This window comes from Sorghum bicolor, chromosome 4 (assembly GCF_000003195.3).
Source record: "Sorghum bicolor cultivar BTx623 chromosome 4, Sorghum_bicolor_NCBIv3, whole genome shotgun sequence".
Lineage (NCBI taxonomy): Eukaryota > Viridiplantae > Streptophyta > Magnoliopsida > Poales > Poaceae > Sorghum > Sorghum bicolor.
The window spans coordinates 62,155,993-62,216,712 of NC_012873.2; the positions used below are offsets into that span (position 1 = coordinate 62,155,993).

The following is a 60,720-nucleotide window of genomic DNA, read 5'->3' on the forward strand; positions in this document are numbered from 1 at the left end:
GGTGACGAGTGCTGGTGCACGGTGCGTTTACATCACCTCTGGTGCACGAAATCATAAGACTGTCTCCAACAATGAGAAGGCAAATATGACAACTTTGGGTCATGTACAGCGAAAGCCTGGCCATCCAATTTTTACCGTTCTCCAACAGCGAAGAAGGCAAATCCCCTACTCCTCCTGCGACGCTCCTAGCGGCCGCACCACACCACCGCCGGCGGCGGCCCCTCTCCCGTCACCTTTCTACTCTCCTCCCTCCACGCCAGTAAATCCAAAGGTAGCCACCGGTGAGGGCCACCGTAAGCACCTCGCCATGCTCGAGCGCCTCTCCAAGCGCTCCTCCTCCTCGATCGGCGCCCCACCCTCAGATTCCTCTGCCGCCTCCCTCGTCGAGGCCTTCCTTTCTCGCTTCGTCGGCGCCAAGCTCGTTGCAGAGTCAACACTCTCCGTCTGCCGCTCCGACGACGCACCGCATCTCTGGCGGCTGCTGCGGCCGCCATCGATAACATCGATTGCCTCATCGCCGAGGCTTCCCACACGCTGCTCCCATACGAGCGCAGAGCCCCCCTCGATGCTGGTCAAGAGCGCCCACGCGGCTGTCGCATTGCCGGCTCCGGTGGTGGTGGTGGACCCCACGCTGCAGGACGACGCAAAGAGACCGAGGGAAGACGCTTTTTTGCGTTACGCGGTGGCTCCGACCAAAAATGGGTGCCGTGTTTGCCTACCTTGTTAAAGGCTATTTTTACACTGTGTCACACCCATTTTAGCTATGGGTCTTGTAATACCATATCTGTTGGAGATAGTCTAAGGGTACGTTTACATCACGCGTTTACATCACCTCTACTGTACGCTAGCGCGAGAGGTGACTGCTGCCGGTGCATGGAGCCACATGAGCGCATCCACAGTGATAGCACGGGCGGCGGCAAGCGCCACGGCGACGCGATAGAGCAGACGGAACGCGTGCACGAGGAGCCACACGTCAATGCAATCGAAGTGGAACACATGCACGCACAACGACAGCGCAAGGAGCTTGTCGCCATCAGCGAACTCTAGCAGGCACATCACACACTTCCTGGACGTGCCGCGAGCGAGCTTCGCCGCAAGCAAGGTGCTCAGGCGAGCTCTACTGTCTGGATGACGAGCCAGCTCGGCTCGTCTCGTTACGAACTCGAGTTGACTCATTAAGCTCGCGAGTCTGAAAGGTCCTCATATGGCTAGAGGGGGGTGAATAGCCTATTTAAAAAATCTACAAACTCACTAGAGCAAAAGGTTAGTAAAAAACAAAGCGAAGCTTTTTGCTCTAGCTCTAAAGGGGTGTTTGCAAGCCACCTACCCAACAATTCTAGTTGCTAAGATCTCTATGCACACAAGAACTAAGTCTCTACAAGTTACACTAGAGAACTAAGCTACACAAGTCAAAGTAAGCAACTAAACTAATTACACTAGTTTGCGGTAAGTAAAGATAAGATGAGATATTTATACCGCCGTGTAGGGGATGAACTAATCACCAATATAAACAATCAAGCACCGGGAGAATGCCAATCAAACACAATTGAGACACCGATTTTTCTCCCAAGGTTCACGTGCTTGCCGGCACGCTACGTCCCCGTTGTGTCGACCAACACTTGGTGGTTCGGTGGCTAAGAGGTGTAGCACGAACCTCATCCTCACTAGGACACCACAAGAACCTACCCACAAGTGAGGTAGCTCAATGACACGAGCAATCCACTAGAGTTACCTTTCGGCTCTCCGCCGGGGAAGGTACAAGACCCCTCACAATCACCGGGAGATGGCCACGAACAATCACCAACTCGTGCCAAAGCTCCTCCGCTGCTCCAAGCCGTCTAGGTGGCGGCAACCACCAAGAGTAGCAAGAAAACCGCAGCTAGAACGATCCCCAAGTGCCACTAGATGCAATCACTCAAGCAAATGCACTTGGAATCACTCCCAATCTCACAAAGATGTATAATCTATGAAGGAGATTAGTGGGAGGTGTTTGCTTAGGCTCACAAGGATGTCAAGTATGTTAGAACGCCAAGAGTATGAGCCCCAAGCCGGCCAAACACGTATTTATAGCCTCTCAAACAAATAGAGCCGTTGGCTCTCTCACTGGGTCTAACTCGGGGTCACCGGACGCTCTTAAAGGCGCACCGGACGCTCAACACCAGCGTCCGGTGCTCCAACGTCAGCCGCGTGTCAGAGTCTAACGGTAACCTGCAAAGCACCGGACGCTGAGCAAGTTAGCACCGGACGCGTCCGGTGCACACCGGACTCATGCGCAGAGAGCTCCACAAACTCGCAGGGTCACCGGACGCAAGCCACCGGACGCACCCTCAGCGTTCGGTGCTCACCGGACCCATGCGCAGAGAGGGTCGCAAAACGCCCGCACACCGGACGCTAACCACCGGACGCTCAAGCCAGCGTCCGGTGCCTATCGTCCGGTGCCTTACCCTAGCTGGGCCAGGCACTGTTTGCACCGGACGCTCAGACGCAGCGTCCGGTGCTCCAGAAGCCAGCGTCCGGTGAGTGTTTTCTCAGCGAGAAACACTCCCGTGACTTCTCCAAATTTCCCACCGGCGCAATAGAAAATATGCACTTCATTTTCTCGAAAAGCGCCGAATCCCGCCTCGCAAGCTCGGCGGGAGGGAGAGAGGAACCCATCCTCTCTCTACCCTTCAAACTCCACCTCCTTCTCAAAGTGTGCCAACACCACAATGTGTAAACCAACAAGTGTGCACGTGTGTTAGCATTTTCACAAACAATTTCTTTGAAGGAGTTAAGTTAGCTCACTAGGTTCTAAATGCATGCACATGAACAATGACACCTAGTGGCACTTGATAACCGCTTAGCCAGAGAATTCCCCTCTTTATAGTACGGCTATCTATCCTAAATGTGATCACACCCTCTATGGTGTCTTGATCACCAAAACCAAAACCCTAAGCAATACCTTTGCCTTGATCTCCATAGAGTTTTGTTTTTCTCTTTCTTCTTTTCCAAGTTGAGCACTTGATCATCTTGTGGTCATCACCATCATCACCATGATCATCACTTGCTCCATCACTTGGCATGTACCAACCTCATTAAGTCTACACGCACTTAGTATAGAGGTTAGTACTAGAGTTTCATCAATTATCCAAAGCCAAACTAGGGCTTTCAGAGTCACATATAAAAAATTCATAAAATATATTTTTTTATATTTATCTAAATAATAATAATAATAATAATAATAATAATAATAATAATAATAATAAATAATAATAATAATAAGTTAAACATAGTATATCTAATAGTCATAAGTTAAACATAATATATCTAATAGTCATAAGTTAAACATAATATTTATATGAGTCATAAGTTAAACAGAATATTTATATGAGTTAACATATCAATTAGGCCTTGTTTAGTTCACCTCGAAATTCAAAAACTTTTCAAGATTCCATGCCACATCAAATCTTGCGGCACATGTATGAAGCACTAAATATAGAAGAAAACAAAAACTAATTATACAGTTTATATATAATTTACGAGACGAATCTTTTGAGCCTACTTAGTTTATGATTGGACAATATTTGCCACAAACAAACGAAAATGCTACAGTACCAAAATCCAAAATATTTTCGGAACTAAACAAGGCCTTATTTGTAAAGTGTAAGATATGAAATAATACAGAACTAATATAAGCTATGATGATTTTTTTTTAAACCGCCCACGAGCTGTTTCGAGTTGGCTCATTATAGCTAATGAGCTAAAATCTTATCTCACTTTGGCTTGTTATGAGCCAAGCCGAGTTGAACAAGCCACTAGCCGAAAAAGCTAACGACCTTTGAGTTTTTTGTGGAGCCTTAACCGTGGGCACATTTCTTCCTCCAGCATGGGCGCGCAACTCCTTCCCTCGCTCTGACGTGGGCCTTGTTTAGTTCTAAAAATTGAAAAGTTTTCAAAACTGTAGCACTTTCGTTTTTATTTGACAGATATTATCCAATCATAGAGCAACTAAGCTTAAAAGATTCATCTCGTGATTTACAGTAAACTGTGTAATTAGTTTTTATTTTCGTCTATATTTAATACTTCATAAATGTGACGTAAGATTCGATATGACGATAAATCTTAAAAAGATTTTGGTTTTTGGTGTGAACTAAACGAAGCCGTGGTCGACCTGGGCTCCAGCGAGCACAGCAACCAGGACGCACAGCCTCTTTCCCTTCTCTTGGCTGCATGGTGATGGCTGGACGGCGAAGAAACAGCTGACATGTAGAGCCCGCATGTCAACTAATGATGTGAAAGAAACAACAGAGGCAGAAGGGTCAATTTGCATGGTTTGTAGAGTTTCGTAGGATCGCTGCTGCGCTGGCATGCCCATGTGGCATACCACATCAGCGAAAATGATAAAAACGTAAAACATAAAAGGTCTATTGTTCACGATGATAATTATGTAAGATCATATACAAAACTGGCAAATGAAAGAATGTCGAGTAGCTCTCAGCTATCTCTAGTCTCAAGTGACTTGTGTCTAGGTGAAATATAGGCCTTGTTTAGTTCTAAAAATTTTCGGTTGTATTTAACAAATATTGTCCAATCTTAGACTAACAAGGCTCAAAAGATTCATCTGGTAAATTACAGGTAAACTGTGTAATTTTCTTTTATCTATATTTAATGCTTCATGCATATGTCGCAAGATTTGATGTAATGGGTAATTTGAAAAATTTTACAATTTTTTTTTTGGAAACTAAGGCCTTGTTTAGTTCCGATTTTTTTTGGGTACTATAACACTTTTGTTTTTATTTGACAATTATTATCCAATCATAGACTAATAACTAGGCTCAAAAGATTCATCTCATGATTTATAGGTAAATTGTGCAATTAGTTTGTGTTTTCGTCGATATTTAATATTTTATGCATAACGTAAATTTCGATGTGATGAGAAATAAAGTTTTTTGTTTTTTGGTGAACTGAACAAGACGCCTAATGCGAAAATATTTTGGTTTTTGCTACTGTCGCATTTTCGTTTGTTTGTGGCAAATATTGTCCAATTATAGACTAATAACTATGATCAAAAGATTCGTCTCGCGATTTATAGGTAAACTTTGTAATTATTTTTTATTTTCATCTATATTTAATGCTTCATACATGTGTCGAAAGATTCGATGTGACGAGAAATCTTGAAAACTTTTTGGTTTTCGGCGTGAACTAAACAAGACCTTAAACAAGGTCTCCCAAAAATCTGCAGTCTGACGAAGCTCGCACATTCAGGCTCACACGTGCACCGGCCAGCCACGGGTAGTGGAAGGTGCATGGCTGCCCGCTCATGAAGTTTTCGTTTCACGCTTAGGCCTTGTTTGGATGTAAAAAGTTTTTGGATTTTAATACTATAGTATTTTTGTTTTTATTTGACAAACATTGTCCAATTATGGAGTAATTAGGCTTAAAAGATTCGTTTTGTGATTTACAAGTAAACTGTGCAATTAGTTATTCTTTTTATCTATATTTAATACTTTATGCATGTGCCGTAAGATTCGATGTGACAGGGAATTTTGTAAAGTTTTGGATTATTAGGTGTATCTAAACAAGGCCTTAGTCTCATATCTCGGGCCTTTCGCTTTCTCCCTTCCATTTCGGTCTATCAGAGTTCAGACAAATAGTTGAAAATACAACAAATTGATAGATCGGCCCATAAATAAACTCAATGCACCTAGGAATAGCCACGGCCTAAAAAAGCATTGGCCGCAGTCGGACTACAGCCCGATCGCCCGGCGCACTCCATGGCTCCAAGCCCCGAAGGAGGGCTTGGCTTCCGCCTTCCGGTTCTACTTTACGTGTTCGTGTTTACTTTACGAACAAGGCCCGCGACGGTTACACTGAACTCGCTCGATCACGGCGTCGGGCCCTCGGTGACAAGCTGACAGCCCCCGCCCCAACCCCCGCCGCCCGCAACCGCCGATGCCTGCCTGGCCTGCAATGGCGAGGCCGTCGCGCCAAAACCCGACCCATGCCTCCGTCACATCCCTGCGCGGCTTCGTGGGACGCTCGCCGCACCCGCCTTCGCGCGCGTCGGCGGCGTTACGGCGAGCGGCGGCGGTGCTCCTCCTCGCGGCCGCAGTGGCGCTGCCCTGCGCCGTGCTGTACCGCGCCGCCGTGGAGACTACGAAGCCCATATATGTCCCGCGTGTGCACCGGCCCTTATTGCCTGCGCCGCCGCTTCCTCCGGTTCAAGTCCCCGAGGATGACGGCGACTTCGATCCTTTGCCTGTCGGCGATCTGGTGGGGTTTGCCTCTTCTTTGTTACCTTTGTTAATTTTTTTCCTATGATTGACAGTATTATAGTGATCCGAGTTATTCCTTGTGCTAGTCATGTTTTTATAGGTGGCTTCATGCTTGCTGTTTATGCCCCAAATGCGCTCTCAATATTCCTAATCGTGCTAGTTTCGTACTGAGACCTAGCAATTCCTGCATCCCTGAATCTGATATAGTGGTGTTTTGGTGGGTTCCCTTTAAGATAATGCAGCGATTGCTGATATGTTAATATATTTGATTTGAGATCTGTTGCCTTGTTGGACAAACTGGTCATTTTTTATGATACTTGATTTTCTAAGTTTAGTACTTCTAAGTTGTAGACCCCCTTACTCTGAGTGGAATAAACAAACGATGGCTTGTCTTGTGCTATGTTGTCAAATAAAATACGTGAGTGCATTTCTGGTGCACACTTGTGCATGATCTCTTATGCTCTGAACCTGATACAGTTGTGTTTGGGTGAGTTCCCTTTAAGATCATGCACTGATTGCTGATATGTTAACATATGGAGTGTTTTGGCCTTGTTGGACAAACTGGTCTTTTTTTATGATACTTGATTTTCTAAGGCTACTTCTGAGTTGTAGATCCCCTTACTCTGATGGAATAAACAATCGATGGCTTGTCTTGTGCTATGTTGTCAAATAAAATACATGAGTGCATTTCTGGCGCACACTTGTGCATGATCTCTCATGCAAAATAAGATCCTTTTGTTCTGGCAGAAATAAACCTGACGTGGTTGTTACTTTTATGCTCCAGTCAAGCAGTTACTCCCAATTTTGCCCTCCTGATTAATATGATATCCTCAGTCTTCAGTCATGAGGCAAAGCTTGTAACTTGGTATCTCAATCAACATAATTGTTGTTGTAGGACAGCGAAGATCTCAGACTAGAACTGGTTCTGCAGGAGGCCTCCATGGACAATAAGACCATAATATTGACAACCCTCAATGCTGCATGGGCTTCGCCGGGCTCAGTGATAGATCTTTTCATTGATAGTTTTCGGCGTGGTGTTGGTACTAGTTCACTCTTGAGGCATCTTGTGATAGTAGCATTTGATTTGAAGGCGTATGAACAATGTGTCAAGATCCATCCCTACTGCTTTGCTCTTCCAACCAAGGATGTGGATTTTTCTCAAGAGAAGAGGTTCCAGACAACTGGGTATCTGGAAATGATGTGGAAAAGGCTGGACTTCTTGCGGCTTGTGCTTGAAAAAGGTTACAGCTTTGTTTTCTCGGTAAATTTATACCTTTACGCCCCTCCTGTTCTAATGCATTAATATTCAGCTTTGAACTATTCAGTGTGAGTTTCTTATTGGTAATTTTATCTAATATAAACTACGGCTTCCCCTCTGTATTTCAGGATGCTGATATCATGTGGTTCCGCAATCCATTTCCCCACTTTTATACTGATGGAGACTTTCAGATTGCATGTGATCACTATGTAGGGAATGCGACTGACTTGAGGAACATAGCCAATGGAGGATTCAACTATGTGAAGTCAAACGATCAAAGCATAGAGTTCTACAAGTTTTGGTATTCTTCTCGATTTAGATATCCTGGGTACCATGATCAGGATGTATTTAATTTTATAAAGCATGATCCTTACACCACAGACATTGGTCTAACAATTAAGTTCTTAAGTACTACATACTTCGGCGGCATTTGTGAGCCAAGCAGAGATTTAAACAAGGTTTGCACCATGCATGCGAACTGTTGTATTGGACTGCACAGCAAGATCCATGACCTAAGAATCATGTTGGAAGACTGGAGTAGCTATATGTCGATGCCACCAAGCTTAAAGCAATACAAGGCATTGTCATGGAGGGTACCACAAAATTGCAGGTATGGTGCCTGCATGGGTTTGAGTGTGAATACTTTTTAAAGATCCGGTGAACCCTGGCAGGCTGGCATATTAATAAGGAGTTGAAAATTACAAAGACATGCAGACTCTGAATATTCTTTCAACCAAAATCATTCTGTGATTCAATGAAGTACAGTTTGTCTTAGGTCAATTTTCTTTCTGCTGATGGCACTCTGATCATACTTGAATTGTTTTTTGCAGTCTTTCGTTACTAAGCCCATGAGGATTGCAAAGTAGAAGAATACAACCAGTTAAATACTGCAAAACATGTCAGCTTTTGAACATATGTTTTTGGAAAGAAGAAACACTTCAAAGGTTGGTTTTCTTGCTTACTATACCATTCCTTCTGTTTCATCTATAGTATGCTGTAGCTCACAATCAACATTTCCGTGTGTAGTTATGAACTTAAACTTAGGATCTTGTAGAAGGTTAAAGTGTTAAACCATGTGGGACGCTGAAAGAGAATGAAAATCTATGCCACATAGTAATTAACTGCTTGAAACAATTGGAGAGCATGATTATAAGATTGTTTGATTGGCTTTATTTAAGTATGTTTTAAGTGGTGCACATAATTATGAATGGTAACAGTGTGGTCATGGAGAAAGGTAAACCTGATGTTCACCTGACTGTCTTTGGTTAATATTGCAACAATGTAATAGGATTTGAAATTGTGCCTTACTCCACCCTAATGGGAATATTCTATAAATATTTTACATCCATAATATAAAGCAGAGGCTGAACCCTTGCCATTATTTTCTTTTTTACAAAGACCTTAGGATCTTTATTCTACAAAATAAATAGTTTGTTTAAATTGCACAATACACTGTCAATTGGCTAGTAGCTTACAGACAAATATTTGTCTTTCAGGAACAGATGGTGCATAATCAAACATCAAGCATCAACTCTGCGAATTTGATGCCATTAACCAATACTACCAATTATGTGCCATTATCTACCTGGATCAGCAGCCACTCATGCCTTGGTTTCAGACTTTGTGGTCAAGAGTACCTAGGGAGGAACCAGCTCAGAGGACTTGTCTGCAGAGCTAGGAGGATTTCACTCAGAGGACTTGATCTCATACACCCAGGTTCTTCAGGAAATGACACTGTCATCACCTAGGACCAGATAAATCCTCCAAAGACTTGTTTGCATGTTTTTTGCCTTATCTGGAATCTGAAACCATATTTCAGGATCAATTTTGATGGCCTCAGGGCAATATCAGCAGAGGAAAAGGAAAACTCTTCATGCATCTAGTTCAGGTATTTAGTTGGTATGAGGATCACATGTGTCTGCACTTGGTCTTGATCAGGATATCAGGTCTCCCATAGTAGTTCTTCAACGAAGTGCTTTCCTTGCAAGGGCTTCCTCACCTATTTGGTCCATCAACACCATCTTGGTACCGGGCCTTTCTAATGGGATGACTCATACTTGTGTCAACCCTTGCAAGAGCAGCAATAATCAATCCCCTTCTCTTCAGTGGTCAAGTGATCAGGCATGCCCTCCCTCTCCCTGTTGCTTGGCCTTTGCCTGGATGACTCCTCTGTACCATCCACTCATGATCCATCCTCCAACCCTTTCCAGGATTGTTCTGTCTCTCAGTCCTCTACTTCTGTCAGCTATCCTCATCCTCATCACACTAGTCCCTCGTATATGAAATCCTGCTAGCTCTGCAGACATCCATGACTGGAGACTTGGTATTCCCTATCAGACACATGCCTTTCCCACTGAAATTTCTTCAATGCACTCTCCCGTCTGCTTCTAGCTCATCTAAACCAAACTCATAAAACCTCAGTCGTATCAACATGGATGTACAAAATGTGCTCCCTCCCTGGGTGCCTCTTGTGTGAGGGAACTTCAATATCAAATTGTCCACCCTCGGTTGGCAAAGTAATCTGTAGATACACTTGAGAGGGATTTTGTTTGGGTTCTTCACTTAAGTGCCCACTTTGAACACAACAAAGGACCAACCACTCCTAGTAATGCCATCGACACAGTGGACAACACACTCATCAGTCATCAGAATGTTCCAGGCAGGGTCAGGAAGATCTTCCACGGTGATCTTGCAGTAGTAAGTAATAAATATGCTTCCTCCATAGGCCTCATGGACCCATGCACTAAACTGCAGAGAAACCTTGCCAATACTTGACCTTTCCCTTCGCTCAATCCTCCTCTTATCCGTGTATTACTGGAAGTAGACAACAAAGGGAGTGTACTAAGTTTTGTACTTTACTATGGCTTCTTTGTTGATGTCGATGGTCCTGTAGATGATGTTCTTGACCTCCTAATCCCCTGCAGGCCTCTCCCCATTAGTGTCAACCACCACCACCAACTGCTCCTCCAGCGCCAGCTTTCTAGCAAAGACCTCGGGGATCATCTCAGCAGTCCTGAACATATCTTCTGGTGACTGAAAGGCTCCTCCCCACACACACACATTGATGCCCTTCACAAAGTGGAGCCCCCAGCTTGAGGAACGCTGAGAACTCCTTGTTCTGGTGGCTGAAGTGATCGTCCCCTCCGTTGGGGCTAGAGGTAGCTGGCACAGTTTTTGGCCTGGGCTTCAGAATCTTTCAGACAATGTATTCATGGAGAAAGGTAACCTGATGAAGCATTATGTCCACCTGACGTTCTTCTGTTGATATCAGAACAGTGTAATAGGATTGGAAATTGTCCCTTATTCTATACTAGTGGGGGATATTACATAAATATTGTACTTCCCTAGTCTAAAGCAGAGGCACAACCCTTGCCATTATTTTTTCTTTTTTGCAGAGACCTTACGATCTTTTTTCTACAAAATAAATAGTTGGTTTAAATTGCCTGGATACACTATCAATTGGTTAGTAGCTTATGGAAAAATACGTTGTCTTTCAGGAAAAGCTGGTAAGTATCAACTCTGCCAATACGATACCATCAGCATCAGCTAACGCTGCCTCTCGTCGTTGGAAAATCAGCTTTGATAGAAGATTCCTTCTCTCCTGTATTGTTTGAACTTGTCAAGGTTTTGGTTCTAAAATGATTCATCTCGCATTGCAGCCATATATTTGAATCTTTCAAATTTCATCGAGTGTAGATGTTTTATCTACATACTAACAACGCAAAGAGGCAAGTTGCGCTACGAAAGTGAAGAAAGCTTTTAAAGGCCTAAAGGGGAAGTAAAGCATGGGACAAGCGAGTGCGAGTGGCCACCTGTTATTGCCATTGGCATGCAGAAAGACCCATTTGAGTGATATCTCGTCTTGATGCTCTGAAAATTGGACACGTGAGGCGCAGTTGCTCTTTGGGGACAGTCGTTCTACTGTTCTCAGTATTGGGCATTGCTTCGACATTAACAATTTCATGGAGAAATATTGATATACGGTTCAATTTACTCAAGGTATGATGAGAATCAAAAGAACCAAATCTGAACGGTAAGTTAAACACAGTCCAGAGTGGCAAACACGAAAACTTAGTCTTATCTGGCAGGGTGTTATTATGAATTCAGCTAATCGATGTCGGAAGACTGTTTGTTTTTTTTTTTTTTGCTGATGAGTCATGCCTGAAAGTACCGTTCGCTGATTTGTTGTGAGAGAAAAACATTGTTGAATGACTGGCAAATTCGACAGATAATCTCAAGCAAAATAAGCTATCAACTAACGAATTCATTGTGGGTGAACCTGAATTGCTATCACCTTTGTTCAGGTTGATCGTCTCCTAGATGTTTCCGCCATTTCCACCAGAACACTGCAGTCGGTAGTGTTGCTATTCAGATGGCTACGAAAAGATAAAAATCGCCCGCTCATGCCACCCACTTAAGCCAACCTTATCTTATCATAAAAACCAGAGTCTTTATCCTAGAAGATGCCCCTTTTCACGCTTTGCCAGTCCGGATCATCTCGGATTTAAAGTTTTGGGCCCATTTGAATCTATTCACATATAGCTGGGACGTGGACACAACATGCATGCTAGTTTCCAGCAATTCTTCTTCAAAATTCAAACACCTTCTGTAAACCAATTCAAACATGTTTCAAATTCTATCACCCGGCTAGATCTGGATCTGGATTATTTTTTTCTTTATTTATTTACGACAGGTGTTGGGCAACCGAACCAAGCAAAATACTACTAACCTTCATGTGTGAAGTGATCCTGTGAATGAAGCCCGGCAGCGTGTTGATGTCTGTGGAGAAGCCACGTCCGCAGTCCCCGTTTTGAGCTGGTGCCATTCCAAAGTTGTCCTCTGATACGCAGTGAGTGATAGCTGCGACGTGGTAACGAAAGCGCCGTGCGGTCGAGATCAGCGTACAACGTATAACGTGCGCGCAGGCTGCCCCGTTCCCATCGCACAGATCTCTGTGGATATATTCATATATATGATGAGATGTCCATGCCATGATTTGCACGGTCCGCGCGGTCGTGGTCCAAGCCCAGGAGAGAAAAGCAGCAGCAAATTAAAGGCGTCGTCGTTAACAACTTAACATGAGGTACCAGCAGCAGCACCGTCGTCTCAATGGGATTCCGGAGGTAATGGAATGGCTGTGCCGCTTGTGCGTCTCACACTCCCACCCACCTTTGGATCAGCCGATGAGAGACCCCTTTTGCTAAAGAGCAAGAGCAAATTAAAGGGGCCTGGCCGTTCATCCTTGATACAGACGGTTCCGGGCAAGGGGGCGTTCATCTTTTTTTTTTTTTCTTGAAGAAAAGAAGAAGAGCCTGAAGTGATCGTCACTTGCACCTGGTCCTTGCGATCTTGGATGCCACCCCTTTTTATTATCGCACTGCTCTGCTTCCCGGAGAAACGTCGCCCAAATCTAATTTTTCCCGTTCCAAGTCCGAGGGAAAGAACGACAAAAGTGGCCATTATTTGGTCGTTGATTTGGTGTAGTAGTATAGCGCGATCACGTCTCTGCATTGCCGTTGCAGACGGGAGGTTTTGAGACGTGCGTACGTGATAGCCTCGGGCTTGTATACTAAAGGGCAACAACAACAGGCCACGAAGACCACCATTCCGCCGGCGTCCAGCCAGCGACTGAAAGTTGGCCCTTTGAGCAAAAGCCGCGGGCAGGAAAGACGAGGCCACACGGAACATGCGGTTTTTCAGGCAGAAAAAGCGAGACGTCCCCGAAGGGCCCGAACCGCCCAACCGCCTCCTCGTCTCGACAGATCACCACATGAGAGCACTCCCGCGCGAGATTAGAGACCCACACGTACGTCGTCCCGGCCACCACCCACCAGTGCGCTTGCCGCTGCGCGCTGCGGTCGTGCTCGTGCTCGTGTACCCGCCCGCGCGGCCTGCCCTGCCCTGCCCTGCCCTGCGCTGCCGGCCGTCAGTTGCATCGCACGCACAGCGCAGGCAGCAGCATCACCGATACCGCCGGGGCATGCATGTGATGTGATCCGCATGTGCCCGCGCGGAAAGGCCGGCCCCGGCTCCATCCATGTGCGGACCAAGCGTAGTGGAGGCCGCTTTGCCTCGCCACTACCAGAGTCTACCACTACCGATCGCTCGCTCGCTCTCGACCAAAACAGGCATGGCCGCGGCGTCGCGCCAGGAGGTCGGCCGGGCCGCCTAACCCGCCGGAAAAAAAAAAAGGCCGGTTCCATTTCCATCCCTGGCCTGGCCGAGGCCGTTTAATTCCCCCCGGTAAACTAGAGCACACGGTCTGCGCACGTCACCGCGCACTACTTCACTTGCGCTGCCGCTGCACGCGCGCCACGCGTACGTTCACGGGCAGATGCAGCAGATCATCATCATCATCGGTTTCGTTAGCTGCCGCGGCCGGCGTTCCTGGTGCGGTGCGGCATCGCGCGGCGATTGTTTTCCAGCGTCACGGAAACGGCAATCCCGCGCGCGCGCGGCCGGCGTGTGGCTGCCGAGACGCCGGACGCTTTCGGAGCGCATTCGCGCCCGGTCGTCCCGGCTGTGCCGCGCCGACCACGCGCGGCGACGTACGTATACGAATCTAAAGAACGGCCGCGAGGAGGTCTCGGCGCGGGCTCGAAATGGACGTGACCACCGGCAGGTCAGTGGAACAGCACATGCGGCCGGGCTATGGCGGAGTGACAGGTAGCGGGAGGAGACCGAAAGTGTGTGTACCCGCGGCGAAGTGCGGCTGGTGTGGTTCCGCGGAACGCCATCTGTCCCCTCCCCTTGCTCCGCAACGCCTTTTTTTTCTGCCTGCCCTGCCCCGGATCTGTTTCATGGTTGTGATGGCCTAAGGTGTAGTACAGTACTATGTCAGACCATGCATGATTTGGATCTTGCTCGCGGTCACGGCGGCATGCTGACATTTACTTTTTTTTTTCTTTTTTTCCGTCCACGAAAAGGTGCAGCTGATGGATCAGATATCTTGATAAGAATCGATTCCATTTCATTTGGGTTTTAGCCATTTCATTAGGGAGAGCAATTGCTTGAGAAGGCAAAGGCACCGTGTCGAGAAAGAGGGGCAATGATCGACCGAGACAACCGGGTTGATGCAGCAGTGAAAATTGGCGGCGGCGGCGACGGGGAACGTGATCCCGACGGCGGCAGGCTGATGCATGGTGGTGTGCTGCTGAAGAAAATGACAGAGGAAGCAACGGGCACGACGCTAGCAGTGGCGACGGACATGGCGGAAGCAGGGGGTGTTCGCTGTTCAGAGGGTGGGAATGATTGGTGCAAAATCGTTCTGCGGCTCTGATTGCTTACGATTGATGATTGGACGGTTCAGAACAAAACCGGCGTGTTCAGCCTACCATGGAAGTCCAACCGACAAAGCCATGCCCAGCATTGAGAGAAGCGAAGCAAGGAGCCAAGGACTGCTGGAATGGGCTTAAGGTTCGTGGCTTTATCACAACATAAATACAATTGGACGATGAGGTAGGAATTTTCATAGGTTTTTTTTTAGGAAATAGGAATTTTCATAGTTCTGTGAAAAATTTTAGGCCCATAGATATTTGGGGAAAACATGTTTGTAATTTTTACAACAATTTTGAAAAGATTATAAGTCACTTGAGACTTCACCCGGAAGTCTTTCACTGGATATAGATGGTTGGCTAAAAGAAGTACTGAAAGACAGCATTGTGAATGCCAAATTAAGCCCTAAAACGGTGAACGGCCATTTAAACCAAAAGGAACCCCCAGCTTTTAGCTTCAACCACTACACATTCGATCCACTGAGACCTGCTGTGAGCCCTCTGTGTGTTCTTTTCTGCTGTTATTCCTCCAAATACCACAAAAGTCACCGATAAAAACTACATCCAGGCGCCCGGCGCCCGGCGCTCGCGCTCTATAAAAGGGCAACCAAACCAACCCCTTCAACACACTTCTCACGCCGCCTGACCCCCCCACAGCCTCCCGCCTCCGCCAAACGCCAGCGGCACGCACGCACACAGCACTCGCGCCGCCATCTCAGCCAGTGCACTGCAAACCCATGGCGAGGATACTCGTCGAAGCGCCCGCCGGCTCGGGCTCGCCGCCGGAGGACTCCATCAACTCGGACATGATCCTCATCCTGGCCGGCCTGCTCTGCGCGCTCGTCTGCGTCCTCGGCCTGGGTCTCGTGGCTCGGTGCGCGTGCTCGCGGCGCTGGGCGACGGCGGCGTCCGGCCGGTCGCAGCCGGGGAGCGCCAAAGCCGCCAACAAGGGCGTCAAGAAGGAGGTGCTGCGCTCGCTCCCGACGGTCACGTACGTCTCCGACAGCTGCAAGGCGGGGGACGAGGAGGAGGGAGGAGGCGCCGACGAGTGCGCCATCTGCCTGGCCGAGTTCGAGGAGGGGCAGGCCATGCGCGTGCTGCCGCAGTGCGGCCACGCGTTCCACGCCGCCTGCGTCGACACGTGGCTGCGCGCGCACTCCTCCTGCCCGTCCTGCCGCCGGGTGCTGGCCGTCGACCTGCTGCCGCCCGGCGAGCGGTGCCGCCGTTGCGGCGCGCGCGGCCCCGGCGGTGTCGCCGGCATCAGCGCGCTCTGGAAGGCGCCCACGCCCTGCAGCGCAGAGGGGCCGACGTTCTTGGCGTAGTAGTGCCGTGCGCACTCGACACAGGAACTGAACCAATGCGCGAGCTCAGTGGTGAACTTGTTTTTTTTAGCCTTGTAGGTTTCGGTCCTTTTTAGGTGTGAGTAGTGATTAGCTCACTGGGGGGAGTGTTCTGGACAAGCATCAAGGTGTGTGTGCCTGATTGATGGATACAAATTGTCCCTGTAATTTATTTGTACATATGTGCAGTGAAATGATAAAAAGCTTGAAGTTAGGCCTTGTTTAGTTCCAAAATATTTTGAAAAATCGACACCGTAGCTCTTTCGTTTGTATTTGATAAATATTATCCAATCATAGACTAACTAGGCTCAAAAGATTCGTCTCGTCAATTTCGACCAAACTGTGCAATTAGTTTTTATTTTTGTCTATATTTAATATTTCATGCATGTGTCTAACGATTCGATGTGACGGGGAATCTGAAAAATTTTGCAAAATTTTTTGGAAACTAAACAAGACCTTAGTTGTTGCACTCCGGAGAGTCTACAATCATCATCAGTGACGACGAAGCTGTGGGTTCACTTGTTACCGAGTATTCTTATTCAAGTCTCCATTCGTATCATGAAATTAACCGTTAATTAACCAGCTGGAAGAGCGCTCGTTTGAATTGTCCAACGTTGAAGGGAAACGACAATACAGAATATGTATTCAGGATAATATAAACGCTGGTCATCAAGATATTTGAACCATTTCCCTTTGTCTTTGCGGATTTTTTTTTTGGGGTGGGGAATTTGATCTTTTCCATTCGTTCCTTCCAAAAGTTGTATCGTCTTTTCTGCATTGGGCAGCAATTGTTGTTTCAAAATATGTCGGCCCGCATATCTTATCATTTCCCGGTAGGCCCCGTTTCAAATAACCGTTATATCTCTCTCTCTCAAAATAAACTAACAACAGGTGAAGTGGTTATTTTCCTCTCTTTGTATTCGTCTAATAAAAATCCGAAAAAACTTTTTACCGTCTTTCAAAAAATTATTTTTTACTTCACAATATCTAACTCCTCCGTGCATTATAACTAAAGTCCAACCTTTCAACAACAATAGTTGCAACTCAGACAAGTAGCTTGTTTGATTAAAGATGATATCCAACAGTTTAATCACGGGATAAAGCCTAGCATCGTCCCCACTTGATTTTATTATTCTATTGTTTTTGTTATGTTTTTCCTTTTTAGTTGGGTGGATCCATCTAAGGTAGAATGACATTAAGCCGTAATCCGTTGCACGTCGACCACAGCTCTGCGTTCTTTCTCCCCAGCTCATGTCCTCGCGCCTTTCCTCCTCCACCCTGCCTCCTCCCATGCCGCCCCAACCCGCAATAGTTGCGCCACCCACCTCTCGTCGTTGCCGCCCCGCCCTGCCCTGCCCTCTCTAACCCTAGGGCATCAACAAGCTCTACAGTCCTCATCATCCTCACCCGCCCCCTCCTACACCCCACCGGTGGCGAGCCACCTCGCTAAATCACCCTCAATTAGCCCCCCCCCCCCCTCGCGCCCTCGACACGGCCATCAACCATCATAACCTTAGGGTAGGGCGCTAGCGAACTCACCGCCACTACCAGGACCCAAAGGTTGTCCTTCTCTTCTAGCCTTGCTGGAGTTAGGGAAAAAGATGATGAGCACGGTCTCGAACGTTGGAGTTGGGGAAGACAACAAGCACCGACGTTGGGAAAGAAGAAGACGGTGGAAACAGGGTCATAGGCATGGGCGGATCTAGTGGGTGGCACGGGTATGGCACGGAATACCCTAGCCCCAGTCCAAAAAAACATACATGTAAATTTTACACCTAACAATGTTTTATCCATCACATCAAATCTCTGGACACATGCATGAAGCATTAGATATAGACGAAAACAAAAAACTAATTGCATAGTTTGTCTGTAAATCGCGAGATGAATCTTTGAAACTTAATTAATCTATGACTAGACACCAATTGTTCAGTAGCCAAATCCAAAACTTTTCAGAATAATTAAACAAGACCTCTGTATAAAAAAAACTCCATTCCCTTTCGTCTTGCACCTACTCTCGGCCGCTCCTTTTAAACGGACGATGGACGCGCAACTTATGCCATTTAGGCCTTGTTCACTTCTGAAAATTTTGCAATTTTTTTTCAAGATTCTCCATCACATCGAGTCTTGGGCACATGCATGAAACATTAAATATAGATAAAAAAACTAATCACACAATTTGCCTGTAATTTGCTAGACGGATCTTTTAAGTCTAGTTAGTTTATGATTGGACAATATTTATCAAATACAAACAAAAATGTTACAGTATCCTTTTTGCAAAAAATATTGCAACTAAACAAGGTAGTTGTATACCAAATTGTTAGACAATTTTATGAAATTGTACCGAATTGCTAAATAGATTTTATCGGTTTGTATATGAAATTTTTTTGTTTGGCATACCCCAAGCAAAAATCCTGGCTCCGCCACTGGTCATAGGCGTGGGGAGAAAGAAGGATGGGGAGAAGGTGAACGCGAGGAGGAAGACGATTTCTTGCCATCCTTCAAAAAAACAACTAAGGAAACTTGGCTGCAGAACATTTTTCCAAAAAAAGAGCAGAACAGGGAATATCCAACAAAATCTGTAGCTGACTACGACCTCTCAGGTCAACCACGCTCGCAAGCGCAAGCTCTCCTCCACAGGCCACCCTCAAACCTCCAATGAAGTGGCTCGGCCACCTAAGCCAATGCACCATGCAAACAGCAGACCTAATGCAGGCACGTGATGTGAGCACAGACCACTAGTTTAGCAGTTGAATAACAAAAACAAGTGTATGCCGCAAGCAAATAAAAAGGGCCACACAAACACTGAGGCCCTCCTGCTAGAGTGCTAGTTTCCACTTGCCAGTGGTCGTAGAGTATTTGGGTCAACCAATCCGAGCACCTGAGGTACGGTGGCAAGACAAATCAGTGAGCTAGTTTAATCGAAAAGATAACATATTCTGCAGCTTCTCGTGTGCACTTTCGTATCTATGGACGGCACAGCAGTGCACTGACAGTAGTATAGTGGGCTTTGGGTGTCGTTGAGGGCTTGAGGCGGCTGGCTGGAGCCCAAACGTCGCCTTTGCACACTGATCCTTCGCACTTTGCCAGCCAACAACCATGGATCATGGATGATGGAGTTCTTATATTATTCACCGATGCGTCTCAGAAAATTCCAGAGCCTATCTGGTGGCAATTTAAAACGAAATCTTCTTGAATGTTCTTGCGCGCTCCAATATCGTCGGATGCTTCCTCGCGGACGGGTAAAGCGTGCCCTGATAACGAAGTCGGCCGTGGAAAGGGCGCCGCCGTGGACCGGAGCGGAAGAGGAAGCTTCACCGGCCGGGAGAGGCGGCTGCCGGCTCGGCTGCGTGCGCACATGAGTTGCGTGCTTGGAGTTCTTGGTGTTGCCGCGCGCATTAGCTCGAGTCAATCTCAAATTCTCAACCACTCGTCGGCTCAACTGAGGAGCCGGCGAGGATCGGATGTTGACCCAAGCACTGAGGTTGTGTCAAATCACAGTCACTCCCTGCTGCGCTCGGAATGGAGATGGAGCAAATGGCATGTGGCATTATTGAGGGACAACGGCAGGTGTTCGAATCCATCGCTGCGCCGCCGCGCTGGCAGCTGGCCCGGCCGGACGGGCGGACCCGTGGGCAAGTTGCCGGGAGTCAACGGCCTGTTGCTGGAGCCACTGCTGGCCCGTGGTGCCATTGCACGTCGCGCGGGGAGGGGAGCGAGGAGCGAGCGAGCCAGCGCAGTGAGTGGATCGCGTCCGGGGTCCGGCGATGGCGATTGGCGACCAAACGAGAGTGCAGAACTTTTTTTTTCTTTTTCATTTCAATTCATTTTTAAATAATTGTCCCAGTTAAAGCTTTGCTGAAATATAATAATCTCCATTGGGGAAAACTGATCATGAAACTCCTTATTTCCATTAGCTAGAAATACAGCATCCATAGGGTAGTTCTGAAAGCGTGAAGAAACGTTCAGAAAACCATCTACAAACTACCCTTACCTGCTAGTAATTCCATCTGATTCAGATGAAATAGACAGCAGTCAAACATGACAGAAACTTCACGATAACTAAGAAAAGGAAACTACCTCACCCGATATTCGCTTGAGCTTATCAGCCGAATCTGTCAGTCATTCAACAGTGTAAAGATCGTGACCATTTGAATCCTAAGGGTCATCCTTCTGGTGATCTTCCTCCAACAGTTGCCTTGCCCAGTAGCTTCGCAGCAATTTGCAGTATGGTGTCATCATGCCAACTAAAATGGCGAGGTTGAAATGCCTCCATCTCAAACGTTGAGAGATCCTTCTCTACGCATCATTTTTTCCTCGCAAAAAAAAGAATTGCATTTGGGTGGGGGGGGGGGGGGGGGGGGTTACAGAAGTAGTGCTATATTAAATAACGTACTGTTTATCTACATTAGAAATGGCAACAGGTTAATACGGGTGGAGCAAACACTCACCCACGATAAGACCATAACATTATTATCACACCACCTGTGGGTAAATTTGTTGGAATTAGGTATTCCATCTGAGATAGGGTGGAGCCTCTGCTCGGTGCGGTGGATGTCTTAACAACAAAGGATGAATAACTACGGATAGAAAAGAACTAAGGTTCTATTAATTTGCTCACCAACCAACCAACTGGTTGCATTTACATCCCCTTTAATAGGGAGCTGCCCTCCCTTGTCTCTAGATTACACAAATGCCCTGTGACAATGGCAGAACATGCTAGGAATATTCTTCCACTAGACACATGCCGCCAAGGGTACAATGGTCATCCTACGAGGTTTGATTCTCTCCTAAGATGGGCCAACGTATTTGGGCCACATCCCTCTATCTTCAGGCGGTAGGGACCTCTGTCTGGTCCAACTTGCTTGGGCCTCCGGTAGCTCATCCTCTGCTCGGTTTGCGGAGGTCTTTGGCTCCAACGCGAAGACCCCCGCGTTGGTGGAAACCCATGGAGCCTCTACCTCCAGAGCCTCCATCTTGTATGATCACCCAGAGCCTTTGGCTTAAGATTTTACCTATAGTGATCAGTGAAAACAAGAGATAGATTAAATCATAACTGTGTGTGCCTCGGCTACTCGCTTTCATGAGTCCCAACAAAATTTTTGCACCAATGCCCACATTATAGGTTGTCTACAAGTTTAGTGTATCTAGCGGCGGCGGCGGCGGGTGTGTGAATGATGTGATCAATATATCATCATGATTGCTTTAAAACATACTCCCTCCATCTCAAATTGTAAGTCACAGCAAGAATCTTAGAGAGTCAAAACATTTCAAGTTTGACCAAAATTATAGAAAAATTATAAAGTTTTGTGACATCAAATAGATATACTATGAAAATATAAGTAATGAAGAACATAATGATACTTAGTTGATATCATAAATGTTATTATCCTACCATATAAATTTGGTCAAACTTGAGATGCTTTGACTCTCCAAGATTCTTAGAATGACTTTGGAATGGAGAGAGTATAAAAATTGAAACCAAACAATTATTCATTATCTCTATATTACACATCCTGCTACCAATTAATTATACAAATTCTTGGAGTTGAGTAAAGTTTTAAAACCTAGCTACCAACATTTTGGCAACAAACGCAGGATAACCTGGTCCAACATTTTAGCTACCCTCCCCCATGTGCGATCAGACATCTAAACTCGGTTATGATTCACCTTGGCCTCAACTTGCGAAGATCATTCAACAATTCGAGTTAGGCCCTTTTAGCAACTAGGAACGTGACCACATTTTTCTTATGTTCTAGGAGTAATTACGTTCCTTTGATGTAAAGTCCTTCTAAAAGTATTCTACCACGTTTTGCAATCCATATGTTTTGTCCCTATCATTTCAGGAACCTTCTAAAAGTATACTACCACGCCTCTTGATCCATGTTCATCGCCCCTTTCTTTACCAAGCAGCTAATAGTTAGCTACAAAATTAGTTCTAGTGGATCCATATATCACAATTATTGCATGATAAAATTACTCTTATTGGATCCAAACACTTCAACTAATACCTCAAAATGAACTACCCAGCTAATAATTAAATGCAGTACCCAGCTAACAACATGCTGCTGATAACTAAATGCAGCTAACAATTAGTTGGATGGATGGATCCCAACATGGCCTGAAACGCATTGCATTACATGATAAATAATTGAAAGCAAATTATTCGGAATTACATATGCTTAAGCCAGCTTGAAATTCCTCCTTTTTATATTGAATATCCACGTTTACAGGTCGAGACATTTTTTGTCCAGCTCCATATGAAAACTTGCAATTAGTGGAAGGGCAACAGGCACGTTTGGTTTCCTCGCCAGCGCTTGCCTCAGCCTGTCTAGACAAAATCCAGACTGTTTGGAATTTTGGATTCTTTACCATCTGCCTCGTTTCCGTGCTGTCAAGCTTTTTCCTTGCTTGCTCAGGTGAGCCGATTCGGCCTGCCTCAGCTGGCGAGGGTATCCTTGACCAGCTAGGGTTAAGCGCGGCAAGGGAGTAAGAAAACCAAACACGTCCGACGTCTATGAACATTTGTAATCCAACTAATGGATAATAATTTTCATACTTCTCACCGAGGAAACAGGAGTTACCCTACAGTGCCTGAATTCCTGGAACACGCCCCTACAATGCTTCAACAGATATAGCAACCAAAAAATGTAGGCAGAATCCGTGGAGGAAGGGATTGGAAGACGCCCTCCGCAGCCTGTACCAGGCGTTGTCTCTCATATTGCAACAAATTTCTTGGATTCAGAGGGCACCAGGCGTGTCTCTCATGCTGATATTCAAGCTGTTTCTCATTGTCCTCCTCCCAACTCCCATATTGCCCTTTGTCATCATGGCAACAAATTCCCCATAATCAATGCGCCCATCCTGATTAAGGAACAGAAATAAGGGCAGTCACTGTACATGTTGAAGCAGTAAGTCATATATGCGTTGTGCACAATGCAGAAGTTGTAAACATTTTGATTTACATCTTCATGTCCTTTTACATCATTCAGTAAGCGTTCAGATCATATTTTCCCAGACAAATAATGTATGCTATGCAGTTCAAGTATACTCCCTCTATCCCTTTTTAAGTGTCATTATGGTATTTGTACTGGTCAAACTTTTTAAGTTTGACTAGGTTTGTAGAAAATATTAACAACAATTGTATCACCAAATAAGTTTACTATGAAAATAGATTCAACAATTTATCTAATGATACTAATTATGTAATATAAATATTAATATTTTCTTGTATATTGTGATCAAAGTTCAGTACGTTTGACTGCTCGGGAAGTGAGAAGACAGTTAAAAAGGGACGGAGGGAGTATATATCAGCAAGAAATTCTTGTCCAAGGATGGCTACAAATGCAAGAGTTTCTTGCTTCTATAAAAATACAACCAAATAAGGTTAAATGCATCCTTTATGCGTGGGAAACTAAAATATAAACCCAAACTAATGTAAAGTTAACATAAGAAAACCAATATACTTACATTATCCTGGTCAGCTTCTTTAATCACATCATCAAGAAAAGCAGCTGGCATGTTATGCTCTTTGCACGCTTGTTGAAGCTCATCCACAGTAATGTAACCACTGCCATCTTTGTCAAAATACGAAAATGCTGCAACTAGATGTTCCTCACGCTCCAGTTTATTGAGGTGCAATGTAGCAGCAATGAATTCTATATAATCAATGGTCCCACTGTTGTCTATATCTGCCTAAATGATTCAAATAAAACAAAGGTAACTAATTAACATGTAGTCTACTTCACTCTTTAGGACTAATTCTAAAAATTAACTCTGGGTGGTAATCCGCCCACTGAGATTCATTAAAAAAAGAAACGTTCATTCTAAAATTCGTACTTCCTCCATTCCAAGACACGTTTTGGCTTTTCTAGATACATTAATTCTATTGTGCATCTAGACATAGTGTATATCTAAGTGCATAGAAAAAGCTAGTATGTATCTAGAAAAGCCAAACTGTCTTATAATTTGGAAGAGGGAGTACATGATAACTCACAGCATCCATATGGAGCTTTTGTTGAACTGTAAAGACATGCAAAATCAAAATGGCTTCCATGCACATTGAGTAGTGACATATAAGAAAATTCATCAGACATAAAAGCACTGATATTTAAAGGAAATTTTAGCCATGGAATGCCTGAAACATGAAACTTTTTCTTGTAGCCAAGACATCACACAGTATAACAAAAAGATGAAAATGACATTCTGAAATACATCAGTCAATGCAATAGCTTTCGGTCAAGAGAGATCTTTAATATCCAAAACATTCCCAGCTCTGTTGGAGGGCTTGAACTTAATTGTCTCTTAGTTTCTGTATTAGGCCCCGTTGTTTTTCTTTGGCTGAACTGGTATCCCCAGTCCTGTATCAGATTCTATGCTTTCTTAAAAGCAGAGGTAAAACTCTTTAAAAAAAAGCATTCCCAGCTCTGGCAAATTTAAAGATCACCTTAACACTAAGAAGGCAAGAACAGGATACATGTCAATACCATATTTTCCAATCCAAGAATACTGATATTGTGCGACAAAACCCACTGGCAAAAGCTTAAAGGTAAGGTCATTTTCGTCAACAAACTAAAGCTGTCTCATAGCAGATCCAAAACAAAAAAACTCCTAAGCGATAATTGATATTCAAAAAACTTACCGCCTCCATGAGATCACGAATTTCAGTATCCTTTAATGTGGAACCATACTTTCTCAATCCTTCTTTCAGTTCATCATATGTAATTGCACCGCTATTATCTGTATCCATTGCCATGAACATTTCCTTGAGCCCTGCAATCTCCTCCTCTGAAAGGCTCTCAGCAATTACCTGATCGAATTGGAATAAATGCAAATCCTCTATTAACAGAAAAGTTAATAAAGCTGCTCTAATACAATACAGCAACATGAGGACGATACCAACACATAGCCTTAGGCTGGTAGCAGTTGGTAATCTTAGGTAAAGATGGCAGATGAGTTGCAGATAATGGAACTTAGTTGATTTATATAAATAATTAATCATGTGAAGCAATAATCAAAATTGCATGTAATATAATAGTGGAAAACTAGCCTCCCACAAGACAGTTCCTATAATATAGAATAGAAAAAGGTACGAAGAAACAAAAACTAAGCACATATGCAAATCGCAGGAACTTCACTGTTATGCAGCCAGGCACGATCAAGCATTGTGAAAACCAATGAACCATTGCTATATATATATATATATATATATATATATATATATATATATATATATATATATATATATATATATATATATATATATATATAATCCACCTAAACAAAAAAGCACTTACCTGCAAAGCCATCTTCTTTAACTTATTCATCGCTGAGAACTGTTTGATGCGAGACAGGACAGCTGGATCAAGAGGACGATCAGGAGCGACTCCATGGTCACTAATCCATGGATGACCTGAACACAAGAAAAATGAGTTTCTTATCAGAACAATTGTGCAGATATTAATACTAGGCATTAAAAAAAAGTGGGTGCACAGTCATTGTTCACAGTTTCAAGTGCGTTACTTGTATCTGCACAATAGAAATGTACAGCAGAACAGTATATTAAACTAACCAACGAGATTAGTAAAGAAAAGGGAAGCAAGAAGCTCTGTACAGGTGAAACTAACTAACATAGAACTTCATGTGCTGTTAGGCGCTCTGATGGGATCGGATTCAGCATTCTTCTTATAAGATCCTTCGCACTCTCAGAGATCACAGGCCAGGGATCTGAATCAAAATCAATTACACCTTTCAAAACAGCATCGAAAATTCCTTGCTGTGTCTCTGCAATGAGTACATTTAGAAAATCAGTCTAGAAGAGGAAAAGATCTGTGCATTAAAAACTGACTTTGGATCTTTGGTAATCAAGGGTCAATAGAATGCTATAATATCTCGTGTAAAATATTATGGACTTTGAACAGCAAACATTTTACTAAAAATAGGAAGAAAACAAAGATGAAGCTGTACCTGCCCAAAATGGCGGTACACCACTTAGCAGTATGTAAAGAATCACTCCAGCTGTCCACACATCAGCTTCTGGTCCATATCGTTTGCGCAGCACTTCTGGAGCTACATAGTAAGGGCTTCCCACAACATCGGTAAATATTTGACCTAAAATAAATAAACAACAAAGGGAAACATGGTTTACGATCTGCACCAAGCAGCATTGAACATAAACTTCAATATCCTAATCAAATGAATGCATTTGCACACGAGAACAAGGGAAAGAGGGTTTTAATAGATAGTAGAATAACGTTTCAAGTAAGCAAATGAGTGCCAATTTGAATGACATCAAATCTTGCCTTCAGCAATAGAAAAATAGTCGAAATACTTTGTCAGTAATTTCAGTGACGTTATCTAGAATAATGTTTTGCCAGTAATGTTTTCCCCTTTCAATGCTATCTTGAATAATGTTTTGCAAGTTCTCTCAGTAACATATAATTGTCATGATTCTTTTGGAACCGTAAAATGAAAGTGACCACAATCGCAAATCACTACATAACGAAGCAAATGTAAAAGTGTTCAGCACACACTAACGATTGCAGTGCATAATAAATCATTCTACAGAGTTGCAGTGACATTAACTCTTGAAAATTGCATGGAAACAAACTTTGGGCGCAGCATTTCCTTCAATAGTAGTATAATTCCAAGATGAAACCTCCCCGATTCTTGACAGCCAACGTTACTAAGTCATTTTGTGTTTCACTTTTAACTCATAGGTTTTCTGTTCCTCTCTCCTCATATCATTGTACAGGGACTTCCTTGTCTCATTGTAATTATACATCACTTGCAATAAAAGTTCAGGTCGCCTATTGGGCCACCGTAGTTTATTCCTTTTTTTAATTTAAGTCATTTCAATGCCGACTATCGATGTTTCACCAATTATCATCAAGACAAAGCAAGCACAATGAACAGAAGCCCCCCAACGGTGACTCACCAGGCTTGAAGAACACGGAGAGGCCGAAGTCGATGGCCTTGAGCGACATATCGTCATCCTTATTCGCGAGCAAGAAGTTCTCGGGCTTGAGATCCCTGTGCATAACACCGAGCGAGTGGCACGCCTCCACGACCCCAACGATAATGCGCGTGAGGTCCGCCGCCTTGCGCTCGCTGTAATGCCCACGCTGTATGATACGGTCGAATAGCTCCCCGCCCGCGCAGAGCTCCATAACGATGTGGACGTACTGCTGGTCCTCGAACGCGCCCTTGATGGCGACGACGTTCCGGTGGCCGGCCAGGTGGTGCATAATCTGGATCTCGCGGCGCACGTCCTCGACATCCTCCCTGGTGATGAGCTTCCTCTTGGCTATACTCTTGCAGGCGTAGTCCACGCCCGTTGCGAGGTCCGTGCAGAGGTAGGTGGTGCCGAACTGCCCCTGCCCGAGCTTGCGGCCGAGCGCGTAGTGGTCGCGGAGGCTCGGGGTCGGGTGGCCCAGCACGTTGGCCGTGAGCTCGGCGGGGGCCGGCACCCCGCGCCGCATGCCTGGGGCGGGGGGCGGGGCTGAGCCGTCCGCCGCCGCCGCCGCTCTCGCCTCGCCCGGACGCGTGGCTCGCTTCCCGTTCCCGTGCGGCGCTGGCTCATGCTCATCGGCGGCCGCGGTGGCGGCGACGGGTGCGTACCCCGCCGCGTCGCGGCGCTGCGACGGGCTGCCGCGGAAGCTGGCGAAGTACTTGGATCTAAGCGTGACGCCGCACGTGTTGCCCATCACACTCTCGGCGCGGGCGCCGCGGGGAGGCCGATCACTCTCGCTCTCGCATGTACCTCGGCCTCGCTCGGGTTTTAGGGGGAGGAAGTCGCGGCGTGGCGTGGGCACGAGACGCGCGAGCGCGAGCGATGGGGATGGGAAGGGGAGAGCGCCTCGGGTGCGAATTGGAGTCGGGGCTCGGATGTCGGCGCAAGTGGGAGAGGGGAGCGCGGCGAGGCTGGAGCGCGGGCGGGGAGGAGGCGAGGAGGGTTCACGGCGGCTTCGCGGTCAGTCAGTCACGCGGCGAGGAAAGCGAAGCGAAGGCTGCTTTGCTGCGGTCGCGCTGTGTCTTCTCTGGCGCAGTGGCTCCGGTTGGATCGGGAGACTGGAGAGGATATACTATTTGCCATTGTCAGCGCGCTGCTACCACAGCGTACTCCTATGAAAAAAAAATATCCAGTCAAGGAAAACGTTATGGCCGGTTATTTTCGTTGCTGGCATTGGAAACGTTTTGGATTTCCTTTTGTGCTAAGGTTTCCCTCGTTTAGGGAGTGTTTAGTTAGAGTGGTAAAATTTAATAGGTATTATAACATTTTTATTTTATTTAATAATTAATGTCTAATTTTTTTGTCAAATAGAGGTAATTTGGGACGAATTTTTTAGATCCTAATCAAACACCCCCAACGATAATGCATCTAGTTGTTTTATTTATAATAATTAACATGTCATCTTCTTGTCAAATAGAGCATCGTCACCTTTCCAAAATTATTATAAGGACTTGTGAGATCACTAACTTTTTTTATCTAAGTCTACATAGCCTCACAAGGCTAACATCTACCTAGAGTGTTGGTCATGACCTTAGCAGCGGCATGAGAAGGGCAACATGAACTAACTTTGTCATCAGTGAGCAACATGTAGGCGGTGTGGTCCAACTCTCCTGCATCCACGTGTTGCAATGACCAACCTCAACGTCGCACGGGTGCATAGTACTGATAGCTCTCGCACTCGCGAGTAGTATCTGCTCTAAGTAGTAGTTGTTTCCAACATCTCTTCCTCCTTCCTCCCATCGGACAGCTCTAGATCTCGCCGCCGCCGCCGCCAGTACTCGTCGTCCGCTAGCCCCTTCCCTCTCGGCTCCGGCGTCCTCACCGCACCGGGTAGGGAAAGGACCCTCCACCCTCCTGTACATCCTTTAGGAGTCCCGCGATGGGTTCTCTCCAGTGGTCGTCGTCGCTGCTACTGCAGCTCTCGTCGCCCGCCGACGAGGCTCCAAACCAAGGTACGTCTAAATAAAATAAATCTGCTCCTCCGCAGCACGGCTCTCCCCTCCTCCAGCTCCACCTCGTCTACCTCACGTCGCCTCTCAGTTTCGTGCTCCTCCGACCCACATCCACCACAGCTCGCCTTCGCCTCCACCTCTACTTTGCAGCCATCGATCCTGCCGACCCAGATAGCTCCTTATCCGGCGTTGGCACGACGACTTCGTCTCCATCTTGGACCCGACTTGGAGCTTCATCCACTACCTCCGGCGACGGCAACAAATTTACCCTTCGGTTGCTCGACGCACGCTTCCTCACCGGCTCCGTCGCCCCACCTTCAACCGACACTTGGCGCGGCCTTCCATATGGGTGTATGCGCCATCGGCGCCTCTACGGCCCCTCGCTGGCGAATTTGTCGTCGTCAACGTCTCTAACATAGCTGTTGTTTTTATCTGGTCGTTGGACCTTGTCGTAATTCGGTCTTTCTTGGAGGACTTTTTGTGTAAAATGTCTGCTAAATATGGCCTTGTTTAGTTGGCAAAATTTTGGTTTTTTGCTACTGTAGCATTTTCGTTTTTATTTGACAAACATTGTCCAATCACGGAGTAACTAGGCTCAAAAGATTCATCTCACAAATTTTAGGTAAACTGTGTAATTAGTTTTTATTTTTATCTTTATTTAATGCTCCATGCATGTGACCAAAGATTCGATGTGACGGGAAATCTTAAAAATTTTTGCGAACTAAACAAGGCCTATATAATATATGCAGTTGTCAAAAAAAACGTCGACCAAGTGCAAGCACAACACAGTGCAGGGAGGATGGCATTCGCAAATTGCAGTGAGCGGTGTGAGAAGATAATGATTTTGAAAAAAAAAGACACAACTGTAATAGGTGAAGCCATGAAAAAACAGATGATGAAATCATTATATCCAAGAAATCAAGAACACGACCATCTTATCCCTACTTTGGCGCTGTTTGGTTCCACCAACTAAATTTTAGCTTGCTAAAATTATTTTAGCTATTCTTGAGTGACTAATGGAACTAAACTATTTTAGCTCCTTTTAGTCAATGTGTTTAGAACTTTAGCTACTAAAGTGACTAAAATTTAGCTAGCTAAAATTTAGTTGGTGGAACCAAACAGGGCCTTTGTCTCAAAATCAAATGCTACTTGAGTTATAAGGAGGTGTTTGGCACTGCTCCATGAACTCTACTCCATAAACTTCACTGTAAAACAGCTCTACAAAAAACTAATATTTGTGGAATACCTCTTTACATCCTCTTACAACTCCATCTTTTTTTTCTCAAACTGAGTGTATGAAGCTAAAATTATTTAGCTAAAAAATATAGAACGGAGCTAAAAGACGTGGAACACAGCACTCTAAAACATGTCGTAAGTTCACACACCCCATGCTTCATGTCTTCGTGTTGAAGATAAGGGCACTCACAATGCAAACTCTATCATAGAGTCTAAAGTTATTTATTACCTCGAACAATGTGGATTTAGAGTCTAAATATTTTTTTCTACTACTTTTTTCAATAAATATGTTGCTATATCAGCAAAATACTATAAATAATATTTAATTAGGTGTTTTGGACTCTGTGATAGAGTCTTGCGCCCTAATTGAAGTGACTAGTAGGAACGGAGACGTCGGAGCTCAGAAGACCACAGGACCGTGCGCAGACCGCACACGGGTAGTATATGTGCGCCACGTACGCCCCCACGGGCAACGTGCGGCGGCGGGGAATCAGGGCTCCCCGGCTTGCCAGTTGCCACGTGCGTTGGAACCCTTTCTCTCGCTGCCATGCGGTGCCGGACCCATACGGACCCATGCTGACAGTGAAGCTTTGTGCTGCAGCAAGAGCGTTTGTCGTTAATTTTTAGCTGTCTCCGTGGACGTTTTTTAGCTGTTCGAGGCCAACTGCAGCCAGGACATAGCTGTGCGGCTGTGCCTGTGCCTGTCCGCTAGGGCGAGTGAGTGCCAAGTGGAGTGGAAATGATGGGCATAGGGAAAGAGGCGGTGGTGGGTGGCAACAACAGCGGGAGGAAACAGGAAAGTGCCACTACTGGATCGGTGCATGACTTTCGACGGCACACAACGTATGGATGCGATCGTGGAGGAGCTGAAGCTGATGAGCGTCACTGGATCAGATCCGTTTCAACCAAAAGGCCTATCGGCTATCATTGCTTCTCGTGCTGCTTCAGAGCTTTACCGGTCCTCGTAAATGCACAAATTAATAGGCGAGTAGTATATCTTAAGATCCCATCGCAAACTTGAGTCATGAGTCAAACTTTGTCAAGATAAAATTCGACCAAAGTGCAAAAGGCCCATGGCCCATGGGCCGGTCGACTATGGGCCCAAACGAACTTAAACGGGCCCATTCATTCAGCATTTTCGTGATGTTCCCAAAAGTAGTAGTATAGAACTGATCTCCTCCTCTCTCGAAATGAAAAGTTGACCTGAGTTTAAGCTCCACCCACCAGCTTGACGAGCTAAGCTAAATCATGTGATAAGTCGTATCGTGGATTTATTTGGTCACGAGAAGGTTCAGCCGCGCCGCGATTAAGCAACGACGCTGGTTTGGGATGCATGTAGGTAGAGGAAAGAGACATGGATCCATCACCACAAGACACACCCACGCCTCGCCGTAGCACAGGTCCTGAAAAGGCCACCATCCGACAGTCAAAGCTCACAGACAGCTGAAGCGATCGACCATGACTACTAGTAGCTGTGTCAGCTGTGTCAGTTATCGGCGATCAACTTTGAGCAGTGAGCGATGGTGATCTTAAGGAAAGGGAAGCAGATATAGCACGTAACGCATGTGTACAGTCGTAGTAGTACTAGTAGTAGTACGAAACACGGTTCTTGAAGCTTTGTTCATTAAACTTAATTAATCCAAGCTGAGAAATTGAAATGGTGTGGTAGTGCCGTCTGACTCGGATCCACACACGTCACCATTCACCTCGAGACCCACGCACGCGCACACGGCCACCACCTTCGCTCGCCATCATTCTCGCTAGGTGCCTACGGCGGGCGGCGACCGCTCTCGAGGCATAGCGTAGCGATCTCCGTTTCCGGCGATCGAAAAGCGCTAGCGGTAGCGGTAGCGGCTGCCGCCGCGGCCCGCGTGCGTGTGCCTGCCCGACAGACGTTGCGAGCGCTCAGAAAACAGGCCACACGCACACGCGCTCATTGAAAGGCGAGGTTTCTTCGGCGCTGGGCTGCTGGCTGGACCACCACCACGCCTGACGGGGCCGCGGAGGTCGATCGATCGGCATCGCTCACCCAGCTCGATCGGTTCGCTGCGCTTTTCCTTTCGTCCGTGGCCCGCTTTATCACCCAAGGCACGAGGAGCGGAGAGAGGGGCAGCCAGCCAAGGAGAAGGAAGGCCGGCCATGGCTATCTATCGCTAACCCTGCTTATCGCGATCGCCGCGCGGCAGGGCTTGCCTTGCCCTCTTTCCGCGATGCGCGCGCACGCTGCTTGTCTGCTTGCGTTTTGCTCCAAACCGGCGGTCCCAATCGCAAGGTCCATGACTGATGACTCGATCTGGAAGTTAATTTGTTGCGTGCGTGGTTTGGTTGGTTTAGGGCCGTTCATTCTGGCCGCGGTTTTGACTTTTGACAGATGGGTGTTGGTCTGTTGGGTGGTCGACGCTGCGCCGCCGTCCGTCGGGTACCGTTCACCTCTCTCGCGGAGTTCTCGCTGCTGTGATCTCATTCCGTGGGCTCTTTTCTGCACTTTCTTTTCGCGCTTTTTCTGGCCTGATCTGGAGCTCAGAGGGTCGGCGAGGAGCCCTTTTGTTACGGCGTCTTTCTGTGTACACTTCCAGCTATCAATGCGTCATGAGTGATTGAGTGCTTCTGTTCAATGGCAGCGAAGTTTTCGTGTGCGCTTTAGTTTTCCACCGTTCAAAATTCAAATCCTGCAGAAAATAAAATTTCATTCCCTGTCGTATGCATGATTCCACCGAGGGGACAACCAAATCAACCAACCAGTCATTTAATAGTATTTTTCTCTCATAATAAATCGGTAAATAGTATTATATAATTTTTTGGCCAAGCGAATAAGACGGTTAGAGCATCTCCAACAACTTGGTAAAATTCACTTGTCAAATCTTGAGTTATAGCAAGTTGCTAATTTGTTTAGCAAAAGAAAAAAAGATGTGTCTCCAATAAGTTGTTATTCTCACTTGGTAAAAATAGAGGATGACAGATGAGACCCGCTCACTTGGTAAAAGAATATGTGTCTCCAACAAGTTGCGCTCGGGATAGCAACTTGGGATAGCAACTTGACAAATCTCGGCAGTAGAAACCTCTGGATAGCAACTTGAGAAATTTAGCAAGTTGAGATAAGGATTTGTTGGGGGAGGATTTTTATGCTTTTAGCAAATTTGGTAGGATAGCATGTTGAAATACCAAGTTGTTGGAGATGCTCTAAGCTTCAATAGTTGGAGAAGCTTCAATAGTACTATATGATTTTTTGGCCAAGCGATTTTTTATAAGCTGGATGGTTGAATAGTTCAAAATGATCTATAAGATGTACTGTTTGGATCGACTAGAGCTATTTTAGCAACAAGTGTTTTAGTTGATCAAAGCATGGACCTCACTCCGTGTATATAGTATATAACTCCATTTTAAATTAAGAAGAAGAAAAAATAAAATTAGGACACACTCTGTGTATATAGCTATGGTAAGGCCCCCTTTGGATTGCATGAAACAAAAGAAAAAAAATATAGGATTCACATTCCTATAGTTTTTTCCTATGAAAAACAAAAGAAAAAAACGCAGGAAACTTTTCTTTGCGTTTGATTTCATAGGAATTCTATAGAAAAAATATCCAATCAGACCTCATGTTTTGGTTTTATGTGTTTCTCCTACGGTTCATCCAAAGTTCCAAACACAGGGGCGGACGGCACAGGCCGCTACTCAAATTTTGCTTTGTAGTGGTACATGCTTTTTTTTTCACCATGAGTGCCCCCGCACAAATGAATCACAAGGCCATCACACACCACCAAATATAAAATTGACTTGATAATCATATTTAGTGTGTCTCCGGTCATTTTTTTTCTCTAAGTCTGCCCATATCCAAACACCTATTCCTGCAAACTTTCTTTGTTTTTCATTCCTCCATTCTGAATATGCATTTCTATCCCATTTCTGCATTTTTGCTATTTCTTTTTTTTTTCAATCCTGCATGGGCTTGCTTGGTTTGTCACTGCATACTCTGTGCATATAGTACAGTAGTATATGGCTAGGAGTTATTGGTTTGTCACTGCATATTTCCACACCAGACCATATTAAGGTGTCGCCAACAATTGATTTGTGAGGTACGGTTAACAGTACACTTCCAACATCAATGCATCATGAGTACATTTATAGTATACAGGCTTGGCAAATAAAAGGGTTAGGACAAAATTAATAAAATACTTCCTTCAATAAAAAAAGAGTTAGGACAAAAGCATGGTAACCATGTTTATAACAAAGCTTCACCGTTTAGCATGACAAAATTCATGGCCAACGAAACCTGACTGAACCTAAGACGGTAACAAACTATCCATTTATTTGTGCAGCTCGCCAGCTCTGAAGGCGGCAATTGAGATATGGGCATCGAGATGAACAGCAAACACTCGGTGATGCTTGAAATGCATAGACTGGCTTTCATCAAAGAAACTAATCAGAGGTGAAAGTGTACATGACCTAGGCCTTGTTTAGTTCCGAAAAGATTTCGGATTTCGGTACTGTAACACTTTCGTTTGTTTGTGACAAATATTATCCAATTATGGACTAACTAGGATTAAAAGATTCGTTTCGCGATTTCCAGCTAAACTGTGTAATTAGTTTTTGCTTTTGTCTATATTTAATGCTTCATGCATGTGCCGCAAGATTCGATGTGACGGGGAATCTTGAAAATTTTTTGTTTTTTTGGATGAACTAAACAAGGCCCTAATCAGAGCACAGCAAACAATAGCGGCTGAAATAATTCGCATGAGCCATGACCACATAATCCAAACCAGAGAGTCAAAAAGCTCAAATCCCTCTCCAATCCGACGATTCCAATCGCGGTCACAGGTGCGCGCTTTTGCTTTTTCGGTGCACTTTTTTTTTCCGCACTTTTCTTCAGGCTGCCACTCTCGTAAATAACCTCAACCTCAGGGTCGTTCAATCTAAGCGGCTCTATAAATAGATCTGCTGTCCTGATCCGGTGCCCTGCAAAACTCACGGTGAGCCGCCGCCTGTTCCACCTCTCGTCGAAACCAAAAACACCTAGGTCTTCACCCTAATCTCATTGACGATCCGAGCTTCCAAAGTCAAAATCCCCGCGAGCCGATAGTTTCTCTGGTTTTCGTAAACGTGAATTCGAATCATTGCACTAATACGCGGCCGTTTCGGTAAGCTTCTGGGAGAGTTCTCTCTTCCATTCTGCAATTTATCTCGTGCTTCGAGGAGAAGCAATCTGAATATATAAAAAAAGTTGTAGACCTTGCCGGATGTCGTGTTTATTTCTCTTCATTATATATAAGCAAGTGATGGCGGGATCGGCCTTGGAAGTCTAATTTCGTCATGTTACAGGTGTAATTTTGGCAGGAAGGGGCGAATTTGTGGCGCTAATAAGAGGAGAGACCCATCCCATACGGTGCGGCTCTGGGGTTCGGGGAGGAGCGGCGAGGGAGGTGGGAAATGAGGGATGTGGTCGTGGTTGACGAAGATTGCGTCCGCGTGCTTGGGCCCGGTCCGGAGGTGCGCGCGTACGAGGAAGGGTGAGGACGGCGCCAGCGATAATGGCCGCGGCGTCGCCGACGACCTGCTGTGGTCGCGGGACCTCGGGCGCCACGCGGCGGGTGAGTTCTCGTTTGCCGTCGTGCAGGCCAACGAGGCGTTGGAGGACCACAGCCAGGTGGAGACAGGCTCTGCCGCAACATTTGTGGGCGTCTACGACGGCCATGGCGGCGCTGAGGCGGCCCGCTTCATATCTGACCACATCTTCGCACACCTCATCCGTAAGTAGCAGCATCCTTCGGAATAACTCAATTCGATTGTAATAATGATGGTTTTTTCTCTGTAGGTTTCTCATTTTTTTAGTGTGATATTAATGATATTGTATTTCTTACTGCTAATAGCCATCTTTTGCTTGTTAGCTCTGCACACTTATTTCTGTGTTCTGTTTTTTTAAGTGGGCATCTGTTTTTTTTTAAGTGGGCACTTACCAGACCTGAAACATTTTTTTTTAAAAAAAAATGAGCACTTACAAGGGCTCAATCATTTGTTACTTTTGTTTTGGAACATCAATCTGTATGTTTGGAAAATGAGAAATTTGATGAGTGCTGTTTTCCTCAGCGCAATACATCTGGATTACTTCCAACTTATTAAGCATGCTGTTGTTTCATGAGCAGAGCAATGGACAACGCAATACTCTTTCTAGTGACTGAGTGGATTCTGATCATTGGACGAGCTATCAGTATTCGTGGTCCTTTGCAATAGCAGATTAGGTAGATTCTTGTTGTGTTCAGTTGCTCAACTTTATGTTGTGTAATTCTGGCAGATTGACTTCACTTATTGAGGTGCTTCTGAGCACCTGTGGCTACTGTGACCTTTCTTATCCTTTCAAATGGCAAGCTTACTATAACTGATCCAGTTTTTTTCCATTGTGCTATAATAATATCCTCTGCTCTCCTATATTGTAGGACTTGCTCAGGAAAATGGAACAATATCTGAGGATGTTGTTCGGAGTGCGGTTTCTGCTACTGAGGAAGACTTCTTGACACTTGTGCGCAGAACACATTTTATAAAGCCTTTGATTGCTGCGGTTGGATCCTGCTGTCTAGTTGGTGTCATATGGAGAGGGACACTATATGTGGCTAATCTAGGTGATTCCAGGGCTGTAATTGGCTGTCTAGGTAGATCAAACAAGATCATGGCTGAACCACTCACAAGAGATCATAATGCAAGTATGGAGGAGGTCAGGCAGGAACTTATATCCCGTCATCCAGATGATTCTCAAATTGTCGTTCTCAAGCATGGTGTTTGGCGCATCAAGGGCATAATTCAGGTTGGTGATAGTATCTTTCTTAGCCTAAGGAAACGTTAAATATGAATAACTTGCAGCTTTGTCTGTTAGTGACATTTAGGTAATATTTTAGCTTGTTAAAAAGAGAATATCTTGCCAAACTTAGCGATACCCTTTTGATCATGTTTCCTGGGTTTTTTATCCCTATTAGGTTTCAAGGACAATTGGGGATGCTTACTTGAAGAGGCGTGAATTTGCTCTTGATCCCTCTATTACTCGTTTCCGCCTTTCGGAGCCTCTTCGTCGGCCTGTTCTTACAGCAGAGCCATCTATGTGTACAAGGGTGCTTAATCCACAAGATAAATTTATTATTTTTGCATCTGATGGTCTTTGGGAGCAGTTGACAAATCAACAGGCCGTTGAAATTGTCCACAGCAATCCACGAAGAGTATGTCTTCAACATCTAGCTATCAAATGGTTTGTTCTCTTTGTTAGAATTCTAATGCCCCCTAATGCTGATAGGGAATCGCAAAGAGGCTGATAAGGGCAGCACTGAAACAAGCTGCGCGGAAGAGGGAAATGAGGTATAATGACCTGAGGAAAGTTGAAAAGGGAGTTCGCCGCTTCTTCCACGACGACATTACAGTAGTTGTTGTTTACATAGAGCATGGATTACTGCAAGGGAGGGATACTTCTGTGCCAGAACTTTCAGTCCGTGGTTTTGTTGATTCAGTTGGCCCCTCAAGTTTCTCAGGGATAACCGCCATATCATGACTCCACTACTAATTGAGCAGCACAATTTTGATGTACGGCATTCAAGTAGCATTTGACTATCTGTGTGTTATATGCTTTACCCAGGCTTTGCTTTTAGTTCTACCTTCGTTGAGTACTTCAATACGTCATATCACTTTTCAACGTCTGATTTGCTTGAAATAAGAGGCTCATGCTGTTGTGCGATGCTAATAATATTGATGACGTGGGAAATGCTTTGTGCACTAGTGAATGGCTGGAATTTGTTTGCTTGAACATGTTGGATGGAGGGGTTTTGCTGCAACATAGTTTGATTAGAGCATTTCCAGAGCTTTTCTAAATTTCACTCTTTAAATCATCATTTGGAGAGTTATTTACATAAAAATTGCTTTCTATACCTTTTAACAATTCAATAGTTTTCTATATCTCATGCACATTCTATGAAGTCATTCTCGTCTTCTATTTTAAACGGATAATATCCACCAAGTTCAGATTGGATATATCTGATTTTTTTGGACTATCTGTTATCCGCCAGATATTAATAATATCAAATTTGTATTTGATATTCACATAAAAAAATCTGTACTTGAAAAAAAATACTCATATAGTTGATATTCATTTAAGTGTTCATATTCATTTAGTTAAACAGATGGTCGGATAAATATTCGTACGATTTTTACCATAATAGGGATCTTGGGCAAGCCAGGACATAGGCCTTGTTTAGTTCCTAGAAAATTTTGCAAAATTTTTCACATTTCCCGTCACATCGAATCTTTAGATGCATGCATAAATTATTAAATATCGATGAAAATAAAAACTAATTGCACAGTTTGGTCGGAATTGACGAGACGAATCTTTTGAGCCTAGTTAGTTTATAATTGGACAATATTTGTCAAATACAAACGAAAGTGCTACAGTGTCAATTTCTTAAAATTTTTGGGAACTAAACAAGGCCATAGTGAAGTGCATTGCATTTGGTTGGCGTTTTTGCTCTAGCCCTCGATCACATGCGCCATGAGGATCAATCCTTGTGTAGCAAAATGGGTTACCGACGAAACCAACTACGTTGGCGACGGATGGTGTTCGGAAGCGAACATCATCGTTTGTCGGACGCCTAGCCTAATTTTCCGGACTCCTGAATTGGGGCCTATATCTCTGCCGTCCGAAGGCAGCTACCACCTATCCGGCCCACTAAGAACCATGAATTGGGCCTATACATCTGACGTGCGGAAGCAGCCAGCCAGCTACCAGTAATGTGGCGCAAAGCGCAATACAAAGGGTCATCTTGACCCAATTTGTTCTAACATCAAGCAGGATAAAAACGAGTAACAACATTTTTTGCATCACAGCTGCCCAGGTCTCACACCATATCAAGAGGTTCTGTCATGGTAAACGAAAACACCAGATAAAGGGTGCACTCAGTTGCCAACATGACCAAGCTCATAGCTTTAGCAAAAGACATCACCAATAGCATATTTTCATCACGCACCTGCACAAACCCCCAAAAATGTACATTATTTGGAGCAAATATGCATATGTTTATATCAAAAGTAAGATGAAACAAAGAGGGCGTACAACCTTAAACAGCAAATGTAAACTAATCAAATGCATAAACAATTTAACAACTCATTAAAGTCCTTCAGAGGAATAATTTCTATGCTTCCCTATCAGGTGCATCAGAAAAATTCTTTATTTCCATCTGTTTATGTTGGACATGTTAAAAATCAAACAGAAAGACAAGTTACCTTTCTACTCATGCATTCTTCAGCACCATCAAGAGCTTCCACATTGCGGTGATGATTGGAGCCGAGGAGTACCAGGGTGGTGAGGTCCACGCACGGGGCAGGGGCGGCGGTGCTCCGACTGGTAAGGCCGCGTCACGACGCCTCCGACACGCGCCCCAGCCATCTGACACGAGCGTCAGATACAGGGGGTCAGCGCACACCCAGGGTAGAAGCAATCGAACCCCAAGGCCTCCGACACGCGCCCCAGCCATCTGACACCAGCGTCAGATACAGGGGGTCAGCGCACACCCAGGTAGAAGCAATCGAACCCCAAGGTCTTTGGCCATGTTTAGTTCACTCTGAAAATCAAAATCTTTTCAAGATTTCCCGTCACATCAAATCTTACGCCACATGCATAGAGTATTAAATATAGATAAAAATAAAAACTAATTGCACAGTTTAACTGTAAATCACGAGATGAATCTTTTAAGCCTAGTTACTCTATGATTGGATAATGTTTGTCAAATAAAAACGAAAGTGCTACAGTTCCGAAAACTTTTCAGTTTTTGGAACTAAACAAGGCCTTTCTCGTTGTCACCATCACGGCAGCGCGCCTAGCCGGCAGTGAGCAATTCGCCAAATTTGAGCATGGCACGGTGCTCGACTAGGCCCCACGCAGTTGGAGCAGCTAGCTGACTGCCTGAGAGACTGCACAGTGCGAGGAATCGAGCTGTGAAGCTCTGGCCGATGAATTGGGAGAACAGAGCGTGTCATGGCCATGACACGGGAGTCACACGCGCGAACACCGAGCAATTTAAGGGTGGGCGCTCCGACCAGGTGACCAGGCGAGCACGCGGTCGCAGAGGTGAGTGCGAGGAGTGTCGAGAAAGATGGTAGATAAACGACGAAGAACACACAATGAATACATAAAATTTAATGTGGAAAACTCTTTTAATGTGAAGGGTAAAAACCATGGACGGTACCCAACAGACACTTTTCATTATTATTAAGAGTCGATTACAACACCGTATGTATCGTGCCCCCAGCGTCCTCAGGGGGTGCACCCCAATGGGCCACTTCTGCCTCCACTTCGCTCTAGCCTAAGCCTCTGACGACGGGTCTCCGCTTTGTTGTGTCAGAAGTCGGTCTTTATAATGTGCAAAACTTGCTGCAATGCTAAGAAGCAACCAAACCTATATGGCGCCTGACGTTGTTTAGCGGCGGGGCGGCAGTGTGGCGTTGGGTCCATGTTGTGGCTGGGTCTCCGCTTGGGCACAACAATATAGGGGAGACTGACGAGGTAGAGGGTGAACGTACGGCTCCGATCACTCGCGGCAGGATGACAAGCGATGGAAAACAGGATGCAGCTCCATGCACTCCCTGGTCACACGCGCGCGCCTGGTGATCACGCTCAGCAACGGTGGCGAGCACGAAGTTTGACGCAACCCAGAACTCGAGCTCGGACGGTTTGAGGTTCAACCTAAGCCATCGTCCTAATTGAGGCCGACACTACCAACTATAGAAGGAAACTCTCCTCACGATCTTAGGGTGACTAGATGAGGGGATCAAGCGTGGCAAGTATGGAACAATTGTGGGAGATAAATGTCAAAAGGAGTTTCACTAAGGCGGATTTTGTCATTGAAGGACGGACGTCAAATATCGACTCTCATATATTAGCTAAAAGCTCTATAAATTTATTGATATGTAGACATATTTGGTTTTTGGAGCTTCCACATAGAGTTTGTAATTCTTATTTTACCAAATAAATAAAATCAGTGCTCCCTAAAAAAAAGGGTGCCAGACAGCATATATTCTGCTAGGTTCCTTGTAAAGTTCTACAGTAGGACTAGTGTATGATCTAGATATACGTAAAGCAAATATGATGCTTAATTATCGAAACTCTTTTATCTTAAGCATAATAGCCTTGGTTTCCATTAGATGTCTTACTACGACATGGACCATGCAATGCTCAGTTTCGCTACCGACTTCCAGATTCGAACTCCGAAACGCGCACGCCCCTTTGTGCCATGATGAAGTGGATGTGCAACAACAACATCAGCAAATAAAGACATCCGAGATATCGTGGCAAAGGGCCTAAAAAAAGGAAAATATCCTGGCGTGAAAAATGACACGACGCTCGTCGTCGATTTATAGTGGTCCACCGAAGCATTCGGCATTAGCAAAACTGGAGCGGCCGTAGCAGTTGACAGCAACGTCTCGCGGAGAGTTGCTCCCTTCCCAGCCACATGTGCCAGGTAGGGCTGCGCTGCGCACCTGCCCGACGCCGGCCCAACCCGTGCCCTGGCGAGTGCGGCGGAGGCTTCTGGAGCTGGTGTGGACTAGGGGAGGAGAGCCGTCACGCGTCACCGTTTCACAGCTCACTCCACCGCCACCCCGCCCCGCGCGCGCGCCTCACAGCCACAAGCTCGTCCACGGTGGTAGGGCCGCCGCAAAGATCTCCCGCGGCGTCGCGGCGCCCAGCCCAGGTGTCCGCCGGCCAGTGGCGAGGTGGGTGCTTTTTGTTGTTTATTCAGAGGCGACGCCTTCGCCTTGTCGATGAGCAGGGGCCATACGAGACGTGATATACTACGACCTGCTGTAGCCTGCTCCTTTCGTTCCATAAATAAACATAATTTTATTCAGATTCATTGCTAAAATTACATTCATACCTTTTTTTTTTATGTTGCGTCGAAGGAAAGCATATCGCTCTCCAGTTCTCGACGCCGATCGAGCCTGAAGCCAGACTTCGCAAGAAGGTGCAGCAGGCCCGGAGCCGCGCCGGCCCTGCATCGATTTTCTTTCTGTGCAACAACAACACGGCATGCCATGCGTGACGCTTCACGACTGACTAGAAGTGAAGACTAGGAGTTGGACCACAGGTTAATTCTAAAAGTTTGGAAGACGTTTTTGCAAAATAAGCAGAACCACACGGTCGATACTACTCAGAGGAGCCACCGATTTCTGTGGTGCTCACTGAATCGAATGAGTTTTAACAACCCAGATGTGGTAGGTTCAAAAGAACCCGAAGGAGCCTTTGTCATTCATCCTATGCCAATTCATAGGCACATCTATACACTTGCATTTTAGCATTTGTGATACCCTTTTTAAACGAATCAGCCTTTGACATCCCGGTGCAGCAGCAGTACTAGCCGTATACTCTGGTGCTGGTGGGACCTTCTTTTAGGTGTGTGTCGGAGTTTTCTTCTATTTGTTTGATTTACTTTTAATGAAATTCTCATGTTCCAAGTACGTATATCACTACTCTACTCTGGCAAATCCAAAAGGTTTTAGATACTCTGCCATGCATAGTATGTTTGGACCCCTTGCACGCAGATAGAGAAAGGATCTCTTCATCCTAACACTGCACATTAAAGTGATCTGTTAATTGGCCCTGGAAGATCTTTGGGTCCTAACTGATCACGTAGACGGAATTCGATCTCACAGTTGCTTTTGTGTGTTTTGGCATGCCACGCACGAAACGGAAATGCGCCCATGTCATGCTGTATGTCCGATCCCGACTAGGCGACTAGACTACGTCGACAATGGCTGATGCACCACTAGTCAGTAGTCACTAGCTGTAGCTCCAATCGAGTTGGCGTCCATGCCTTGCTTGTGTGGCTCCATTTGAGCCGCTCAAAAGATCTTCCAGGGCAAATCAGCAAATCACTTTCAAGTGCAGCCAGTTAGGCTCAAGGGATCCCATTTTCGTATCCATGCAAGGTATCCGAATATGGCAGAATACCTAAAGTCTTTTGGAGGTGCCAGCCAGTTGCTATGATAATCTTTTGGTGTGTCAATTAGTACGCTGCTGCTGTAACCGTGTAACAGAAAGCCCTGCTAGCTACTGACCTGCTGCTATCTATTTTCTCAGTCTAGTTGTTGCGCTCATTGCTCCATTCTACAAAACTGTATGGATGAATGGAATCGTTCAATGGATATGTTGTAAGCTGTGTATGAGTTTGTCTGTATCATGGTCATATGGACTTACGGAGTTATGGTCGTCGTGGCTGGACAAAAACTTCAGTTGCTATCGTAATCTTTTGGTGTACATCATTAAATTTAAATTTATATGTACGTTGTTTATTTCATTCTATAAGTATGCAAGTAATGCATCATGGTCATGTACTGTATTTTTGTACTTTGACTCCCGAGCTAAATGAGCTAGCTAGCTCGAGCTCAGTAGCGAGGCAAGCCAAGCTATAAGCCTATAGCAAGACGAACTGTATCCAGCCTTAGATGCCACACATACATAGAACGTGAGAATTCCATTGCAAGTAAATAACCGATTCCACAATAGGACAAAACTCACCTGAATAAGCACACGATATACATTACGATGATACTCCTTGTGTTTCTAATGCAGATGTCGTTTTAATTTTTGTTCTACAGGTCACGCTCTTCTAACTAGCTAGTATGACTTAGTTCATAGAAATAATTAGATCAATAATACCAAAATTTATTTCATGGTGGGTTCAAATAACACTATTTTGATGTTGTAATATGATGTACTTCCCTATAATAACTTTGGTAAATGCTATATTTATTTTTACCTTTGAGCACCTTTCATAACAATACTTTGATGTTGTAATATGGATCGAGTAACACAAAAATCCATAGGTCTTTTACTCTGCAAAGTAGAGATTTTTGCTACTCAATATTGTATTTGTTGGTGGACACTTTTCAATTGTGACCATAGGCTCCTAGACATAGTTACTAAATATTTTTAGAAGTAGATGAGCGTGAATTACAGCTATTAAAGGATCAGATAGCAAACCGCTGCCCCTCCCCCTTAGCGTCCCTAATGGGTGACTTGGGGGCGCTCGCCGACACCGCTCCAGGGCTGCCCCTTTCGCCTCCTCTCTAGCCGCCGTGTGGCGGTGTCCTGTGGCGGTCCAAAAAAAGGTCACTGTCACAACCTCACTTTGTTTCCCCCCACCCCCGCGCCACCCCTCCACCAACTTGCCTATTCCACGAGCTTCTCTAGTGAGTCAGCCGACTAGCAGGCTAGTTCTAGGGCACTCGGGCTGGATCTAGCCTCCCTCTCACTGGATCTGAGTCGGCCAAAGGGGCTCCTTCTCGAGCATGACACGTTATTGACCGCAACCTCCTCTGGTTGGCATGTGCATGTGGGTGTAAGGCTTGGCTTCAGTAGGCTAGGTGAAAGCCCTAGTTTGGTTTTGGACAATTGATGAAACCCTAGTACTAACCTCTATGCTAAGTGTGTGTAGACTTAATGAGGTTGGTACATGCCAAGTGATGGATCAAGTGATGATCATGGTGATGATGGTGATGACCACAAGGTGATCAAGTGCTCAACTTGGAAAATAAGAAAGAGAAAAACAAAACCCTATGGAGATCAAGGCAAAGGTATTGCTTAGGGTTTTGGTTTTGGTGATCAAGACACCATAGAGGGTGTGATCACATTTAGGATAGATAGCCGTACTATAAAGAGGGGAATTCTTTGGCTAAGCGGTTATCAAGTGCCACTAGGTGTAATTGTTCATGTGCATGCATTTAGAACCTAGTAAGCTAACTTAACTCCTTCAAAGAAAATGATTGTGAAAATGCTAACACACGTGCACATGTTGGTTTACACGTTGTGGTGTTGGCACACTTTGAGAAGGAGGTGGAGTTTCAAGGGTAGAGAGAGGATGGGTTCCTCTCTCCCTCCCGCCGAGCTTGCGAGGCGGGATTCGGCGCTTTTGAGAAAATGAAGTGCATATTTTCTATTGCGCCGGTGGGAAAATTGGAGAAGTCACGGGAGTGTTTCTCGCACCGGACGCTGGCTCAGAGGCACCGGACGCTGTGTCTGAGCGTCCGGTGTGCAGGCTGCCTGGCCCAGCTAGGGTAAGGCACCGGACGCTGGCTTGAGCGTCTGGTGGTGCGCGTCCGGTGTGCGGGCGTTTTGCGACCCTCTCTGCGCATGAGTCCGGTGAGCACCGGACGCTCAGGGTGCGTCCGGTAGCTTGCGTCCGGTGACCCTACGAGTTTGCGGAGCTCTCTGCGCATGAGTCCGGTGTGCACCGGACGCGTCCGGTGCCAACCTACTCAGCGTCCGGTGCTCTGCAGGTTACCGTTAGACTCTGACACGCGGCTGACGTTGGAGCACCGAACGCTGGTGTTGAGCGTCCGGTGCCCCTTTAAGAGCGTCCGGTGACCCCGTATTTCGCCCAGTGTAAGAGCCAACGGCTCTATTTGTTTGAGGGGCTATAAATACGTGTTTGGCCGGCTTGGGGCCATCTCTCTTGGCATTCTAACATACTAGACATCCTTGTGAGCCTAAGCAAACACCTCCCACTCATCTCCTTCATAGATTATACATCTTTGTGAGATTGGGAGTGATTCGAAGTGCATTTGCTTGAGTGATTGCATCTAGTGGCACTTGGGGATCGTTCTAGCTGCGGTTTTCTTGTTACTCTTGGTGGTTGCCGCCACCTAGACGGCTTGGAGCAGCGGAGGAGGATTGGCACAAGTTGGTGATTGTTCGTGGCCATCTCCCGGTGATTGTGAGGGGTCTTGTACCTTCCCCGGCGGAGAGCCGAAAGGTAACTCTAGTGGATTGCTCGTGTCATTGAGTTACCTCACTTGTGGGTAGGTTCTTGTGGTGTCCTAGTGAGGACGAGGTTCGTGCTACACCTCTTAGCCACCGAACCACCAAGTGTTGGTCGACACAACGGGGACGTAGCGTGCCGGCAAGCACGTGAACCTCGGGAGAAAAATCGGTGTTTCAATTGTGTTTGATTGGCATTCTCCCGGTGCTTGATTGTTTATATTGGTGATTGGTTCATCCCCTACTCGGTGGTATAATTATATCATCCACTCTTTTACATTCCCGCAAACTAGATTAGTGTACTTACTTGTATAGAAACTTTAGGTAGCTTTCTAGTGTAAGTAGTGACATAGCTCTTGCGTGCCTAGTGATTATATCAACTAGAATTGTTGGATAGGTGGCTTGCAAACACCCCATTAGAGCTAGAGCAAAAAGCTTCGCTTTATTATTTACTAACCTCTTGCTCTAGTGAGTTTGTAGAATTTTTAAATAGGCTATTCACCCCCCCTCTAGCTATATTAGGACCTTTCACTAGGGCTTGGTAGCACCAGTCGAGCAGCAGGAGGGCTCGCATCCCCCTTGCAAGTTCTACTAGCCCACCTATAGGAGGAGACTCGGTGCAGCAGTGAACCTATTGACCTAGGGTTACGACACAATTTTTGCAGCCTCTCCTAGACATGGCGGTGGCTTTGTGGCCATAGGTTGCCATGGCCAACCAGCGGCCTTGGGAGCTATGCCTCCCCTCACCGGATCTACTAGCCAGAGCAGCCTGGGTACATCCAAGGTAGATCTACTAGCCTAGGGCAGCGACACATCATGTGCTTGTGCCTCTGGGCGACCCATGGCGTCTAGAGCTGCCTCCCATTCTAGATTGTGCTAGTGGTAGCCGACATCCACAGTTGTCCACCTATCCTTCACCCTGGCCGGTGAAGAGGTCGCGACCGGCCTCCAAGTTACGGCCTTCTAGGGCCAGCGCTTGCTGGTGCCTGGTGGTCGTTGGGGCAGCTACTGCAGGTGCAATAGGTGGCCTTCTCCTACATACCAGGTGAAAACCCTGCTTAGTTCCTCCAGATCGACGTCGGTGGCGCAGTCGTATCATCTACCTTCTTAGAGGCGTCGTCGAAGTTCGTGTTTGTCAAGGAAGTCTCATCTCAAAAGACCTACTTGTGTGTTTCCAACGTTGTTGGCATTTGTAGATATCGAGGTCCTTCCTAAAGGCACCGACAGAGCACTACAACCACCCATTTTTCGTTGCTCTCGCGGGAGTCACTTCTTCCTATATCGTGCATGTATGTGCTTCATGCTCATCTTTGCAATGGTCTCTCTAGCCTCCTTGTTGTTTCTGCCATTGCTGCTCGGTCAAATACTTTGTCGCCGAGGTCGCTTTGGGCGCCCCCATCATGTTGGCACCTCAGGGCGTGATGGCCCCTCCATTTTGTGGATACTTTGTCACGTTCTCTCTAGCAGATTCTTTGCCTCCGAGTTGTTTGGATGGATACTTCATCGTCGTAGTCTTGTTTGTTCCTGGTGGATCCTTTGCCACTGCGACCTCATCTCCCGCGTTGGCAGACTTTCGTTGATGTAGTTTTTTCAGTGGTGTTAGGTTAGGTTTGTGGTGGAGGGCCTCTCCTCACTGCCTTTATTTCTCATATGTTGTCATTTTGATTCTTGATCATTTTCTTTATGGTTCTATAACCTGCACTGAGTTCTCTTATAGTTGTGTTGTATAACCCGTTCTTTAGGCTTTCTTTTTTCTTAATGAAATATACGTGATATCTCAAAAAAGCAATTAAAAATAACTATTATTTCTCTAACTATTACTCACTATGTTCCAAATTATAAGTCATTCCAAGAATCTTGGAGAGTCAAAGCATTTTGAAGTTTGACCGAAAATATAAAAAAATATAAAGATTTATGTCATAAAATAGGTACACTATGAAAATATAACTAACAAAAAATGTAATGATACTTGGTTGGTACTAAAAAATGTTATTATTTTGCTATATAAATTTGGTCAAACTTGAAAATTTTTGACTCTCCAAGATTCTTGAAATGACTTATAATTTGGGACGGAGGGAGTATACCACAACCTTTAATATTTATCTAAAAGAATTAATAAAACTTCCAAAAGTATTATTTTGATAATAGTGTCTAAAAGCTAATTGCTACGGTTGAAAACTGTCTTTTATCAAAAAGTAGCATTGAATAATGCCTATGAGCAAATAACAAATACCCAAAGACCCCCCCTCAACTCCCTCCATCTTAAAAAAAATAATTATAGAACTGTTTTAGTCAAATTAGCTCAACATTGTCTAAATTGTAAATAATGGTAACATGTATATCTTTAAATAAATTATTTAGAGATATATCATATAATGAATTTAATAACACTGTCCATAATTTAATCGTATTAAATTATTTAACTCCTTAAAAAACGCATTGTTTGGGAGTGTAGGTTTACCCAATTCGCGACGACGTAGGCGGGTCCCCTGGAAACATGTGGCCAGGAGATTTCGTGCATTTTGTGGCGCCAACCCGGGGGAGCTTGTGGCTAGGAGCTGTCCACTTGTGGCCCACGGCCAGGGCCTTCCCTTCCTGCTTCTAGGAGGCTCGCCGCGTGTCAGGCCCCTCGGGGCCGACCGCGGCTTCCGGCTTGGTGTTGCGTGACGTGTCATAAAGCGCACCTGCAATATGCTCCGCTTTATCCGATCCGCAGCGGAGCGCTAGCACTTTTTTTATCCGTCCAGGCGTCCACACAGCGTGGCAGCCGCCATGCCCATGCTCCTGTGGCTCCAAATTGAAAGGCTGGGATATTTTCCCGATTGTTATGGCCACAAATTTAGAGACGGGGATTTTTTTTCACCCAATTGTTATGGCCACAAGATTTTTTTAGCTTTCTTCTCCTCAATACATTTCGTGATTTGAGTAATTTAGCTCTTGTTCAGTCCGTGAAAATTTTTAGTTTTCGCTACTGTAGCACTTTCGTTTGTATATGACAATTACATAGTAACTAGGTTCAGAAAATTTACAAATTACATATAAATTGTGCAATTAGTTTTTATTTTCGTCTATATTTAATACTCTATGCATGTGTATAAAAATTCGATGTGATGAGGAATCTTGAAAATTTTTAGAAACTAAACAAGGCCTTACTCTTTGGAGTCAGATACGCAGAAAACAGGTATTGAACTCGGTGTATAGTATAGAAACCAGGTTCGATCACGGTTACACGTGCATCAAGACGCTCACCCGTCTTGGTTGGATGTTAAAGTTTAATGATCACTGTAGTATTTTTATTTTATTTGATAATTAGTATTTAATAATAGACTAATTAGATTTAAAATTTTATTTTACAAATTACTCTCTCACTATATAGTTTATATTTATTACTTTATGCATATATGAAACATAACTACATAAGAAACCAAACGGGGCCCTAGAAGCTAAAACCCGCGCTCGCGGAGTCGGTGCACGGAGATGAGGCGCCTAATTTCGAGGCTGTTTATCGCCATTCGCCACGTCACGAGTGATTAATTACGGAGGCCCCGGCGGCGGCCCTACCGGGTGACGAGGGAAGCATTTGCAACACATGACAGCGACGGGGGTGCCGGAGGAGGAGCCACAGCCACGAGAACCAGCGGCCTCCCGAACCCTCTCCTGTCTTCCAATTCTCAATTCCCTTCCCCAGGCCCCACCGGCGCCGATTGGTGGTGGATTATTCCCGCCGCGACCGAGAAGGAAAAAAAAAAGAGCCGAGAAAATCGCAGCCACGAGAAGGGAAGGTGGGCGAAAAAGAGCGGGGAAAGTGGAAAAATCCCGTCCGACGTGGCGAACTTGCCCATGCTCTTTTTCTCCCGTCCCCTCCCTCGACGCCCCTCCATCCTCTTGTCTTCTCCTTCTCCACCAGTGCAAACCGGGCGTCCGGGCCTACGTAAAACGTTCGCCTCCTTCGCTTCTCGCCTTCTCCTCCTCCTTCTCCTTCTCCTTGCGCGAGTTGAGAGCCCTGAGGTATTGGAAGGTGGCGACCTCGGCGGCTGCTTGGGTCGGATTGGTTTCGGGAAGTTTGGTATTGACTCGAGCACCGGAGACATTGGCCTGTTTGGAGGTAATATTTGCGATCTTCCTTGTCCTGTTTTCCTGGTCTTGTCCTGCTTCGAGGCGATTGGTTTGGATAGTTCTATCGCCTTCTTGGGGCCTGAATTTTGGAAGTTTTCCCCCGTTGTCCGCAGCAAATTCCGATGGCAACCGGCGATACCGCCGTGGATCAACGCAAGGACCCTCTGGATCCCCGCGACATGGATTCGTCAGGGGAGGAGCACGTGCCCAAGGTACAGCAGCGGCGAATCGCGGCCGCGTCGCCTTGCACAAATCCGTGCGATCCGACCGCGTGTTCTCACTCTGTTTCTTCCATTCCCCGCTTTGCCTGACCAGGCGCGGAAGCCGTACACGATCACGAAGCAGCGGGAGAAGTGGACGGAGGACGAGCACCGGCGGTTCCTGGAGGCCCTGCAGCTGCACGGTCGCGCCTGGCGCCGCATACAAGGTACGTACCCACCAGCCTCTCTCTCCGTCCGCCGTCGTTCGTTCTTCCGTCAGGACGAGAAGAAGCACTCACACCTTTATCATTCTCTGTTCCTGCGTGCGTGCAGAGCACATTGGCACCAAGACTGCCGTGCAAATCCGGAGCCACGCGCAGAAGTTCTTCACCAAGGTCGGTCGTGTAACCATTCGCCTCCCCCCCTCCTCTGTCCTCTCCCAACTCCAGCGTAAACGAAAACCAATTCTTTCATCTCTGCCATGAAACAAAACAAAGCAAAATGATGGGTTGTGTGTCACTAATTGACTGAATGCCCAAGTAAGTCACCCCAATCGTCCATGCTAGTAGAGCAGACGACGATCGGCAAGGCGCTTGCTCGCACCTTTTTCTGATGTCGGAATTGCTTGCGTCGTGTGCTGCAGGTGGTCCGAGAATCGTCGTCAGGAAGTAACAACGCCTCCACGGGCGCCGCGCCGGCAATCCAGATCCCGCCGCCGCGCCCCAAGAGGAAGCCGGCGCACCCTTACCCGCGCAAAGTGGACGGCGGCGCGGCCAAGAAGCCCGCGCCGGAGCTCAAGCAGCTGGAGAAGCCGCCGCTGCCCCTGCGCGACCAGGACGAAGGCTCGCCGACGTCGGTGCTTACCTCGGCGCACATGGTGTTACGAGCGGCGGAGGGGCTGGGCAGCGTGTTCGCGAACAGCTCGAGCACCGCCAGCAGGTCGGCGGCCCTGTCAGCTGCCGGTTCGGATGAGCGTGGCAACGGCGGCGGCTCGCTGACCTCGTCGGTGGACGGGGACGGGGAGGACGCCTGCGCATCACCGAGGACGAGAGCGCCATATACCAAGGTACAGAGTATGTTCTTTGGTTCTTTCGTTCTTGGGCACAATCACTAGTGGTGATTGTGAAGCACATGTTCTTTCCATTTTTATTCCTCGACTCGAAAGCAATAGAATAAAGTATTTCAATTTAGCGACATCGAATACCGAGGCTGTACATCTCTCTTTCAGATAAGACTACGCGGCAAAAGTAATTATTCTGGAATCACTTTCGAGTGTCAAGACAGATTTGTAGATATCTCTGGATCATTTAAATTTTGCGATTTCTCACATGTTTCTTGAACGTGAATTTCAGGTGCTCGGTGATGCAAACGAAGTAGGATCAGAAGCTCCAATCTTGAAGCTGTTCGGAAAGAAAGTTGTGGTGGAAGAAGACCTGAAAACAGACTCTTCACCTGCGAGCGCTGTCCAGGCAACCAGAACCGGGAATCCTATTGCTGCCGCAGGAGCGAGCTCATGGAATCCGTGGCAGGGCAGCGTGCAGGTGCAGCAGCTCATGTACTTGGTTCCCCAGCCCGACGGCTTCGCGGCGCAACCAGCCGTCGTGCCGTGGTTCGGCTACAACGGGGGCCTGCCGTGCGCGGTGTTCTACCCGCAGGCGGTGGCTTCAGCTCCTGAGCAGCAGCAGCAACAGCAGGCTTCGGAGCCTCTGGATCACAGACGCGCGCAGAGGGAAGGGTCGCTGACAGGTTCGAACATGGCGGCCTCCAGCGCCGCCGCATCGGCGGCGCAGAACTCGGACACCGCGGAGTCGTCCCGCCAGGGTCCCGGCGGGCATGAAAACACCAGCGACGGGTATGCGGCGCTACGGCGGGCTGCCGCCGTCCCGCGGCTGACCAAGTGCGCCAGCTCGGCTTCCCTCAGCGGGAGAGGGTTCGTGCCGTACAAGCGGTGCGCGGCCGAGAGCGAGGCGCCGCGGCCGGTGGCGGCGCGCGGAGAGGAGGCCGACGGCGAGATGACGAGGCTGTGCTTGTGACAAGAGCTGAAGCCTCGGTGGGACAACTCAAGAGACACATTTTGGTTGGATGTTTGCTAGAGTTTTGCTCCCGTTTGCTGATATGGCTGCACATGCTCGGCAGAAGCAGGTAACCGGCTTTCCAGAATGGATGAGCAACGCTGGTTCTTTACTCCTCGGTATATACGTGTATAGTAGGTAAATCTGTACTCATATTCCGCTTTTGTTGACTGTGTGATTGTGTAATTTTGCTCCAGCTTGGGAGATCCAAGGGCCAGTGGCCAACTGTACTAACCTGGATCTCAAAGAGGGTTGTGTGTGTGTGTCAATAGTCTGACCACATGTAAATTTTTAGGCTTGTACCATCTGAACCACATGTAACAGGCAGATGCCGAAATGGCGAATGAACCAGTTTGGTGTTCTCGGGCCTTGGCCTTGTTTAGTTCTCTCTAAAATTAAAAAAAAAATCAAAATTCTCCATAACATCAAATCTTGCGGCACAAGTATAAAACATTAAATAAAAATAAAAATAATAACTAATTGTACAGTTTATCTGTAATTTGCGAGACAATAATTACCACATACAAACGAAAAGGGCTACAGTATTTTAAATTTTCGAAAGAGAACTTTCCAAAATTTTTTGGTTTTGGGTACTGTAGCATTTTTATTTTTATTTAGTAACTATGGTCTGACTAACTAGGCTTAAAAAATTATTTCACAATTTATAGTTTTTGTTTTTGTTTATATTTAATGCTCAAAAATTCGATGTGATTGAAATTTTTTTTTAGTTCTTAGGTAAACTAAACAAGGCCTCAACGACTCTCCCTCAAAACACTGTGCACAATCAGCAATCCCGGCCCCCCGAAATCGGACGCCTGGAGGAGCTCGGACGAAGAAACGAAAAATCCCGAAATCCAAACTGGCCATACTAGCAGTTTCATCGCGACGGGGTTGGTGGGGGAAGGCGGCGAGAGGTCGGGTGCCACCCGGTGGATGATAGGGCGCCACACGCCGCCGTGGGGGAGGCGTCACCGGTCGCGCCAAGGGGAGCAGGCTTCGCAGGGGCGGGGAGGGCACGCACATACGGCGGCTACGGCGAGGACGTTCCGGTAGACCGGTACGTCTCTGCTCACTCGAGTGAACTAGGGTTAGTCATCCACGAAATCTTACTCTTGATCTGTGATCGCCGATCGGTGTAGCCAACAGATGTACTCTTGCGTCGCCGCGTCGCGAATCCGAATCACAGGCTCCACCCCGTTCCTGTCAAACTCAATCCCCAGTTCGTGTAGAGTTGAATTGTTATTGAGCCGAGGATGCAGTTTATCTGCTTGCAAGGAAAGGAAACTATTCATGATTCCTTCTATCTCATCTATCCTACGACTACACTTGAACAATATGGTGTTGCAGTGTACATGTTCTACACACACTGACAAGGCATTGGCTACTCATGTACATTTTCCTTATCGAGATTATACTGCCAAGTATTCCATGCTGTTGTACTTTGCAAATACCTTGCTCTCATTGTCTTCCCACCATTTCTGTGCCTCAGCCTCCCCAAAATGCTTCCGGCTGTGAGATCAACACGAGCAAGTTATCATAAAATTTATTCAATTTTTAAGCCAACTCTGACGACAGAAAAGTATTACAGAGGCTTTCAGGAGTTCACCTGAACCGGATGCGCTTGATTCCCTTATTACCACTGGGGGATGTAACGACTGTAATGTACACCCCACGCTCAATTTGCTCGATCACTCCATTGGAGTCAGTAGGAGCAATTGTGCTATCTGTTCCCCCATCATACCACCCTGTGCTGCTATTGGAGGCTCTTCTGCCATTCTGATGCACAGCTGAGTTATCCACCACAGCAGTGTTAGAAGATGTTGTAGATTGCATATCCACTTCCTCTATGTTGTTGTTGTGTTGATCCCTGATGCTGTTTAGTGGTGGAATTTTGCCAGTGACATGAGTTTTGTCGGGTGGGTCGGGCACGATACTGGAATCATCTAGTTCTAGATCATCAAGAAGTTTATTTGATAAAGCATTCCTCTGCACAAGTTTGCAGAAGATGAACTTATTTGACATCGGACAGAAAAGTTATAAAATATTCGAATTTGTTATTAGTCAGACTTGTACCTGATTTGTTAAAATCTTTATAATCTCCTTTGCAGCTTTGCACTTTGTGGCCTCATCCTTCACTATCAACCAAGTTTCCTCAAGTTTTCGTTTATACAACTGAACTTTCAGGCTCCTATGCCGGCATTCTTCTGCTAGAGTGGTTACCTGCTTAGGTAATAGCAAGATCACCATCTGTTCAGCAAATCAATGATTTGAAACACAGAATGAAGAAACAAAATAATTCCATAGAAGAATTATTATATGGGTCCTAAATAGAAAACAATAAGTTATAGAGATTACCTGTGCTTGAAGCTGTTTCACCTCCTCCAGCAGTATTTTTTCCATCAAATCTTGTTCTTTCCTTCTATCATTAGTAGCTTGTGGCAAAGGGGCAGTAGTCTTTTGTGAGACTGGATCAGTCATTCTCCCTATACACAGAACATCAATTGTCTGCTTCTTTGATGTCAACCAATGTGGAATGTTGTCTCTTGCACATTTGAATTGATCAGGGCATTCTACCTGTCCCCACCTCTGTCTTTGCATTTGATTCAGAGTGGCTGATTCCTGATTTCTCTGGTTGGGACTTTGTGCAGAACCCATTTTTTCCATGATGAAATTTGCTTCCTTAAGCATTCGTGATAATTTTGGTGTATATGTTCTTGTTTCTGTTAAAGACGATTCTTCTTTTTGGGTCTTTGATCCACAACTCATTTTGCCGTGCTGAGCTGTTTTATTCAGCTCGTTGAAACAAGCATCACAAACACGACACCTTTTGCTCTTATCTGGTGCAAGGGCAGCCCTTTGAACCTTGTTGCTGCTGCAGGAATTGCAGAACATGGAACCACAGTTGTAGCAATTATGCTTCTTCCTTGTGAACCGAAATGCCAACCTGCAACTGCTGCACACAGATTGATCCTTGCTTGAGATTTCCCTGTGCACACAAGTTACAGCAGTAAAATTGGAAGAACATGCTATACTGTCCACCTGTTTGTCTTCCAGGGCCTCCACCAGAGTTGGGGAGCTCCTGTCAACATAATCCCCTAAACCAAGTTGCCCTTCTGTGCCTTTGCCCCAGGTAAACACTTTTCCATTCATTGTCAAGACTGCGACATGGGAACTGCCGCAGGATATATCTTTGACAAACTCAGTCTTGAGTGGCCCTTCAACCATACAAATAGATGTGTTGTCAGACCGAGAATTCCCTAATTGACCATGTTCCTTGCTTCCAATGGTAAATACAACACCTGTTATGGTTAGCACAGCTGTTAGTGACATACCGCAGGATACCTGAGTAAAATCACAATCAATGAGTGATTCAACGCGAGTTGGTACAAGCTTCGACTTTTTGTTAGTGTGGCCCAGCTTCCCTCCACCTGCGTCACCCCATGTGAATAGCTTCCCACCAGGAGCACTGCTCTTGAGTGTTCCTGATGTTTCCACAATAGCAGCAGTGTGCCATGGTCCACATGCGACAGACTTGGCTCTTGACCCTCTCAAGGACTCCACTTCTTTTGGATGAACAACACTATGTGTGTCACCATGTCCAAGAACACCAAATGTCCCATATCCATATGTGTACAGCTTACCTAGGGAGGATATTATAGCTGTGTGCCATTGACCACATGCAATCTTCAACACAGATATGCCATCTGAAGTACTGATCAATTTATGTGGGAACCATGGGCTTCTTTGACACTGATTCTTCCCGAACCCTAGGCTATGAATCCCTTCACCCCATTCATAAAGTTCTCCTGAAACTGAAACTGCACAGGTGTACTTTGCCCCAAATGCAATAGTCTTCACAGGTGTGGAGGCAAGAGAGTCAATGATCTTAGGATCAGAGACACTGTCACTTGTTTTGTGTCCCAATCTCCCTCCATTTTCCTCACCCCAAGAGAATACCTGACCCTGCTTAGTAACTATTGCCGCATGTTTCTCTCCACAAGCAATGCTCTGCACATTAAGAATCTGCGATGATTTCAATAACCTTGGAAGTGATATATTGGTTGCTGGTACATGTCCATGATCTGACATACGACCCAGAACATCACCCCAGACAAAAATGTCCTTCAGAGAATCTGTTGCTGCATTTGATCCCTCAGATTGTTTGAGTTTAGGCATTTGAATAATTCTTTGGTCCTTAATTGTTTCAGCAGATCTTATGTCTCTCAAATTATTTTTTACTCGATTTACCAATTCGGGACTAATCTTTTCCAAGTAGGAATCTAGTTCTGACCATGCTTTCTGTCTTGGAGAAAAGAATGGTTCGGAACAATCCAAATTACTGTGCAAGTACTTGTTCTGTATCAACCTAGGACTGCCATATAGCGAATGTACCTTCATGAACAAATGATTGGAGAAATTATCATTTGAACAGTACAAGTAAAAGCATGATGCAATTGGAACATATGACAGTTGTGATGGCTATTTACAGTCACCAATCATGGCATAGTACTTAACTAAAAATGTTGCCCCTCAAAGTATATGTAGTTTAAAGGCTTGTGGCACGTGTTAGTTTAATTGCATTAGTGGATATATTATCATCATTTTTGGTTGGAAAATAGATGTAAAAAATATTTTCACTATGAACTAAACTAACAAGGTAGCCATCATCAATATAACCTCAACATGATCTCATATTCTAATATGCCAGCCATCATCGATATGTCCCTTTTTTCTCAAGCATGGAATTCAAAACAGGCTACTTAGTGTGATGTAAGAAATTTCACGAGCAATGTCAAACTCTCACTTAGACAATGCTATCATGTTTCTGCATAAAATTCAGGAAATGCTTGAATTCCAGAATGAACCTTTGTGAAATTTCTTCCATCATGCACAGCGAAAAGCCTATTCCTTTGCTGAATATAGCTAGGAGGGCTATTCGTGCAGCTGTTTATCCGACGGCTGTTTGTTGAGTTAACCAGAAGTAATGGGGTGCATGACACTGATATTAGGGCTGTAAGGCCTAAATACCAACATTCAGCTTGATCTCTATCTTTGCAAACCTGGGTTAACATGATCCCCAAATAAAAGGTTGTGTAAGTTAATTTAGTAAAGAGATTACAAAATTTAAACAATGTGGACTACTGCATACCAAATCTAGCGAGGATTCGCCGTTCTTGTATATAACTGACAAGGAGTGAGATTCCTTTTCTGGCCAATGCAGACGCAAAAGTTTTGTCTGCAAAATATTGAATTATTAGAAAATCAGTGTCTTCCAACCATAATGTGTTACTAGTAAGGGGCCAAGGGCTAATAGCATATATTTGGAAAGGGAATGTCGCATACAGTCTTCTGTCCAAGAACTACACTGGACACTGAATTCAAGCTTAAACGTTTTTCCCTCTCTTTGGAGTACCATATTAGTGCTCTCTCATCCTGCAAATAGAAAATTGTCAAATAGGTAAGAGAGCCAAATATGGTATGTAAGTATATAGATTGAAGATGTTCAGTTTATTCAAGTTGGTCAATCTATAGCAAGCTTCTGAAGTCTAATAAAACCAAAACTCTCGTAAAAAAAAACAAACAAACTAAGCTTGGTTTGGATATTGTTCAGCCGGACAAGGAGGAACAGTAATATAAGAATATAGCTTTGGCCTGTTATCATTGCCACACTAGGTTCAGTTTTCCTGCTTTTTTATGTAGGTCTAGTTTCTATTTGTTTTTTCCTAGCTTAAATGAGAAGGCAGAGCTCCGGCCTCCAGTCAGTTTTCGCTAGAAAATATATTATTGGGACAGTGATAGAGCCATGATGTGCTTATTTGGTTGATATATACCTGAATAATTGTTGGAGAAATAATTGGAGCATGTCCATTTCAAAGTTACCAACAAAACTGTAGCATATGCTTTGTTTTTTTGTCAACAGTAAGAAAACAAGGATAGCTACAAATGATCAGTGGAAAGTCAAGCAAAATACACCGAAGAGGTTCTGGTCATTGATAACAAATGAGATGGTTGACAAATTGAGAATGGAAATTTTTCTTAGTCTCATTTCCCTAAATATAGACTTGTTTTAAACTTCACATGGATTTGCAAGACACATCTCACAGATCACCAACAAAGTTCTACTTCATGTAATTACATGAAAACAGTTCATGACCCAACATAGCTGAGCATTAAGAGAAACGACTACCAAAGCTACACTGTAAGCAACATTAGATGGAATCTCGTGTTAATAGTTCTAAAAGATCAGTGTTGCTGAGATCAATCCTATGTCCTATTGTTCCACCACAACAGTGTTAGAAGATGTTGGCAGTCAGGTAGTGGACTTCAGAAGCCTATTGGTCCAGTTTGCCAATAAAACACCGGGACAAATATTAACAGAACAATAGACACGTGAATGCAAGGTTGTATAGCACAATGTTTCATTGAAAGAAAAATATGAAGCAAATGGAAGAAAAACGTGTAAACATATAGCCAAACTACTTACATAAGATAGCCTGACAGTACAGAATTTGGGTTTCCCTCTCTTCCCACATTTCAGGAGATGTGAACCTTTCTTGAGAGTAATAATGGCCTATAGGAAGGAACAAGCTGTCAACCACAAAGTGGTATTCATCTAAGATGCATCTTTCCTAGCATTGATATTGTCTTGTACATAGTACGAAAACAATTTAAGCAAAAGGACACAGGCAAGAAAATATACTGGAAGTTGCACAAAAGGAAACTCCATGTTTGCATTCAGGATTCTCTTTTATAAGAAATCATGATGGTGCTGTCTAATGCATTTATGCTTTGTTTTCTGAACAAATTGCAGGGTATTTATTGGCTCCCCCCGGGAAAGGAGATGTACAGGTCAGGAAGAAAGAACAGATCCTTGTGATTGAATGAATGGCTTGCAGCGATGAAATGAAACTACAAGAAGCTGCAGAAGAGAAGAGGGACAACAGAAGGATGAAAACTGCGGAGCGTATCTTATGCGTAGAGATCTGCTCGAGGCACCACAATTGTCCGGAAGTATGCGCAAGAAGAACAGCTGCATACCTGCTCGACTCCTCTGGTTGTGGCTGCAGAGCTCCTCCACTCCAAGCCCCCGGCCATTGCAGGGTAGCTACAGCTACAAAAGATTAAGCGGACGGAAAGGCCGGCAGCACCTTGAGGCTTGAGCGAAGTCCAAGTCCAAACCTCCTTTGATCAACAGTGGGGATGGAGCAAAAGATGGCAGTGAAGTGACGGAAAGAGCGCTGCAAGGAAAGAATGAAAGCGAGCAGGAGGTAAAGAGAGGAGGAGGGTAGAGCTTGAGGACGGTGGTGTGCTGAGGCGAGCTGGGCGATTCAAGGGAGCCTGAACGGGAAACGGCAGCGGTTTCTAGCTATGCGCGCTTAAAGAGGAGGGAGGATCAGAGCCTTCAGAGGGGATGCAGTCACGCCTGGGTTCACATGCACGCAGCACACGCAGACAGAGGACATCTCCGTGCGCGGCAGAAGCACAGGTGCACAACTGCGGTTCCCACCCTCTAGTACCAGTAGTTTTTTTTTTCAACATAGCATTACAGCATCCTTGTAGACTGTAGTGGGTACGGTACGAGCGACCTCTTGGCCATTAGCTCTCATTGCTGTACGAGGCGTTTCTGAAGTGTTGGATTTCATGTCAGGATTTGTCGAAGTTTGCAAACGCCCCGAGAAAACCGGCCCTCGGCGTCCTCTTCGCGAGCATCCATCTGACAGTACTCTGCTGCTGCTGCCCTTAATCAGCGGAAGATCCTGCATACACCTGGATGATCTATAGTACTGCATTAACATCGCACAGCATTCAATCAGAAGAGCGGCCATGGACGTGCAAAGTCATCCACCCTACTCATATGACTGTGCATTTTGCTTGTCCTGTGGTGGTTCGGGAACGTGAATTCTGCATAAATCGGGCATGGCTCTGGAACATTTGACAAAGGACTTGTTTAGTTCGGCAAAAAATTTTTGGTTTGTAGCATTTTTGTTTTTATTTGATAAATATTGTCTAATCATGTATTAACTAGACTTAAAAGATTTATTTCGCGATTTACAGGTTGTTTTCGTTTATATTTAGTGCCGCAAAATTCAATGTGACAGGAATCTTGAGAAGTTTTTTGTTTTGGGTGAACTAAACAAGGCCTTAGAGCAAGTTTAATAATATAACTCAATTGTTGGTTGTAAGGTTCCTTAAAGCCTTCTTACAGCTCATCCATACAATAGTTAGCTATTCACT

The 60,720-nt window shown here is 45.5% G+C and overlaps 6 protein-coding genes and 1 long non-coding RNA gene across 13 annotated transcripts; 5 read left to right on the forward strand and 2 right to left on the reverse strand.

The window, feature by feature from the left end:
* On the forward strand, window positions 5,707-10,951 carry LOC8076018 (uncharacterized protein At4g15970). Of its 7 annotated transcripts, XM_021458281.1 has the most exons (7): window positions 5,720-6,252; window positions 7,150-7,515; window positions 7,641-8,122; window positions 8,343-8,456; window positions 9,009-9,228; window positions 9,332-9,400; window positions 10,437-10,951. In XM_021458281.1, the coding sequence occupies exons 1-4, from the start codon at window positions 5,932-5,934 to the stop codon at window positions 8,362-8,364; spliced, it is 1,191 nt and encodes a 396-aa protein (XP_021313956.1). In that variant the 5' UTR covers window positions 5,720-5,931; the 3' UTR covers window positions 8,365-8,456; window positions 9,009-9,228; window positions 9,332-9,400; window positions 10,437-10,951. The 7 variants fall into 7 exon arrangements, with proteins under 7 accessions (XP_021313958.1, XP_021313957.1, XP_021313956.1 ...); XM_021458279.1 differs by having other exon boundaries at window positions 9,009-10,209; XM_021458278.1 differs by having other exon boundaries at window positions 9,009-9,400.
* LOC8076019 (RING-H2 finger protein ATL8) lies at window positions 15,397-16,372 on the forward strand. The gene has a single exon (XM_002452696.2). It carries the CDS (start codon window positions 15,524-15,526, stop codon window positions 16,106-16,108), a length of 585 nt encoding a protein of 194 aa, XP_002452741.1. The 5' UTR covers window positions 15,397-15,523; the 3' UTR covers window positions 16,109-16,372.
* On the reverse strand, window positions 22,260-28,181 carry LOC8076020 (calcium-dependent protein kinase 5). The gene is made up of 7 exons (XM_002454420.2): window positions 27,060-28,181; window positions 26,090-26,233; window positions 25,754-25,906; window positions 25,420-25,535; window positions 24,765-24,932; window positions 23,594-23,818; window positions 22,260-22,987 (listed from the first exon to the last, which is right to left on the reverse strand). Exons 1-7 carry the CDS (start codon window positions 27,826-27,828, stop codon window positions 22,865-22,867), a joined length of 1,698 nt encoding a protein of 565 aa, XP_002454465.2. The 5' UTR covers window positions 27,829-28,181; the 3' UTR covers window positions 22,260-22,864.
* LOC110434471 (probable protein phosphatase 2C 25) lies at window positions 35,276-38,057 on the forward strand. Its single transcript, XM_021458569.1, has 5 exons — window positions 35,276-35,457; window positions 35,639-36,066; window positions 36,751-37,115; window positions 37,285-37,521; window positions 37,596-38,057. Exons 2-5 carry the CDS (start codon window positions 35,754-35,756, stop codon window positions 37,845-37,847), a joined length of 1,167 nt encoding a protein of 388 aa, XP_021314244.1. The 5' UTR covers window positions 35,276-35,457; window positions 35,639-35,753; the 3' UTR covers window positions 37,848-38,057.
* LOC8073204 lies at window positions 49,665-52,854 on the forward strand. The gene is made up of 6 exons (XM_002452697.2): window positions 49,665-50,202; window positions 50,327-50,425; window positions 50,529-50,640; window positions 50,747-50,808; window positions 51,057-51,479; window positions 51,766-52,854. The coding sequence occupies exons 1-6, from the start codon at window positions 49,687-49,689 to the stop codon at window positions 52,444-52,446; spliced, it is 1,893 nt and encodes a 630-aa protein (XP_002452742.2). The 5' UTR covers window positions 49,665-49,686; the 3' UTR covers window positions 52,447-52,854.
* Window positions 53,197-60,465, forward strand: LOC110435134. The gene is made up of 3 exons (XR_002452810.1): window positions 53,197-53,542; window positions 59,297-59,971; window positions 60,134-60,465. It is a non-coding gene; the product is annotated as an uncharacterized LOC110435134 (long non-coding RNA).
* Window positions 53,706-59,653, reverse strand: LOC8076021. Its single transcript, XM_021460521.1, has 8 exons — window positions 59,524-59,653; window positions 58,970-59,056; window positions 57,829-57,918; window positions 57,514-57,545; window positions 54,841-56,902; window positions 54,559-54,705; window positions 54,092-54,471; window positions 53,706-53,994 (listed from the first exon to the last, which is right to left on the reverse strand). The coding sequence occupies exons 1-8, from the start codon at window positions 59,578-59,580 to the stop codon at window positions 53,895-53,897; spliced, it is 2,955 nt and encodes a 984-aa protein (XP_021316196.1). The 5' UTR covers window positions 59,581-59,653; the 3' UTR covers window positions 53,706-53,894.

Coding starts and splice junctions, on each gene's coding strand:
- LOC8076018 (XM_021458277.1), top strand. CDS start 5,932: ATGCCTGCCTGGCCTGCAATGGCGAGGCCGTCGCGCCAAAACCCGACC. Junction 6,253..7,149: donor CTTTGCCTGTCGGCGATCTG/GTGGGGTTTGCC, acceptor TTGTTGTTGTAG/GACAGCGAAGATCTCAGACT. Junction 8,123..8,342: donor AGGGTACCACAAAATTGCAG/GTATGGTGCCTG, acceptor TGTTTTTTGCAG/TCTTTCGTTACTAAGCCCAT.
- LOC8076019 (XM_002452696.2), top strand. CDS start 15,524: ATGGCGAGGATACTCGTCGAAGCGCCCGCCGGCTCGGGCTCGCCGCCG.
- LOC8076020 (XM_002454420.2), bottom strand. CDS start 27,828: ATGGGCAACACGTGCGGCGTCACGCTTAGATCCAAGTACTTCGCCAGC. Junction 24,933..25,419: donor TAAAGAAGATGGCTTTGCAG/GTAAGTGCTTTT, acceptor CAATTCGATCAG/GTAATTGCTGAGAGCCTTTC. Junction 22,988..23,593: donor AAGAAGCTGACCAGGATAAT/GTAAGTATATTG, acceptor TTCCTTAATCAG/GATGGGCGCATTGATTATGG.
- LOC110434471 (XM_021458569.1), top strand. CDS start 35,754: ATGTGGTCGTGGTTGACGAAGATTGCGTCCGCGTGCTTGGGCCCGGTC. Junction 36,067..36,750: donor CATCTTCGCACACCTCATCC/GTAAGTAGCAGC, acceptor CCTATATTGTAG/GACTTGCTCAGGAAAATGGA. Junction 37,522..37,595: donor TCCACAGCAATCCACGAAGA/GTATGTCTTCAA, acceptor TAATGCTGATAG/GGAATCGCAAAGAGGCTGAT.
- LOC8073204 (XM_002452697.2), top strand. CDS start 49,687: ATGACAGCGACGGGGGTGCCGGAGGAGGAGCCACAGCCACGAGAACCA. Junction 50,203..50,326: donor AGACATTGGCCTGTTTGGAG/GTAATATTTGCG, acceptor CGTTGTCCGCAG/CAAATTCCGATGGCAACCGG. Junction 50,809..51,056: donor CGCAGAAGTTCTTCACCAAG/GTCGGTCGTGTA, acceptor CGTGTGCTGCAG/GTGGTCCGAGAATCGTCGTC.
- LOC8076021 (XM_021460521.1), bottom strand. CDS start 59,580: ATGGCCGGGGGCTTGGAGTGGAGGAGCTCTGCAGCCACAACCAGAGGA. Junction 59,057..59,523: donor CAACCAGAGGAGTCGAGCAG/GTATGCAGCTGT, acceptor TCCTTCCTATAG/GCCATTATTACTCTCAAGAA. Junction 53,995..54,091: donor ATCAAGCGCATCCGGTTCAG/GTGAACTCCTGA, acceptor TTGATCTCACAG/CCGGAAGCATTTTGGGGAGG.